Here is a 71,688-nt window from a genome sequence, read left to right as displayed (position 1 = left end):
CACAGCTCAGGGAAACCCTATCGTCTAGGCTAGGAATTCAGCCCCTTGTGGGATTCATGGCAGTGCTTTGTTTCTTGAGCAGTATGTTCAGGATTGTTGCTCGAGTCATGAGGAATCTGTGATTCCCATGTCAAGCAAAGCGAGAACTAAAAGAGCAAGTTCCAAAGGACAAAATGTGTTTGGAAAGAGCGTGAGGGAGCTCAAGAACATGGGCTGCAAAATAAAGGGCATGTCTGCAAATGCTCAGATTGCCTGGGGGAATCCCATTTGGACACCTGGTTCTTTGTGTGTGTTTAGTTCTTTTAATATGCAATCTTTTCCGTTGTTCATTTTAAAATAGTATCATGCTACTAGGGACAGACAAACCCATTCAGATAAAATAGAACCTTAAGCCAGAACACACACTCAGAATATTTGTGTGAAGTCAGAAAATGTTTGACCACCTTCCACTCCCTACTGGGAAAGCAGGTTTCATTTGGTGTTTGACTTAGACACTCGTGTGGTGCTTGTCGGTTCGTTTCCTAGACCTAATTGTGCTGGAGAGGTTACAAATATTCACCCAAACTTTGAGATACTTATCAGAGCCAACCCTCCAGCCATTCAGGTTTATTCATTACAGAACATACAACGTGCTGTATGGGGTCAACTACGTGGGCCTTCAAGTCTGATATCCCGCCACTCGCGTTGGCAGATACCTCAGGCTTCAGAGGAGGAGGACAGTCCCTTCTCCCATAATGCACCTTACCAATTACACGGTGCTGTGTGTGGATAGGAAATATCCTTACTGCTCCCTGTGCGAGGTACCGTGGGACCAGGTTGGTTAGAAATGCCTGGAGGAGAGAAGAGAAGAGAGAGAGTGGTGGTCTCCCTTTTGGGGTCAGGAAAAGAGCAGCACAGCTGATCCATCGGTCGTGGCTTTTTCGAGCTATTTTTAAACGCGCTGTTCCCCACTGGAACATAGATGAACTTTGCAGCATGCCTCAAAGGCTACCCAAGTTTAGGTTCTAGCGCCCAGAACCAGAGCGGTGTTTAAGCACCATTGATTTCAATGGACGTTAGAAGCTTAAATACCTTGGCAGAGCTGGACCTAGAGCCCAAGTTGTGAGGAACTGAAATCCTGAGCCCAGTTCCCTTCCCTGAAAACCCAGGGGCTAATAGCAAGCCATTTTATTTGCTCAAGTGACCCTGTAGCTTACGGCTGCTATGGGACTGCATGAGGACAGAGGCCGTCTCTGTGGCAGACAAGGCCCAAACCACTCAGGACGTCACCAGTTAAAACAAATGCCTTGAATTTCATTGCAGAGCCGACTGAGAGCCCAGGCAGGTTGCAGGCTGTCGTGTTCTGAATTAGCTGCGATTTCCAAATGGTCTTCAGGTCCAATCCCGTGTAGCGGGTGCAGTGATGTCACCTCACAGAGACAAATGCATGGACAATTGTGCTGTGTTACAAATCATGTGACCCCCCCGCCATCAGTATCCAGGATTATACACTAGACAGAGGCTCTCTCGCTCAGCATGGCGGGGGATTCGAATGAGCTAGCCTCTGGGGTTAGTTAATTCAGCTGGAACGGTCCATTGTCACGAGCAGGACCATCAAATATTTCAAAGAGGAGCCAAATCAGAATTCAGAGTGGTTGGTTTTGCCCAGTGGTGACCTAGGAATTGTTTTGCACACCTCTGTTCAACCCCACTGGAGCTGCAGTTCCTGCAGGCGCGTGTGCCTGCTTGCTCGTACTCTGTGTACGTGGGCAGAGGTCCCTGGCCCGTCCCAGAATCCACAACAAGCCAATTCGATGCCGGGGGATCTGCTGCTTTCCACAAGTGGGCAGGCGACACTGCCCCGCGAAGCACCTTAAAGCAGCGGGTGAAGAGCCTCCTGTATCTTAGGAACAGGGTGGGCCCCCCTGGGCTGCAGCTCTTGTTTGTATGCATGGGCGCAGCCTTCGGGCCAGCTGACGTTTGGTGCCGCCCCTCATAGAATCCTCCACAGCCTTGGGCTGTAAACTTCCTTCTGCCTGGTCCGCAGCACGCCCCTCCTGTATGCAACCAGCACAAAACCTGCCCCCCGAGCCGTTCGCCCCACCGCTGAACTGCCAGGCCAGCTCCTGCGTTGGCTGTGGGGCTAAGTGTCACCTGGGGGGAGTGACGAATCTTGGCAGGTTACCCAAATGTCACCCTCCCCGGAGTGGGGGGAGAGAGACGGGGAGGTGTCACCCATCTTGCGTTTCCTGCACGTGTCACAATGTGCCCAGTAAATGCATTCTGGAAGTCGATGGTTATCCCTTGAGGAAGAGGGGTTTGGTTAGTGGCTTTGGGGTGAAATGAAGACAGGTTCCTCTGACGGTTTTCATGTTGATCACGTTACAAGGTACTCCCTCTTGATAAAGGATTTGTGATAAAGTCCCTGCACTCTCTTCCTTCTGTAGCGTGCAACTCCTTATTACTCTCAGCAACCGCCTCCTAGCCACAGACTGGGGAGGGGATCCTCGCTAGTGGGTTGTAATGATCAGGGCCGCCCAGAAGATTCAGGGGGCCTGGGGCAAAGCGGGGGAGCTGCGGCGCTTGTACTCACCCAGCGGCGGTCCGGGTGTTTGGCGGCATTTCGGTGGCGGGGGGCCCTTCAGTCGCTCCGTGTCTTTGGCAGCACTGAAGGACCCGCCGCCGCCTAAGACCCGGACCGCCGCCGGGCCAGGGTTCGGGGGCCCCTGCGGGGCCCAGGGCCTGGGGCAAATTGCCCCACTTGCCCCCCCCCCCGGGCGGCCCTGGTAATTATTTGGAGAGGCAGAACAATTAAGAATCAGTAAACAAGATGAGCAGACTATTTGGCGTGTTCCACTGTTGATGCTCCTGTTTTCAGTAGGAGATGATGTCGGGCACCAGATGCTCGCAGAGATGAGAGAGACGAACCTGGCGCTGAAGGAAGTCAGAGATTTGCTGAAGCAGCAGGTACGTGAGCAAGCGGTCCAGTTCTGTCTCGCACTGCGCCAGAGGGGCCAGGGAGGCAGCTGCCTCGCACACTGACCTGTTGAACAGGGAGATCAAAATGGTATTCTCATCCTAGGCAAGGGTAGGACCCCTAGGTGACCCCCACACCTAGCTCTGAGCATCCGTGAATTCTGGGATAATTTGGATTCGAATTTCCATGCAAACTCTGCTGCTTGGGCCCTCATCTTACCAAAAACTAACACAAATGAAGAATTATTTTTGTACATGACTAGACAGACTGGACATATATCACTGGAGTAACGTGTGGCAGGGCCAGTAACAGTCATTTTTTCCTTGGTTTTGTGGGCTTATGAAGTCAACAGGCAGAGGCCAGGCTGGAAGAGAGAGGAGCCCATTCAGCCACCCAGTAGGGTCTAGGAAACAGAAGTCACATGGGCTCTGAACAAGCCTTGTATTCACGACCTTGGTTTCCTCCTGTTGCTTTCATCCTACACCTCGCAAGCTCCAGCAGCAACTGAGGGACTTTGGAACTTTGGGTGAATTTAGATCTTGCCGGCTTTACCGAGGAGGGGGCAGTTTGTCTGGTCAGCTCCTTTTTAACTCCATAGAAAGGCTCCATTCTCCCTCTCTCGACTCTGTTCACGGAAGGCAGCAGCCTCTGCCTGCCAGAGGATTGGAATGGCAGCCAGGCCCCTGTGCCAGTGCAAACTGGACGGCCTCTAATCTGCAAAACCATCTGTTGCACTGAATTACTCTCACATTTCAGGCTGTTGCATAAATATCCAGTGTTTGCTAGGAATCAGGTCAGACATGGCTCCTAATAGCCTAGGGCGGTGCTTTCCAACATTCCCTTCAACCTGAGCATTGCTTCTCCACACTGGCTTTTTTATTTATTCTCCCGCCCCCGTCTTTGCCATGGATTCACTCTCTAAACAGACTCTCGCACATCACTAGAGAGCTAAGGTGGAAGCTTACACAGATGTGCTGTTCATTTCTTTACGTTTTTCTATTACCTTATTTTCCACAATTCAGCATTTCACACATCAGTAATGAGCAACACCAGGTTGGCTATGCAGCCCGAACCCACAGCATCAAGCAACCCTGGATGAATTCGAGGTGGTGCTGGATAGCAGCACTCCGATCCTGCTCCAAACTCCCTCACTGGCTGGAATGCTTTGAATTGGGGGTTTGGGTTTGGTGCTACATCTGGCTTAGATTAAATTATTCTAAACACATGACGTGAAGATTACTGTAGCCTCAGGGTAACGCTGGATGGAGGAAGAGTCTGGTGGAAAATGAGACCCTGCCCTTGTATGTAGGAGCTGTGGGTGAGATATGAACAGATGCTTCCATGTGGGCACAATCCTGATCTATGGTGATGAGAACTCAAGGTCTGTGGGGTGCTGGAGAGAGACCAGGGGATGTCGCTTTGCAGTCTGACTTCTCCCCTTCCCTCACTTAGGCAGCGCTGCTCCCTACGATGTTATGGAACCATAGAAATGGGAGCTGGAAAAGACCGATGAAGTCATCGAGACAATTCCCCAGTCAGTGCACTTTGTCCACTAGGCTCCCAGGCAGTCAGGGTCTGCCTTTGCTATTTGTAAAGGTGTCTACGCTGGGTGCAAAGTCTTGCCTAACAGCACCTTCGCTAATGCATTTTCCTAGTTGCGATGGGGCCACAGATGGAAGGTGTGTTTTGCCTGGGACCTAACTGGTGTCCCCAGAACCAGACTAAAGCCTGGGGCTGCTCCTGCCCTTGCTAGCCGCTTTCTCTGGGTTCGAACCAGGCTCTCTGGCTTGGTTGTAGCTTTAGGAGAGCTGGGGTCATGGAGAGTGCTGGAACACTCGGTTCTACATGTGCCTTGAAACGGACATACACCCTTGTCTGTGCCAGACCAACATCCTTCACTCCACTGAAGGGACAGCCTGTCTCCACCCCCCACTGCAGATTATCAAGATTTTTTTAATGACCCTGTTGATCTTCCCCCACCCCCTTTGGATTAAAGGAACTGGCTCGGCGGGTGGCCAGTCCCTTGCAGCCATTTCAGTGGCTTCTGCCAGCTGCTTTGCTTTCATCCTCCCACACTAGAAAACCCAGCAGGTTGCTAAGTGAATGGGGGGCTCCCTGGAGTAAGTGCCTTTTGGAGGGGAAGGGCAGGACTGAGCCTCGGTTTCAGAGCTGCTGTGTACCAGCTGTGGCACCTGCAGTGCTGAGCAGGCTGTCTGACACCCCAGATATTCGGAGAGTCTCTGCTCTCCCTCTATTTCCCCCGTCTGAAACCAGGAGGCCCTTGTCTAGTGGCCCGTGTGTGACACTAATTAACCCCTTACTGGCCCTGACTTTCCCTTTCACGCCCTCCAGCTCAGAGGGGAGATACAGTTGCAGGGAATGCGATGAGGGAGAAGCCCCGCAACTTGCATGAGTATTAAAGCCCCTAGAAAAATGAAACGTGTCTCCCCTGGCATTGGGATTCTCTGCCCTGGCCCCTGGTAAGCTCATCTCGGCAGCAATGGGGGGCCTGTCTCCTCTAGGCTGAAGGGTGTGCGAGAGGTGCGGAGGGCGGGGAGATAAAGCGGTCTCAGTCCGCACGAGGCCCACAACTCAGAGATTACGCCTCTTGTAAACACACATGTAGAACCACAGGTGTGTGATTCCCTTCTGGCGCTGAAAAGCCTCAGTGCAAGCGACCTGAATGGGAGCGGAAGCTTCTGGCTAACTGGTGGCTCTTGTTTCCTTTCTAGATTAAGGAGATCACGTTCCTGAAAAACACAGTCATGGAGTGCGATGCCTGCGGTGAGTTGTTCCGTTAAATGCCCCAGGCCCAACTGCTCACTGCTGCCTCCTACGTTTGTTTAAACCAGCAACAGACCATCACCTCGCACAGCCCCCCTCGAGGGGTCGGCTTGTTCACGTTCACTAGCAGTGCCCTAGGATAATCCTCAGACTTGGCAATGCCCCTCTTCAAAGCACTTTGTAACTGTTAACGAAGCTTCATGACCTACTCCTGGGAGGCAGCGGAGAATAAGTATCCCTAGTGCACAGCTGGGTAAAGTGAAGCAACTTGCCCCCAGAGAGTCAGTGTCGGAGCTGGGTTAGAGCTTGGGGATTTCTGGATCCCAGCCCTGTGCTCGAGCTTGGGGATTTCTGGATCCCAGCCCTGTGCTCAGGTCTTTGTCCTAGGGTGTCACCCCCTTAGCAATCGCAGGCGGAACAATTAGCTAGTGCAGGGCCTGGGAGTCTCTTCCCTTCTGAGATGCAGGCCTTGGCCTAGACACACACATGCCCTAGGTTAATTCAACTGCGTGTAAAACGCTGTGTGGACAGTTGTATTTTAGATCAGCTCAGATGTGTTCCTAGTCAACGTAAGCTAAACCGCTGCTCTGCGCCTGAGCGCAGCATGTCCACACAGCCTTTTGCAGCTGTTTGAAAATCAGGCCTCAAGTTAAACCTGCGCAATGCTGCAGGGAGGTGAGCCCGGAGTCCTCTCGAGCTACAGCTGCCCCAGGAACAGCCTAGTCCACACAACCCCCAGGCTCTTTGTATCCTCAACTGTGGATAAACTCTGTTCCAGAACAGCCCTGCACCGGGCAGGGCAGTCATTTCGGTTTTCAGGTGCATACAGCCTCCAGTCGCCTAATACCCCCACCTCAGGCATGTTCTCATCGCCCAGGAATGCACCTCTGCAGGTTTGCTAGTTAGTTGGCCGCTCTTGGGCTGTGAATGAAATGGAACGTTGCTCTGTGCCATTCCTTCCAAGCCACTTCTGTCCCGTCCCAGCAAGGAAACAAGCAACATTCTGTACATCAATTGCTGCCTGCTCCCCACTAAGCGACTTTCTGGACTGAGCTTTACTTCCAGTGTACTTGGTTTTCGGAGAGCGCGGTTGAGGGAGATGCTCCGTTATTTGCCAGCACATCTAAAGAATAGAGCAGTAACTGGTTCCACATTTCTGCAGGAAAAGAGATTAGCCAGAGCCTCTGGGACCCACCGTACAGAATCACATCCATCCACAGCAGTTGTTTTAATAAGTTGCTCATAAAACTGTCTTGAACTTTCTTCCTCTCGCTTGATCTCTGTCTTCCCTGTTCATTACTCTGGTTTCCAAAGAGGTTGGGGAAAGATGGATTACTTGGCATTCCTGGGGCTATGCGTCGAGCTGTCAGGGCCTTGAACGAGAGCACTTCATAGCATCCCTGCAGCTCTAATCCGTACCTTCAAGGCAGACTGGGTAACAGTCCTCCCATGGGACAACCTTGGAGCTTCAGAAATAGATGCTAATCTTAGATTCCCACCCGGGAGTCATACCAGCCCTCCCTGCTGGGGCCAGTTCGGGACCCTTTGCTACCCTGGGGAGTCTGGGTAATGGGTGTGACGGTTAGGCGAGCAGGATTGAGAAGGATGTGGATGTCATTAAGGTACCAGCTGGGGAGTCAAGATTCCAGGCTGTATTTCCCACTGAGTCTGAGAGGCCTCCGACAAGTAACTTCTTGGTGCCTCAATTTCCCCATCTGCAAAATAGGAACATGACTGTTTTCCCTCCCAGGGTAGTGAGAGATCATTCACTATTTGTAAAGCACTATGAGACGGCACCAGGTAAGTGTAACGTATGCTAGGTGCTGGCTGTGGCAGCTCTGTTCCTAACATGTTTTCTACTCTCCAGGCATGCACCCAGGGGCAACTGGCCCAGGGATCAGCATAACACGGTTTCCCAGATGTTTGCCAAACCCTTGTTTCCCTGGAGTTACCTGCACAGAGACTGACTCTGGCTTTCACTGTGGATCCTGCCCCCTGGGCTTCACAGGCAACGGGACCCACTGCACAGATATCAATGAGGTCAGAGACCACCTGCAGTGAGTCACTGGACATTACAAAAACCTGTGGTTAACTCCTCTGTGGAGCAGAGTAAGGGTTTCTCACATTAGCCTTGTCATCATCAATGGAGGTCACACAGTTAAACTTCCCTGCCTAATGCAACAAACCAATGCCCACCGTAATTTAACTGGAGTGGGTGCGTGTCTCATGTATTAAAACTCCCTTCTTCTTGCTCCATCCAAGAAGTCTTTAAAGGCCTGGTGTCTCTTTCTAAAAGTGATGCAATGGCTCAATCAGGAGGCATGGGCCTGATGCAGAAATGATCAGGTGAGGCTCGCTGGCCTGTGATGTGCACGTCAGACTAGATGATCATAATGGACCCCTGAAACCTGCCCAGCAGGCTCCCTCTGAACACCGGAAACCAGTCTGTGTTTCCAATCCGTCTCTGCAGTTTAAGATCAGCTTCTACGAGGCAAATGATTTTTTCCCCCCTGATTCTTTGGCTGGTCACTTACTAAAGACCAGTTTTACTTCCTTTATACGGCTAGAATTTTGTTCAGTTGCTGAGGTTTGTTGGATGGTAACAGGTTTCTTTGTTTAATGACACTGGTTGCATCCGATGAAGTGGGATGTAGCCTCTGAAAGCTTATGCTCAAATAAATTTGTTAGTCTCTAAGGTGCCACAAGTACTCCTGTTCTTTTTACTGGGGATAATGCACAAGGATTAAATTAAAACGGTGGGAAAAGATTAAGCAATTTATAATGAAGCAAAGTCTAATCTTTGGGGCTGGATGTGCTGTTGAATGCTAATGCTCTCCTTCTGAGACGGGCAATTACACCACAGTGCTGTGAATAAACCCTGACCCCTCAAAACCAGCATGACAAATTATACGGTACTTTGGCCTCTGAGATGCTGCCAAGAAGAAGTGTAAGTTAGGGCCCTGCCTGGGAAACAGATGGCACCTTGGAAATTAACAGGAAGGAATCTTGTCAGTTGATCTGCTTTCCTTGTCTGCGCCCTATGCAGCTTGGGAGAGCAGAGTACGTGGGGAGCTGCACTTTCCACTGGCACAGAAATTCAAAGATCCCCCTTCACTCTTGCCTGCCTCTTGGGGCCCTTCCTCCTTGCCCCGTCCCACCAGGGTCAGACTCTAGGAATGGCTGGTTTAGAATTGCAACTAGCAATTCAGCAGGAACTCTCCTTCTTGCCTACAGTGCAGCACAAACCCCTGCTTCCCAAGAGTCAACTGCGTTAACACTGCCCCTGGCTTCCATTGTGACCCCTGTCCCACCGGCTACACTGGGCCAGCACCCCAAGGGGTTGGGCTAGCGTTCGCCAGAGCCAACAAACAGGTACATCCATCTCCCTCATCCCATCCCCAAAAGCCACTTTAAGTGAGGTGGCTGCTTTCTACTGAAGTGTGACTCACCCTCCCGCTTTCTCCTTCCCGGACAGGTTTGTAGAGACATCAATGAATGTGAGACAGACAGCGCCAGGGCTTGCGTCCCAAACTCCATCTGCATCAACACGCGGGTAACTAGCACCAGCTGGCCTGGGCCGCTGCCCCTAGACCCCCTGCAGCGTCTCCTTTCAGTTGGGACGGAGCAGTCGCCCCCACTGGATGGGGGTTCAAGCAACGTTTTCCCAGCACCCACGTTACTTCTTGTTGCTCCCCTGGCAGGGATCCTACAAGTGCGGGTCCTGTAAGCCTGGCTTTGTTGGGGACCAGATTGCTGGGTGCAGAAGCCAGGCGGAGAGACGCTGTCCCAACGGGGAACTCAGTCCGTGCCATGAAAGAGCTCGCTGCATCGTTGAACGGGATGGGACCATCTCGTGTGTGGTGAGAACCAAACCGCCCTTCGCTTAGACAGCAGGGCCTTCGAGGGGGCCTGTTTTCCCTTCACGTCCGGTCTGCTTTTCTAAGTGCACACAGGTTCCTGTGTCTACCACTGACCCCTATTGCCCAGCACGTGCCACCAGCATCAGTTCCTTCTCCCAGCGGAGCTGAGAGAGGAACTTCCCCGTTCGCACACCGCAGAGTGGCCTGTTGCTGCCTACGTGCAGTGAGCCGACGCTTCCAGGTCTCTGTGTGTCCACAGCCCGAGCGTTACACTGGCGTTGAAGGGGGGTGAGTCCTGTTCAGACTGGGAGCCAAGGTCCAGTGGAACACGCTGGGGCCAGGGGGAGCCCAGGGCTGCTGAGTCTCTCTCTATGCCTCAGTATGCAGCTGAGAGCTCAGACCTGAGCTAATACCACATCACAGCACAGCTGCCTCTTCCAGGGGATAGCCCACCTGTGAATGAGGCATCCAATCCCCCAGGAGTTCTGAGACCAAGTGCAGCCCATGGTATGCAGCCCTGCAGCCTGGATGCATGTGCTCAGGAGAGCAGTTCTGCAGTAGACCTCTCACTGCGCCCTCACTCCCCACATCTGCTGTCTCGCAGTGCATTGTCGGGTGGGCCGGGAACGGCTACGTCTGCGGGAGAGACACAGACATCGATGGATTCCCGGATGAGAAGCTGCGCTGCACAGACCGAAAATGCCGCAAGGTAAGAGATTGAGCAGGACACCAGGGCAATGCAGAGCAAGAGGCCAGCACCAAAGAGCTCATAACGCAGGCCAGCTCCGCTTTCCCACCCCTATGGAACCACTGTCCCCTACGCCACGCAGGCGCGTCGCTTGCAGCAGCCCCTGGGACTGGCTCAGGAGTGACCTGACTCCCAGGGCAGGCGTGTCCAGGCTTTTGTGGTTTGAAAAAAGTGTGTGTGGGTGTGGGTGTGTGTCCGTGTGTGTGTGTCCATAATACACCAGCAGCTCAAGGTACTTCACGGCTGCTCTTCTGTCAGGATAACTGCGTGACCGTCCCCAACTCCGGCCAGGAGGACGCGGACAGGGATGGCATCGGCGACGCGTGCGATGACGACGCTGATGGAGATGGGATATTAAATGCAGAGGTTTGGACTCTCTAATGCTTAGCCCCAAGCCGTGCCAGCACATACCCACCGAACCCAGGGAAACAAGAGGTCCCAGCATGCAGTGCTCCATCTCTGCCTACACGCCTGGAGACCTGTAGCCTCCACCCTGGGATGCTGACATTGAGGCTGGCTCTAATCAGGGTGTGCCTCTGCTGGGCAAAGCTTGGGCAGCCCCTACGGTACCTGAAGCAAAGGGGGCTTTCTGGGGTGAGGGCTTCAGATGTGCCCTAAGGAGCCATAGTTCTGTCCAGTGCTGAGCGGAGGCTTTGCTCCTCTCGTGAAACGTTCAAGGCAGGAAGGGGCAGGTGTGGAGGAAGAGGGGGAGGCTGCGATTGGATGAAATCGTGCTTCTCTGAGGGAGTGGCAGGGATGGGTGTGTCCCAGCTTTCCAGCGTTGGTCCGGGGCAAATGCTGGTACCAGCTGAACATACACCTCTCCTGGGCTTTGCGACAATGCCTGGAATGAGGGCATCAGTCCCGGTGCCAAGGCTAGGCTCAGATAGTTCAGAGTAGGTCTGCCCTGTGACCCCTTTCGGTACCTTCCCCACGGCCGGGCGTAGCTTCATCGCGGCTCCCTTCCCCCCACCTCACAGGACAACTGCGTCCTTGTGCGCAACACAGACCAGCGCAACACAGACAAGGATAGCTTCGGCGACGCCTGCGACAACTGCCGGCACGTGAAGAACAACGACCAGCGGGACAGCGACAGCGATGGGAAGGGAGACGTGTGTGACGATGACATAGATGGAGACAGTAAGAGCTGGGGGGCGGGGGGCCGGGACGCAGACCCCCAAGAGCTGACGACTGTATTAGTACCACACCCAAACGAGAGTGGCGGGGCCTCGAGCTGGCCCCGGCCCCTTGGCCACAGACTGAGTCACATTGGGCAGAAACCAGATACTAGAGCCAGGTGGCCTAAAGCTCGGCAGGAAAAGCACTACTTTCTGACTGGCTAAAGCACTTCTAATCACCGTGTCCTTGGGCAGAGATTCGCCCCCATCACGGACAGAGGCCAAGAGCCTTCACGGCTCACAAGAGGCCACAACACACGCGATCTTCACACTGGCCCTAGAACCCGAGTCCCCAAATCAGAGCTGCGGCAGCTTCCATGTAGAAATGAAGCCGCTGGGCAAAGCGAGCGGCTCCCAGCCTAGGCCGCTCAGTGGATGAAGGCGTGCTGAGGGAACACTCAGGGAGTTAAAGCAGCAAGTGTCAGGGCCAGGTCCTGGAAGAGGTTTGCTGGTCTATACGTCATCACCAGCTAGCTGGGCTGGGGGTAAATGCAGTTTCTAGAGCCAGAAACCACAACTGCCTCCGGCCTGGGAGAGAGGAAATTCCTTTACAGACTATTCCCCAGAGTCGCTACAACTAAGGAATCTCTCTGGTGCGATTCATGGGTGGAGGAGCTGATGGCATTGTGATAAGAAGGGAAGTCAGAGAGGTTGCTGAGTATGTTGTGTCTGGCCTGTCTCAGGCCTCCGGAAGATGCTGTCGGAGTTTTCCAAGTCTAACAGCCAATGCGTAGTAAATAAGCCAAGGCTAATCTATAAAATCTGCTTTAGAGCAGTTTGGGAAAACACCGACAACTTTGGTCTAAACCCTCTGCAGCCGGTTACTCCTGGACAGACAAGATGCTGCCTGTTTGCAGCTCTGTGACCAGTTCCTCTCTCAGGCTGGCATGGTACAGATGTGTCTAGGAATGATAACATGGGTGAGATTTCTTTGTAATGGGAATCCTGGACACTTGTAGAAGCAGCTGTTACAAGGCGCGCTAACACCCTGTGTCCAGCACCCTGAGCCACAGTCTGGGAACTACCAGTCCTGGGGGATTTTCTCATAGTTCTCCCTCCCACTAAACACCCTTCCTTCCTCACCCCGCAAATACCAGCTGGATATTTGGAGGACACGGAAAAGGTTTAGCTCTCACCCAGGTCACGGAGGGGATATGGGCACCAGGGAGACTCCCGTGTCCTGGGGGAGGCTGCTGTAACTTCTGGATTAGTATTCATTGCTTGGAAAACTAAAGTTTCCCACCCTTAGAGCTGCAAAGGGGGAAAAAATCTAGTGTAGACAAAGCCCAGTTTGGTGAATGCAGCAAACAGCTGTGGGCACCGCTTTGGCCTTTGACAGACATAGCTGCCCTCTGTAGGCAACTGGTGGTATGGCCGGCCAAAACTCAAGTCAAGTACATTCACACCTCGAGTGCAAAAAGCTCAACAATTCAATGCTCTCCTTTGGTCACTGGTTCCCGTCAGGCTGCGTTTACTCGACCCAAATCTTGTGTTATCTTTTTGCCTCTTTAGTTAGTAAGGTTATACCGGGCTGCACAAACTAATGTATGTTTACAGGCATGTGCTTCTGCCCCTGAACCATTAAAGGGTTCAAAATAATGTGGCCTCTGGTCTTCTGATTTCTGTCCCCGGGGATGATTCAGTCCCAGAGAAGAGCCTTTGGAGGCACTGAACATAAATACATGAACTGCACACGGGGGGGGGGGCATGAAGAACAAGAAATGGCGGCATGAACAACTGGGGCAGCCACAGCTTCCTGCCCTCTCTAACCTCGCCACGCTTGCTGCAGATGCCTCTCCTGGCAGTGCCAGTTTAAAGGGCCCTGTGTTTGTGGCTTACAGAGATCAAAAACACGGTGGACAACTGTAAAAACACCCCCAACCCTGATCAGAAAGACAGCGATGGGGACGGAGTGGGGGACGTGTGTGACAGCTGCCCCACCATCAGTAACCCAGACCAGGCAAGTAAACGCCGCTCCTGCTTGAGCTCTCCTCACCGGGGGTAGGGGCAGGGATGGCACCCACACTGCCCAGCCATGGGCGCCCTTGCGGGTAGCTTGACAAGATTGTCACTTGCAAATAGCAGCCTGTAGCGACCACAGCTCCCAGCATGCAGTGGGCCTGACGGAGCTGGGCAGCCTAGGGTACTACGCTCCATGACTGTTGCAGGGAGAAATCGACCAGTTCACAATGAGCACTGCAGGAGAAATTGCTTCCGCTGTGGGGCTCTCTTCACCTTGGCAGCGCTAAATATCAATTGAGGCCCAAGCAGTCTCAGTTCTTCCTTGGGATCTAAATCTTCAGTCCCCCTGGGGCACGTTTCAGCTGACGGTTAATGTTTTGTTTTACCAGAAAGATACTGACCACGACCTCGTGGGGGATCTGTGCGACACCAACCAGGACCGGTGAGAACCAGCTGCCCCATGGCTTGTTTAGGCCACACACAATCCAGGAGTGTTGCGGGAACAAGTAACAGCTGGTCTTGAGGCAATAGTCTAGACTATTGGCCTATTACAGAGGTGGGCAAACTACAGCCCATGGGCCACATCCAGCCTGTGGGATGGTCCTGCCTGGCCCTTGAGCTCCCGGTCGGGGAGGCTAGCCCCTGGCCCCTCCCCCGCTGTCCCTCCTCCCTCGCAGCCATGCCGTTGCGCCAACAGCACTCTGGGCAGCGCAGCGTGTCTTGCTCCAGCCGGGCAGCGCGGCTGCCAGACATGTTGCTCTGAGTGGGATGGTAAGGGGGTCGGGGGGTTGGATAAGGGGGACCCGAGGGGCAGTCAGGGGGCAAGGAGCGGGGGGGGGGCTGAATAGGTCAGGGGTAGTGAGGGGGTGGGAAGTGGGAGGGGGCGGATGGGGGCAGGGGCCAGGTTGTTTGGGGAGGCACAGCCTTCCCTACCCGGCCCTCCATTCAGTTTTGCAACCCCGAGGGGGCCCTTGGGCCAAAAAGTTTGCCCACCCCTGGTCTATTAAGACATGTCCAGCTTGAGTGAATTTAAAACGCATCATGGCTTAAGTCACAGGTTAGATTTTTATGGCTGGTGAAACCCCCAGCTGCCACTTTCCTGCTGCCAGGCAGGATCCAAGCTCACCTGACAGGTGGGTGCCTTTGTAAAAAAAAAAACACACACACACGTACGTTGCAGGCTTCTTGCTGTTGCATGTGGGGCAGAGTTCATGTGCCCCTATTGCGCCCTTTAGTATCCATTGTTCTTGCCAGATGTTCTGAGCTCGGCTTGTCTGATGTTCTCTCTGCCAGGGACGGGGACGGCCACCAGGACTCCCATGATAACTGCCCCTCGGTGCCCAACAGCTCCCAGCTGGACACAGACCAGGACGGGATTGGAGATGAATGTGATGACGACGATGACAATGATGGGATTCCGGATCTAAGGCCTCCCGGCCCTGACAACTGCCGGCTAGTCTCCAACCCCGGCCAAGACGATTCAGACAGTAAGAGGAACACATGTCGCACCAGCCTGCAGGACCTGCCCCTTCTTGCTTTCAGTCACATGCTAGCGAGTTTAAAGAACATTTAGGAGAGGTGACTTCCTTTTCCTGGGTGTAGTGACTGACCCAGATGCCCAGTATCCCGGTCAGTGGGGCCCCATGGATGGGAGCAAGTGTGCTACTGACTGGCCAAGAGGCATTCACAGTTTAGAACATTTAAATAGGGTTAAAAGGTGTGAAATTCCCCACCCCCAGCATTATCAGCATCTGTGACTGGGAGGGGGAACCAGCCCCAGGTGGGGGTTCCTACAGAACCGTCTCCAGAGAAGTCCAGCTGTGCTTGGACACTCGGCCCCAGCAGGGCACCTATCTGGGAGGTGGTTGTATTAATTTAGATGGAATACACGGGCTAAAGGCGTTACCAGAACCTAGTCACTAAACAGGTCTGGGGTTTGCTAGAGCGACCTCCGGCTGCTTAGCACCATTACAAATCCTGTTACCCTTTAATAAAAGACACCGAAAGAGAAGTGGGACTGGTTAAAGCATTGGAAATGTAAAGTATTAAATAAGGCTTTTATGCTAACAACATCCCTTGTTCCCTTTCCCTGGCAAGAGTTTTTCAAAGGACCACCCTCCTTATCTGACAGTTTCTTAGATCGTACTAAAAGATGGTAATAATTGTCCTTTTAGGGGAAAGAGAGGAAATTAGTTGAGTTGGGCTGGAGCTGCTGTTAGAGTCTGATCCTGTTTCCTAAAAGACAAAACAAGACGACCGCGCCCAAAGGAGAGAAAAGAGCAGCAAAGAGAAAAAACAGCTTCTGGCTCTGGGGTTGACTTTCACTTGCAGCCTCACTGCTGGAAAAACACAGGCCCAGCCCACGGTCTGATCAGCTCCTCCGAGACCTGGCAAACTTGTGCCAGCATCGGACTGTTTAGGGCATGGCTTTTAGTTGCCCTCTGGTCACAGGCTTACAGCAGTGTTGGCCAGCTAAGCTAGACTCTTATCAGACAGAAGAAAGGAGAAGACATAAGATAGGGAAGGAGACAGTGTCACATCCCAGCTGGTGGTCAGGAGTCAGCCAGAGCGAGGGGTGGTGGTGGTATCTGGGTCCCCCTCTCTGGTCTAGTCAGGTCAGGACATGGCTCAGGATTAGGAGGAAGGTGGTCCAAGGTCCCCAGAGACAGTGGGGGTGGCAGCCATGAGTGAAGCTTGTTCCTTCCCCTTCTTTCAGTCAGTGTAGCAGTAGGCTCCTTCTGTTCATCTGTATTTCCTCCCCCTCCCCCAAGTCTTTAGGGACCCCCACCAGGGAGTGATGGCTGGAACAGCCTGTCCTCGCATTATTTTGTCCACCAATAAGGCCCAATTTTTGACACATCCATTTTGATTCATTGACTTTTTTTTTTTTTCCCTCCCCAATCTCACACTTGTTTACCAGGAATGATTTTAAGACCATGCTTGAGTTGTATCAGGTTGTCTTTTTGTAGGGACTAATTCAGTCTGTCTCGCTTTTGCACCTTCTCCCCTCAACACTGGTGGTTCTGGGTTATTGTGACAGTTTGACCTTTCACGGGGTAAATGTGTAGGCCTAGTTATCACAGCATAGATACAACTACCCTAAAACCTATGGCGCTGAGAGCCGAGCGGGTGGGAGGAGATGGTGCTATCGGAGAACAGGAGACTTAGTGCGCTTCATCACCCCCCCTCCGCAGGTGATGGCGTGGGAGATCTCTGTGAAGATGACTTTGACCATGACCAGGTGATTGACAGAATCGACGTGTGCCCAGAGAATGCAGAGGTGACTCTGACAGATTTCAGGGCTTTCCAGACAGTTGTGTTGGACCCTGAAGGCGACGCACAGATTGACCCTAACTGGATTGTCCTCAATCAGGTAGGAGACGGCTTCAGATCTAGTGTGAGGGGGCGCTAGGAATTAGTGAGCGATGCAGCTAGATGGTTTAGCAGAATCCACTGACCTAGAGTCGCAAACCCCAAAGTTCTTCTGTTGGCTGGTTGAGTGGGAGGGGAATGACCCGCAAAGCTCGAGCCTGGGCCCTGCCCTTTGCCCAGTTGTGTTGTCACTAGGGAGAGCCAGAAGAGGAGAGATGGCTCAGGTTACAGAGACATGGCTGGAGGCCCCTGTGGGGTGGCACCAGCCTGCCCGAGTTTCTCTGCAGTGAGTAGCCGAATCTCTCCCTTACCTCCCAGCCCTTTGGGGTGGGGATTACAGCACGTCTTAAATCAGCACCAGATTTTCACAGATGACTGGAATGAACTCTCTTTGAGTGGGATTTTGCTATCTCCTTGGAGAGGGAAGCACGTTTGCACCTCTTCGCCCCAAGTCCACGTGACAATGATCAAAGTTTTCAACTCCAGATGGTACTGAGTTAACGCTTGCATTTCACAGGGCATGGAAATTGTCCAGACCATGAACAGCGATCCTGGCCTGGCTGTGGGTAAGTATCAGCTCTCTGGCCAGATGTAATTCCTCTTCCCAGCACAATTTTCAAAGAGCATTTTGGAGATGGTTTTAGTGGTTCAGCCAAATTCCCTCCTTTGGAGGAAAGAAATTCTTGTCTTGAATGTTCTGGCTCTGTAATAAGCAATCTGGGTGCAATAAAGTAAGGGATTTTTCTTAGCAACACCTAGAACAGGGGAAGTTTCTGGCTAACATGGAAGTTGGATAAACTAGACACTTGGGCAGGAGGCTCGGTTCAACAAGACCAGGGTCTGGTTTTGATTTGCTAGTAGGACCTAACGCTAGGGGAGTAGAGGGAGAGACCGGGTTTGAATGGGTCTCTGGATTAAGCCCATGAAAGGAAGGCCTGGATCCCAACAGGATGGTTGAGGCTCTAGTGGGGACTGGGCTGTTTTGTTTCTTGGCTCATGAGCGGTGATTATTTCTCCCCCCTTCCTACCGGTTGAGGTTACACTGCATTCAACGGGGTGGATTTTGAGGGCACCTTCCACGTGAACACTGCCACGGACGACGATTATGCAGGCTTTATCTTCGGTTACCAAGACAGCTCCAGTTTCTATGTGGTGATGTGGAAGCAGATGGAGCAGACATACTGGCAGGCAAACCCCTTCCGAGCAGTAGCAGAGCCCGGAATTCAGCTGAAGGTAAGACCACAAGAGAAACACCCTGGGGGCTTCAGATATCCCTGCCCCTGTCCTCCCCTAGTCTTACCATGCGGGTGGGAGGGGGGAGCAGTTGGTTTAAATTCAAGCACCTTACGTGTGGGAAGGGGAGGACTCTCTAGCTTTGCTGTCACTCTGGCCAGAGCTGCTCTTTATGAACAGAAGGTATGTACATGTGATGAATGTAGCACTAGCTTCCTCTAGTGTTCCTACTACATGACCACAGCCCTTTCTCCTCCCTCAGGCAGTGAAATCTAATACAGGGCCAGGAGAATATCTCCGTAATTCCCTTTGGCACACTGGAGACACAACAGATCAGGTCAAACTGCTATGGAAAGACCCCAGGAATTCCGGCTGGAAGGACAAGACCTCGTATCGTTGGTTCCTACAGCACCGGCCTCAAGTTGGATACATCAGGTAAGGAGCAGGGCTTGCTCTGTTCCCTGTGCAAGGAGAGGGAGTCAGCCTAAAAACTGCACTAAGACCATTTAAGAAAGGGGGAAACAACTGCTAAACTCAACTCCTGTTTAAAGTCAAACACCGTGCCCCTCTCCTTACTCAGCATGTCCAGGAGTTGAAGGGGGAATACTCCCTCCTTCGGGAAAGGAAATCACTTTTAATAGGGCTAGGCCTCTTAAGATACATCATCCCCTTCCAGGGCTCGCTTCTATGAAGGCCCTGAAATGGTAGCAGACAGCGGAGTCGTCCTTGATACAACCATGCGAGGGGGTCGTCTGGGGGTCTTCTGCTTCTCCCAGGAGAATATTATCTGGTCCAACCTGCGTTACCGCTGCAATGGTGAGTTGTTCCCTGTGCTGACTAGCCTCTTGCTCCCATAAGCAGGAGTGTTGCTGCCAGCTGTGCCAGCAGTGCTACCTGCTCTGAGAGATTAAGCAACACAACTTGCATTTTATCCTAAAAGGTGCCTAAGTACAGCAGCCTGGGGGGGAGGGGAGGAAGGTGGAATTTGACTCCCTGACATTCCCCCACGCAATGTATGGCCCCGCTCCTGGTTCCCCCCAAGGGATGGCTGCTCGTCAGCGATGGATCGAGATTCATCTCTCCCAATTAGTGTAACCGAGCTTGTGCAGCATTTATGGGATCCCATGTGAATGAAAATGGGTTGTTTAGAGAGGGGTTGTGCATCCAGCTCCGGAGCGAAATCTGGCAGCAATTCTTCTCTAGCAGCACTGGTGAAGACAGGAAGCCAAGAGTTCCCTTCCCATTAAATTGGCAGGGGGCGTTAAGGAGACCGAACAGTCACTGCACCTGAGACTGGCAATCCCCTACACTTGGTCAAGATCTGAATTTGGGGTTTCAGACAGACTATTACTATTGAATGTTGATCCCTTGGAATCATGCTGGGCTTTTCTTGAGGTTCTCAGCTCCTCTGACCTGTCTCACCACTCAGGTCTCGTTGGATTCCTGTTTGCACACGACAGGGTTGTGGGTGTGTTTATTTCACGTTACTGGTTTACTCCGCTTCTCCTTTGCAATCTTGATGCTAATCTACACCAACTTCAATTTCTTCCCCTCCAGATACCATTCCTGAAGATTATGAGATATTCCGAACTCAGCTGGACCAGCCCATGGCTTAAATGTTTGTCCATCAAAATTTGCTTTAAAAAAGTACTCCGCTATCCACTACTGCAGCTCTGATATACTGTATAAAGAACGATGTAATGTACCACTGCACTCTGTACAGCAGCAGGTGTCACTGCCTCTCTGGCATCTTTTCTACAACAGCAAATCGCTTTAACTGCTATGAAAGTCTATTGGAATTGCAGAGATTTTAGGTGCTGGAAGGAGATTCATAAATGAAGTGTGAATAGAAGCCAAAAATGATGACTGTGCTGTTAACACTAGTCTGCCACACGGCCTGGAAACAGATGTGCTGAGACGCTACCTGCTAGGGCTGGAACTATTTGAATAGCTGTCCCCTACATAGTGGCTCGGAAGCCTTAAAACATTCTTTTACTTCGCCTCCTGTTAGCTCATGTCCCATTACTGGTCAGGCCAGGAAATGTTCGTTTGAAAAGCACACGTACATTAGCTATGGGCAGGATGTTTGAATTACTCGTGGAACACAAAAGGCACTTTAAAAGGGCACCTTAGTTCTGGAATAATTTGGATAATAAACAACACTCTAATAGACTTAAGTACTTTTTCGTGATCATTGACCTGTTTAAATCTCCTTTACAGACTGGCTGCAGCAGGTGGGAGAAGCAGTCAGATTTGCTGTTACATAGCATCTAAGGACTCCCCAAGAAAGTGCTGGGCACTCCAGAGTAAGGCCCTACCCCAAATCTCAGGACAGACTTTTCTTCTGGGTTTAGGTAGGAGGGAAGAAGCTAAATGGAAAGAAGTGAAGAATAGGGATCCTACAGGTGAGAAGAGGGTAATGGGGGCCCAGGGGGAGTGAAACTGAGGTGAGGAGACTGCAGGAAGTTCTCACTGTCCAGAGGTCCCTGCTTTGGCTGTTCCTACAGGCTGGAGTCTCTGGCTGGTTCCTCACTGCAGGTTGGCCACATGGTGGTGGTGCCCCTGCCCTGTCCTGGGTTTGTAAAAATAACTCAAGCTTTTCCTCTCTTCTCCATCCCATGTGGTATGATAAGTTTACAGCAGCTCCCAGATGATAAAGGGGTTCAGGGGTGGCTTCTGCTCTCCACAGATGGAAGTCATGCTGAATTGTACTGGAAAGTTCAGCTGAGGTGAGCCTAAAGAGGAACTACTCCAGGCTCCAAGCACTATAAGACTGTCAAATTAGCAGCACAGGGCCCCTCCCACCTAGAGCGTTATCATTTAAGAGACTTCTTCCCCTATGCTCTTCTTAACATCTTAGAATTTATTTACCACATTCTTCCACTCCACCACATGGGGGAGTTGTAGCTATTTTCAGAGGTAGGTAAGCCTGAGCCATAAGAGCACTTCCCAAACCCTTGGTTTCCTTGTCACTAGTCTAACTACTGAACACTGCAGGATACAACCTTTCCCGCTCAGGATAATTCATCAGGCTGAATTTGCCAAGAGCATTCATCTTGGAATGGCTTTTCCCTTTCTGAAGGAGGGGATTAGAGCAGAGACTGAATTCTGCAGGAAAAACTATGGATGTAGTGTTCAGTCCCCTATTTATCACCCTACCTTTGGCAGTGGCCCCAGCACTGCAGAGAGGGCGGTTCTTCAATCAATCAATGCTTCAATACTCAGGTTTGCAGAACCGCATTCTGTGATGCTGCAGATCGCAGGCCCAGCATTTCTGGACAGGACACATCATACCCTGTTTCTGACCATGCTTAATATAGCCATTCCTTGAAAAGGTACATGGGGATCATGTGTGGTTTCTGCTGCTGCTGAGTGTTACCATGTAGCCAAGCACAAGAATTTCAGAGCTGCAAGAACCACAGATGCGATCTCTCCCTCAAGTTTATCAGAATGTTCTTCAGCCATGACTCCAAAAGCTTCAAAACTCACCTAGTGGCGCCCAGGTCTGACACGTTTTTGTATTTGAATATTACACCCAAAATGGGACATCCATTTTGCAGAGCCCTGCAACAATCACACAGCACTATCCTCTTCCTCGTCTCCACGGACAAAGAGCCTAAAGTGACGCTGCCAAGTCTAGTTTCACTGTTCCAGCCAAATGAACAACAGGACGGGGATTTCTCCGGTAAGTTTTCTTGACAGTGTCTCCCTCTCTTTAAGGTTACCATGAAAACAGAGCCAACCACGTTCTTGTTCTACCAGAGGACAAAATGCAGATGAGTAATGTTCCAAAACAAAGAATGAAAAGTTTTAAATCATTTTTAAAAATCCCTATGCAAAATGTACTGGGACTGGAAAAAGGGGCATCATAAGGACAGGAATTAAAAACACAACAAGAAATGATCCTTTGAGACCTCAGTGAAGGGAAAGCCGGTCAGTCCATCTGCAGGGCCTAGTGCAGGTTTGTTCAAAAAACATTCTGTGTGTCAAGATTTTGTCCCATCTGATTTCAAACAGTTCAAGACGTGGATTCCACAACTTCCTTTGGAAAGCTAAATACATCTTCAGTATGGCTGCTGTCACAAAAGAATAAATCACATTTCATTTACATGTGTTTATTGTACGTGGTCCTTCTGTCACACTGGGGGTAGATTCTCCCACAAAGTAATCTACCTCTCATGCAAAACAGTCCCACCAGAACTGCATCTCATCACTAGAAGAACAGGAGTGCTGCTGCTGCCCCTTCATTCAGAATTCTGGTTAGAGCTAAACCTCCATCAATTTACCTCTCACAAACAGGAATAAATCAAAATGTAACAGAAGGCGAATTCCTTCCAGGGAGGGTTCAGTAATAGCTGTCTCTCAGGAGCTAAATAGTTAGTCACCATATTCCAACTATGGATTACCTCTGTAATACAAACAGAAAACTTGTCCCGTTCACCACTGGTCATACCTGTCTCACATCTCTAACAACCAACTTATGTAGCAGGTTTCACTGCATATATCATCTGCACCCCGTTTTCAGTATATGGGCGTATGCTTGAAGGGTCAACCAAGCAACTTGCTTGAACTTTTACATGATTTGTTTTTTAGAAGTCCAGTTATAGCTTAAAAATCACTCTAAAACAGCCCCATCTTACTTTATAATGCTCTCAAATTATATAGTTTGTTAACGTTTATAAGTGCTAAGTCCCACGACTCCCCTACACATAAGAGAGATTAGACACACATTAGATGAAGTAGGACCTGGAGGTGAAGTGACTTGGCCAAGGTCAAACAGGAACGATGCAATAGCAGGAAAGAAAACCAAGTTATCCAACTCCCACTCATGTTCTATCCACAACCCCTCCCCACCCCAACTCACTTCCTTTGACACTCCTGCATTTAGCACTGCAGAGTTAATACAGCTGTAGGAGATGAGCTTGGGTGTAATTTTGTGGTATACCTCAGCAATAAGATAGTCTGCTCATTTGTGGCAGTAACTATTTTAGATCCCAGGTGGAGTTTGTGGCACTGCCAGTTGCGAAAACCTCCTGACTGGGCTCAAGTTTATCTACAGATCATTGAAATATAATGCGTGGAGCTCACAAAGTAACGGTGATTTTTAGTACTTTTTCAGACATCTTACAGTCTTTGCCCGGTTATCTATTTAACAGGGTGCTGAGCTGTGAAGAATATGTAGGTATCCATTCTCCCACTAGTGAAATGCATCCACCCCAATGTAACACAGCAGCAGCAGCAAGTTAGGTCAGGAAGTGCAGAAGAATACCACCACGTTCCACAAAACTGCCAGGGGGAATTCAGCAAGGTCAACTAGAACTTACCTGATTCAGAATTTGGTCAGGACACCAGCATTAGACACCCGACATTTACAAACAGCACCACAGGATAGTCAATGATCACAAGGGATCAGAACCTTGGGTTATGTCCCATTGAAAAGATGGCAGGATTGACCACTCTACCGTTACCACTGGTGCTGTGAGGACTTCAGTGTTGAGGGTTAACACAATGCTTTATCATCTTTCTAGACCTGTTATCTAAAAGCACAAGGCACATCCTGAAACTGGGATTTCATTACCTAGATCATTATCAGTTTGCATACCCGCAAGAGCATTATCAAGCATAATGTTAGCCAGCCACAATGATTTGCCTCCATGGTTTCTGGTAAACATTACTGAAATAGTCTTTATTTAAACCACTTGAACATTAAAAAGCTTCAGTACGAAACTATTAAGGAAGAAAAGCTGGGCAGCCAGAGACGAAAAAACATTTGAACTTTATTACATTTCATTTACAAATAATGCAAAGATACAAAGACAAAAGCCTTCACACAAAAAAGGATTGAAAAGAATATACATTTAGTTGAGCTGCTTTTTCACATCATTTCTCAGATTGCAAACACTTAAAGCCAACTTCAGTTTTCCACTTTACCTATAGAAAAGCACAATAAATTAAACTTCTATGTCGCAGGGACAATTTCTCCAGAGTTCCTGGGTCACCAAAGCTGTAGCTGAATCTAGGATTTGCATATATCAGTGAAATAATCCACAAGTTATTTTGATAGAAAAGTTTAGCTTGTAAAGAACAGTATATTATACTGTCTCTGAAAATACATAAATCCAACACGTTTTCCCCCAAACTCGGTGAACTACATGAAGTTGTTTTTAGCTGCCAGTCTGTGAGAGAAGCTGCCAGAAGCAGCTGGATTTAACTTTACCGAAATCAAACCTTCCCCTTCGTAAGTACTTTCCTATTGCATTTGATTTGCAGTTTTTAAAGGAATCCAATCAAAGATGGGGACCTCACTCAGATAAAAACAAAAATGACAACTTCCAATTCCCTCCAAAAGAAAACAAAACCCTAATATCTACTGACCTTTGACTTAGAACTGATTGAAATACAGTATTTTTAATTGCTATGCTTTATAATGCTGACCAAACAGTATCTGGATGTGTATTTATATATATATATATATATATATATACACACCATGTATCATCTAGGCTTGTAAAGGCTCGTGCCATAAATATTTAGGATCCAGTAAGTAAAGACAAAGATTTGTTTAAACGAGTCCTATTTCCCTCAATACTTTGTCCCATAAATACTTTATATTTTATATATACACAATACTTATATTTATCTTCTACTCTGCAAGTAAAGAAAGATTTTTCTACCGGCTTCTCCTCCTTATGTTTGTTTAATTTTCTTCCAGATTCCAACAATTCGGCCGGATGACTGACTACCTTTCCATCTCCAACTGAGACTCGTGGCATTATGTAAAGCATAAAGACAACGACTAGTTTTCTTTTTCTTCACTACCAAATACCCAGAACCGATTTTAATAAATAATTTCCTGCATGTCTGGTAAAGTTCAAACCAGAGTTAATTTCTGTGGCCAAGTTATAAGCCCCTAAAATGTCTCCTGTGGATACTGACACACCATTATTACAGTGGCAGGAATGAGTCCTACACTGGATTTATAAATAGAAACACCCTCCATCATTTTTTTCTAAGCCCTAGTATAAAAAGATCGGATTGAATAGTCCATAGGACATGTACAAATGAACCTTACACTTCATTTACTGTATAAATACAACAGTTTAGAAGACAGAGTAAGAGGGAGCATCTGAAAGCAGACACGTTTCTAACGAAAACCAGCAGAAGGTACAACAGCCTTTCAGTAAATTGCTTGATACTTTGCTTTCCAAAGTGATCCAAGATAGATCAGACTGCCTTCAAACTGGCCAAAGAGCCTTACCCTACTTCCACAGATTTAGCTAAGATTCATTACATATATAAAACTCCTGCCATCTGAGGAAACCCATTTCTCTGTCACTTACTCTCAACTGCGACAATTTAAGCTTTTCAGGAAACAACTTGCGTCACAAGTTTAGGAAAAAGAAATAAAGGTCACATGAATCGGCACACATCTCAGGCTAATCTTTTTAAAACGTACATTAGCAAACTTACACATGGCAAACAATGACACTCTGCCAATGGGTAGGATGGAAACTTCCCTTTCATACCACCATCTTCCCCATAAACATCTTTTTCTGTAGCTTTATATGTTGATATTGAAAAATCCTAACTGCAATTATGAAAAAAACAAAGGCTTTGTTTCAAGTTTACTCTATAATTACGGCTTGCAGAAATGAGTTCCCTTTGACAGAATTCAGTAGCTGTGCTTTTTCTAATGTATAATGTTGGGGAATGTTTTTTTAACACTAAACATCCACATGAGTGAGTTTTTTAAAAGGCTCATAGTCAAGCAATTTGTATTTGGTTCAACTGGCATGGCCTGGTGCTTTATAGCAGCAGTCTCAAAACAAGATGACCCAAATCAGTGCTCTCCTTTTTCTTGGCTTCAAGATAATCTCCCAATGGAAGAGGTTAGAGTTAGGGTTATTACATTGCTATGTAGGGTCCCTACATTATGCTATTGAGGACCATAATGTAGGGAAGAATCCTGCACTAGCAAAGGGGACTCACTATTAAGAGTTGATAACAGACGTAGCACCTTACAAGGCACAAAATGAGACATTGGCTGCCCCAAAGAGTTTAGGGTGGAAAAACCCAAGAGGCCTTTACCATTTCTCATCTGCATTTTCTTCAGTATAATCACCAGCTGGTTTTGTCGTCTCATCTGCACATCTGATTTTAGAAGCCCTGAGAGACAGAATATCACTCTTGACTCATTAAATGCACGAAGATGAGGCTCAGATACTTTTCTTCAGTTAAAGAATGTAACTTCCAAGGGGATGGGAGCAGCAGGGGAGAGCTTAGGTTAATATTAGTTGCAACTTAATTTTTGCAAGCCCTAAACCCAATTTAACTTATGTGCTGAGAATTTTTTTTCTTACTGTGATTTAATTTGTCAGCCTTAAAATATTCAGTTAAGGATTTTCGAATGATCTGCCCTCCAAAAAAAAGGGGGTGAGGGGAGGGAGAGATCACTAGGATTTTTGAGTCACTTGACCGTTTTTAAACAGATATCAGGAACTGTGAAAACATATTTAACAGCCAAACGAAAAAATATAATGAGTCAGCCTTTGTCACTCACTCTCTAGCACATTAAACATCCAACTTGCTCATACTGATTCTAACACTGAAGGTTCCAACCTCATTCTGACTCATCTGCCACACAAACCTAAGGAAAATACTACAAAAGATGCCAGGCTTGATCCCAATATTAAACAAAAATGCAAACAAAGAGCTGCAAGAACTACAGTAACATGGAGCAAGCACCTCATTCAGCCGAGCTGAACTGAGCTCTACACATCAACCTAGGAAAACCACTGACACGCAGTATCCAGGGGTGGTTATACATCCACACTTCAAAGAATTGTTTAATTCTTCAAATCTAACCTCATTTTAAACACACACACACACACACACACACACACACACACACACTGTACAAAAGCCTTAGACTATGCTGGCTTGCAACACACACTAGAGGAAGAAACTCTGAATACTGCAGCAAGGTTCACAGCTCAGACCCAAGCACCCTATCCCCCACATGGCGTTGGGATCCTTTCTATATCCAACTTCTGGGTACTGCAGATGTGTTGCATATGTTCTATCCCACAGCACAGATTCCATGCTGAGAACTGTTCAATTCTGAGGGTACGTCTACACTTACCTCCGGGTCCGGCGGCAGGCAATCGATCTTCTGGGATCGATTTATCACGTCTTATCTAGACGCGATAAATCGATCCCGGAAGTGCTCGCCGTCGACGCCGGTACTCCAGCTCGGCGAGAGGAGTACGCGGCATCGACGGGGGAGCCTGCCTGCAGCGTCTGGACCCACGGTAAGTTCGGACTAAGGTACTTCGAATTCAGCTACGTTATTAACGTAGCTGAATTTGCGTACCTTAGTCCGAAGTGGGGGGTTAGTGTGGACCAGGCCTAAGAGTGCTGACAACAGAATGGAGGGGATTCTGCATTCCAAATAGAATTTTTAAACGAAGTCACTGCATTTACTAAATACTCTACTGAACAGGAGTTGGAGCCGCTGGGACGACGACACCTTCCAACACCCACTAGCCACAAAGTTTGCATGCCAGATTTTATAGGTATGAAGCAACTTCCCAGCCTGACAAGCCTGCAAGGTGGATGTGTGAGTGGGAGGCCTTCTTTAACTCAGTAATGAGCACTCTCAGTTCTTCCAGAGGATTTATGCTAATGTGCCAGGCTCTGCAGCGCACTCCTGATTTACAATCAGGCAGCGTAGGAGACATCTACTTCATGGAGAGGGAGGAATCCCAGCACCCCCGCTCAGAGAAATGCTCCTCTCTGCACAGACAAATCTAAAATTGCTAGTTGAGAGCTAAACCATTTCAAACAGATAATTAGCTTTCTGAGTCAGCTGGATTTAGTTTAGATTTCCAAGCACTGCATGCGTTCAAAATCCAGCGCTCATTTAAAACAAAACCTGCAGAATTAGTGACTTATAAAATGCGAACTCATTCTCTCTCCAAGGCAAAGAGTGTAGAACGGGGCTTCCTGCAATTACTGGACTCCGGCTTCCTAATGTTTGAAGGGAGTGTTTTGAGAACTCTGACTACCCCTACCCTTGGCACATTCCCATGCACAGCTCCTGCATGTACCATGTTTTGGCCATATAATCTGGTTTGTGATTAGTTTTTGTCCTGAAGCCAGTTCATACAGCTATCTTCCACTGATTCACACCCCTCACTGTATATTTTAACTACAAAGAAATATGCAACACCCTCAACAAATTTAAAAAGTAAAAATCTGTAAATTATAATGAGTGCAGGAAAGCAAAATTAAGAAGTAAAATAGTTAACACTGTCCTCTTCGCTTCCACCCTGCCACCAGGGTGTGGAAAAGTCGTTTGAGGTCTCCAGGAATTTACTACTGCTTGCAACATGCCTGGGCAGCTGTTGAATACATGACTATAATGGAAAAGAAAAAGAAAAAAAACGGCAGTGAAAAAATGCAGATCCTGTAGTCACCGCTTCCTGATAATTGTTGCTAGCTCCAGAAGAGGTGTTTGGTTCTTGTTCTAATTATTAAAAGTTTTGCTACTATCATATTAGCTACTGCAAGTTCTCATTAGTCAGGGCAAGCCAGATCTGTTCACAGTGAGACAGCTTCAGTGTTTTGCTGTGTTCTCCAGCATTCAACTTTCCTTCCCAAAGAGGATGTAAACCGGTCAATTGCCAAGAGCTTTCATAAAATGACCAATACGCAGCTGTGTAACTGGATAAACCAGACATTGAAATAGCAGCGGCAACAGAGATGTTAATTTCCCTCAATCACATTGTTGGGTGAGAGGGATTGTTATATTTTGAAGCCTCTCTTCTCTCTTAGCTACCTACCATCTAAGCGTGTCACTACTGCGTGATATAGCAGATCTGTTCAGCAAGTACCCTGGCCCTATCTGGGCATATCTCAGTGCAGATGCCCCACAGTCAGCTGCAGCCAGAACACACAAAAGCCCTTAAGACAATGACTGGGAATTGGATTGGGACTCTGACAACAAATGCAAAACACCCCCAAACAAGGCAATTATTGCCAGCTCAACACAGCTGACACTGCTAACCTGCACACTACTTAACAGGACACGTGGCTTCCCAGCAGATTGCTGCAGACTGGCTAAGAGACGTCAAGGTTTTATGTTTTTGTTTTTACAGAGAAGATCTCACCACAGATGTTTTCTCCGCTGAATCATGATGCTGCATTAATGCTAGGCCATGTACCAGATTAAAATGCATTTAACAGAAAACAGGATCTTCAGAGATACCAGTAAACACTAAGATTACGTCATCTGTCTGATTCTCCGGCAGGTGGAAACTACAAGTCAGAAATTCCAAAGACATAATTTGTCCCATTCTCCTGTAGCTATTTAATATACAATCCAGCATTCCAGCAAAAAAGAGTCAAACTAAAATTAAATCAAATCTATTTATGCACGTCTCTCTCCCTTATTTACCTGACGTACAATCTGAAAGAAGCAACAGCGTAATTAAGCTAGTATTGAGGAGATGGCCAGCATTCCCTTCAGTAGACGTTGGAACATAAGTAGTAAATGGCATGTATAGGACTGCTCTCTAGTTAAGGGATTTACATTATGAAACTTTGCTATTACACGTTACTTTAAAAACCGCTCTGGTTTTAATTACTAGCACCCAATTACTGTGTCACTATGCATCTAAGGGGAGTTTTACAAATGCAAACGGGACACTCAACTCCCACTGACTTTCAATGGCAGCTGGGTGACTAATACCCTTTTGTGCCTTTAAAAATATCCCCCATAAGAAGTTAGCAATAATATTTGGCTGTAATAGCTTGAGCAAATCAGGAGAGTTGTTACTTGTAATTCATCTCCGCCAAGCTAACTACACCTACCACCTTTCCTGTGGTGCCTGCTAGGTGCCTTTCTTGGAGCCAAAAGAAGTGACACTGCTGCAGATATTGTTGTAGCAGTGGTCAGAGTGCTAATTCAATGGCACATTCCTTTCCTGATCCAACACAAGAATAAAGCCATATACGAACCACAATTATTCCACAGTAACTGGAGTAAAGGCACCTACAGCACGCAGCTGTTAGTAATTCGTGACACATGGCCAGTGCTCACAACTAAGATATGCTCTACCAGAGCAGCACAACTATTCCAGCTCTACAAAGTCTCCTTACAGATTACACTTAGTGCAAATTTGCACTCAGCCTTACACAACGAATAGACAAACTGTTCAATCCTTGATTTTATTGCACTGTCCATATTAGGCTGCAGGACCTGCGACACATACCTCTGAGCTGGTATTACCCAGCCCATCGAGGAGAACACAGGCATCGACTAGGCAGGCTCTTCACTCTACTTGCATCTAGAAAGCATCAATAAATGCACGTGAACTAATTTTTTGGTATTGAAAATGAGAGGGACACAAAATTAGAAGAAAAACCCACTACTCCATTGCAAAGAAATCTGAAAACACGACCGCCATTATCATAGACTACACCACAACAGTGTGGGCCCCCCAAGCCAAGGTTCTGCTCTACCTGTTTGCTCATGAATACTCTCCCCAGAGCTTTGTACGTTCCTGCAGTGCTACTTCAAGGGGAAAAGAAACACAATGGAGTCCAATAGATTCTAGGTGCATTTGAAAGCTGAGGACAGAACAGAGAAATTCTGTGGGTTTAAACATGCCTCCTTATATTTTAGCATACTAGGAAGACGTGAATGCAGACTGAAAGGTGTGGGAGAGGTCAAACTGCCACGTAGGAAGAACACTATTATCAGAAGTCTTGTATTAGGGACAATTTTCTGGTCCAGTTTTTAAATACACAAGCCCCTGGTTAATATGTTGCTCTGTAATCTGTGAATATAGACAACATGCAAACTGAATTACAGCCTCAAACAGGAGTTCTTCCTGTTCTCTCGCTCTCTTCTTTTAAAATACACCTTATGTTCTGTAATAATTCTTATTGCCTGACTTGTCTGCAGCCTTCAGAAACCCACAGCACAATGCACAGCTCCACTGTATCCTTGAGACTCCAGACTCAGAAAACGCAACCACCTCTGGCAAAGGCAGGTAACCGTACCGTCTGTCAAGTTCCTGCAACCAACAGGGTGCAGGAGAAGAGATTTCTTAGGGTGTGTCCAAATCAAAACTTTTACTGGATTGAGCTTCTTCAAACAACCGTAGAATGTACATTAGGTGTGCTGGAACAGGTTAGAATGGGCTTTGATAATACTCACTACAAAATGATTGGCATAATAATCGCCATATAAAAACTTTTAATTGCTCACGGGACTTTAAGCCTCCTCGCTATTTGTTCTATAATACATAGCTGGATTTCCTGTCCTATAAAGATTTATATACTATATATTTGCTTCCCATTCTATGCTTGTACAATATACTTTTCTGCAGCTACCTCTGTGGCAGCCCCACATTGTATTACTGAATAAAACAGTAAGCGTATTTACCCCTTTATGCCTTTATTTTGATAAAGTCGGTCAAGCCCACATATAAGGCAATATACACCACAGTTAAAACCACCCCCTCCCACCCACAAAAAAATAAATAACACAAATGAATATAGTACTTAATGTAGTGTTTTGCAGTATAGAAATTCCACACAATGATTCTGTTTAAAAAGGTAAAAATGATTTATAATACACAGTTATCGTAATGTCATCATGGTGCCCGCATAGAAAACTGACATGCAATCCATGCCTACACTGCGCAGTATAAATAGTAAGCAACTAAAAATACAAATAACAGGAACACTACAAAGTTTTTCCTTTTTTAAAAAGAGAACATATACATATAATAAATGCTAATTGCTCTTTCACATTGCCATCACAGTGACAGGGGGTCCGTTTGTCAAAGTAATAAATGCTTTCATCCTTAAAGCACAGAGTACATTTTAACCAACTGTATGATGAGGGGGGTTTCCTCTTCCATATTATACACTGAGGTGATTTCCAAATTGAGTAATATCCTAATAAGGGAAGGGCAAGTCTTAAATATAATTCCTACAGAAATAGAGCTTTTAAAAAACAACAATTCATACCTTACTCTGAAGTGGAATTTAATAAAAAAGAATCCTGTACCAGTTATTACAAACTTCGGGTGGCTCTATTTACCTAGCAGGAAGTTTTAAGTAACCATCTTTGTTAAGAGGGTTTGCACCAGTATTCTCAGGCATAATTTTTTGTTTTAAAGGAAAACAAAAAATGGTACATAAATTATCAATAGTTTCTTCCATAATTAAAAGTCAACATCTTTCTTTCCACTTTTTTTTTTTTTTTTTTTTTTTAAGCAACGGTTCTCTCTGTACAGGAAAGGTTTTTGCACAGTTAAAGAATGCTGGCAAAGTGTTCACTAACATGCAGAAGCAGTAGTGAGACAGACATGTTTGATGCTGCCTGCGGTCAACCATGCATGCAGCATACAGAACTACCATAACTTGGCCTGTGCAGATCCATTTTTAAAGAGAATGCAGAAATCAGTACTATATACAATGCAAAAGAGTTCTCCCGTCCCCCCCACCACTTAAGCTGCAATAAATAGCAGAAATCCACTTTTCTTTTTAAATCACAGTACTTTATACATTGAGAGTTTATTCCTATTACTTCCCCAAAGTATTGGCAAATGCCACAGTCTGTCGTGGGAAATTCTTATAAAAACATAGCTCTACAGAAATCAATCAGCAGGTATATGTTTGGACATTAACCCTTTGAGACATGAGACTGTTTAAAAAACAATTAAATCTAATTTAATACTTCCAATTTTTTCATCTTATTTTTCCCCATGCAATGCCCTTTCTTCCCCTCCTCCCACAAGTATCTCTGTAAGCATCAGTTCCTTTATTCTAATGGCCAATGCTTTTCCACATCTACCACCCTCATAAGCGGAGTAGAAAATGCAAAAGGTACTACTTAACTTTAAAATGAAATAGAAATCTACTTACGTTCTGAAAGCTTTGGGGATCCACCCTGTGTTTGAACTCGAAAACTTTAAACATTTATTGTTTAAAATAATGTAAACTCATACACAACTGTTAAAAAAAAATCAGATTTAAAGGGTATGGGAAAATATTCTTCTACTAGAATAGGGCACACATGCTGCTGTCAACGGGCCACTCTCCCAGGGAGCAAAGTGCAGAAACTATTGAAATGTTACTGACACTGAACTAAAATAACCGCTCTGATTCTCAAAGGGTTAAAAATGAAAGCAGCTAGCCTGCCCCCTACAAGGGCTAGAGAGATGAATCACATTCTTTCATATATATCCATCATCTCCTTCTCCCATGACCTACTCTTCTCTTACCCCTTCCAGAAAAGAAACACAAAGTAAAGATATTTCTCCTAGCTAGATGGTCCCTAATCTCCCCCCCCACACACACACATTGTTTTTCACAATTGCATCTAAATGGGTTTACTTATTTATTTTTAAATTAAGGCCATTTTAAATGTCTACTTACAAGTCTAATAAACAAGCTCTCCTATATACACGTGTAGTTTAAAAAAAAATAGAAGGTAGCATTTAGCGATATCTCCCTGTAAAACTATCCAGTCAGGAGTCTGTGAATTCCTAACTGGACGCTTCACTCTTAAGTGACTCTGGTTTTAAAAAAATAGATCATCACAGACAAGGATTTACATGCATAAGAGACATCTGAACAAGAGGTTGATATAGACAGAGATCCAATCAATGAACTAACAGTACTGTCAAGGAGATTAAGTAAACTGCACAAAGTGTACTCAATTCACACTGTACCTTTGGCTGTTTTGAAGCAAAGAACTTCATATCATCTGTGCCCAAATTACTCACGCTCTTTTAGGGTATCCTCCTGTTTAAAGCTACCTTTTTTTTTTTTAATTGAAAAAGCATTCGCAATCTGACATAAGCAGACTTTGGGAGTAACACGTAACATCTGGCTTAAATGTTGATGAACATTATAAATGGAGATGCAGGATAGCCTTGCAATTATGTGGGGAGGAACCAAAGAAAACCATCCTTTAACAAGAAGCTTACACAAAAGCTATTAGACAGAAAAAATAAAAATCCCACATCACTTTTAGTGCAAATGGTCAACTAATGGCACAAATATGTGAGCAAACACGCACCCCCATTATATAAGATCCCAGCAATAATTCTGCTTAGCAGTGTCTCTGTGCATCTCAGGACAGCACCTCATGGATTTCTGGAAGCACACAGAAACCTAGCTATAATTCATTAGAAGTAGCCCACTTTTGCCATGGACATTTACGTTCCTTGCTAAAAAAAAGGAAGGGAAAGGTTTTTGGGGAGTGGGGTGATTGGGTTGGGGGATGCTTTTTGATAAAAAAATTTCATAACAGGAAAAAAAAATAAAATAAAACCTAATTGATGCATTTTTTGACCAAATCCAAACAGGGCAATGCAGACTCAGTCAATAGGAGAACAGGATTTGGAGAGACTGGATAATAAATACCATTCCTGAAAGGGGAAAAACAAACAAACAAATGATGTCTTTAAATATAAGTTAAGAAGGCTTTTTTATTTGAAATTGTATTTATCAAAAATATATTTGGCTGTTCGGCCCCTGCTGCAGGGAAATATTCTCTTTTTGCAGTAATTCCTTCATTAACACATTCAATATACTATTTGGAATCAAAATATTTTTTTTTGTTAGTACAAGTCAAATAATGGAGATTTTAACTTCTGCTGAGGAGAAGGGTCGTGTATGTGGGTTCTCTTACTGGGAGGACTAGTATAATGAGCACAACATTTTAACAGCTATACTTCAGATAATTACCGTAAGTGCACTGGGCTCTTGGTAAACAGCAACTCATATTTCTCAGATTTGTAAAAGAGTGACCTAGTGTCAGGAATCTAGGACTCATTATTGTATGTCAATTTCAGCCATTACATTTACGTGAAATCACCATTTTAGACTCAATGGATGGGTTGTTTTTTTAAATTATTCACCATTCTGTTATGCTGTACCAGAGAATATTAGCGGTGACTAACAGAAGTCGTCTATTATGAATGTAAGAGCCTCAGCATGCTAGGATACAGTACATTTCACTATTAGCAAGTGATTTTCCCCAGGATTACAGAAGGAATATCACAGACTCATAGAAATGTAGAGCTGGAAGAGACCTTGAGAAGTCATCAAGTCCAGCCCCCTGCGCTGAGACAGGACCAAGTAAACCTAGAACATCCCTGACAGGTGTTTGTCCAACCTGCTCCTAAAAATCTCCAATGATGGGGATTCCACAACCCCCCTTGTAAGCCTGTTCCAGAGCTTAACTACCCTCATAGCTAGAAAGTTTTTCCTACTATCTAACCTAAATCTCCCTTGCTGAAGATTAAGCCCATTATTTCTTGTCCTACCTGCAGAGGACATGGAGAACAACTGATCACCTTCCTCTTTATAGTAGCCCTTAACATATTTGAAGACTATCAGATCTCCCAAGTCATCTTTTCTCAAGAATGAACACGCCCAGTTTTTTTACCCTTTTCTCATAGGTCAGATTTTCTAAACCTTATAATTTTTGTCCTCCTTTGGACTCTCCAATTTAGCCACATCCTTTCTAACTGAGGCCTCACCAGTCCCAAGTAAAGCGTGACAATTACCTCCCATGTCTTATATATGGCACTCCAGTTAATAAACCCCAGGATATTAGCTTTCTTTCCACACCTGCATCACACTGTTAACTCATACTCAATTTGTGATCCCCTATAACCCTCCAGATCCTTTTCAGCAGTGCTACCGCCTAGCCAATGATTCCCCATTTTGTAGCTGTGCAATTGATTTTTTCCTTTCTAAGTGTAATACTTTGCATTTGTCTTTACTGAATTTAATCTTGTTGATTTCAGACCAATTCTCTAATTTGTCAAGGTCATTTTGAATTCTAATCCTGTCCCCCAAAGTGCTTGTAACCCCTCCCAGCTTGGTGTCACCCACAAATTATATAAGCATACTTTCCACTCCATTATCCAACCCATTAATGAAATATTGAATAGTACCAGACCCAGGACTGGCTACCTCAGAACCCCACTAGATATGTCCTTCCAGCTGGACAGTGGACTGTTAATAACTATGTTTTGAGTATGGTTTTTCAACCAGTTGTGTACCCACCTTTTAGTAACTTCATCTAGGCCACATTTCACTAATTTGCTTATGAGAACATCATGTGGGAATCTGTCAAGAAACTTTAGTGAAATCAAGATCCATCACGTCTACATCTTCTTCCCCCTATACAGTAGGCCAGTAACCCTGCCAAAGAATATGCATGTTCCTGTTACCGTAATGTGAATATATAAAATGGCAAACACTTGACAGACTTGCCCTGGGTTTGCTTACTTCTGGTCAGCATCTGGCTTCAAATTACAGTTAGTTATTTTATTTATATATATATATATATATATATATATATATATATATATTATATTTCTAGAATAAAAATCACAAAAGGATGTACTGTATAAGTATTATGCAGAGTGCTTCAATTGGCCTTATGTAGTTTGGCTACTTTTCTAATATCCAAATACTTAAATAAAAAAATGCATAAATAACAGTAACAGAATATTCAATAGGCAACGAACAAGAATAAAAAAAATCATAAAAATAGCCCCCTGACTTGGGCTAGGTATTGCTACACAACGGCCCTTCCTGTTGCCTATATGAATTTCACACAAGAAGTAGAATTTAAAAATAAAATTCTCTGCAATTTAGCCACCACTATACTTTTAGTGGCTTCAAAATGCTCCACTCACTCCTTCACACTCACCAGGTAATGAATTATAGTACTTTTTTGTGTGCTCAGAAATTTTAAACAAGAAAAAGGCTCTGGAAATAGTGTTTACAGTTGTTTTTTTGGATAACCGGCTACCGAGAGCCCACTGGGCTGACAGGCCGCTTTCCTGCTTTGCCAAGTACACGAGTTTGCTCAGGGCATACGAACAGGCAGTGGGTGCTGGACAACAGTCAAGGAAACAAACCTGAAAACAAATATGGCATATCAATCAAGGGAGAAGCATTTTACTCTACAAAGCAACTGTCACAAAGTAGTCTGGGAGAGTCACAATTAGCAGCCTCTCCCCTTTCCCAGAGGGTGGCCATACAGGCATTTTGCTTTAGAGTTAGTGAGAGGGCAGTAGTCTGAGTTTCCCCTCTCAGTCTCGCAAGGAGATGGCTGTTGATCAGTTACAGAAACAGCCAATGATCAAATGCTAATGATGTGGTATTTTACAAAGAGAATCTCTTTACCCTTGACTCTGAACCTTCATCACCTGCCCAGAAACTCCCCCTTCTAGTGCAAAGGATAAATTGAGAACCTTACGCTGGGCCTTCGCTGGTGGGGGTTTGGAGGGGAGAAGGCTGATGCAAACTCCTTACTCATTTAATGGCAATGAGTAGATAAGGGATCAAATATGGTGCGACGGGGAATGGGGGTCTGCAGCACTGCAAGCTTAGAACAACAAGCTTTACTCATTGTATACGTTGTACATGACAGAGCTACTGCTCTCGGTAACTCTTTAATCTGACATGACTGACCCATTGGACTCTTCAGTTCAGCTGGGCTCCAGGAACTAATTTTATTCCCAGGCTCATGGTGTCCTCAGTCTACAGCCGGTCCATCCTGAAAGTGTCCTCTGTGGCAGGATCGGTGAGGACCATATCTGGGTCATTAAGCATGTGCAGTCCATCCAAGGTTAAAGGGTCAATTTTGAGTTCATCCAGAGGGAATTGGGAATCTGAATCAAAGCTGACATCTCCGACACCTGCCAAAGAGCTGGTCAGTTCCTTTGATAAGCTGGGAGGAGATTCTCCTGTCACTAGAGTGAAGAGGAGGGGAGACAGGCCTGAGTATTGCTGCTCATTTACCAAAACACCCATTTCTTTGCACAATCTTCTGGCTAAAGATAAAGTGATGAAACAGCTTGCACACTGATCAGAGGAGTTTACTGGATTAGCAAGAATACATTTGAAAAAGCAAAACAGATCCTAACCTGCATTGCAGGTTTGTCAAAACGCATCACAAAGCCTAAATTAAAGGGCTCTACATCATCATGGGCAGCCTAATACAAAGCATAACTCAAGCGAAGCCTTGTGGGAATGGAACTGAAAGGGACAGACCATACAGTCACATGACTATCACACCAACACTTGATTATTAAAAAATAAATGCAGAAAGCTTTGCAGAGGCACCTTTAGGAGTAAAATGGTCTTAACTTCCAAATGAGGAGTGCAGTGAGACCAAAGCCACCCTTCACTCCTCCCCTCCCAAAGGTCCAAAAAGAATTAAGCTCTCTCCATAACTTAACATATATGATGCCAAGGACTAGACATCAGAAGGATCCTAAAATGAAATTTGGACTAAGCTACTGACTTGTTTAGTGACCCTGGGGGAAATCACTTCACTTTCAAGTGCTTCATATCCACCTCAATTAACACATTGGGCACTAGGGTCTCTCTTGTTGCTAAGTCTCAGCAGAGAAGCTGAAGATAAAATGGGCCATGAAGGCTGAATTCTTCTCACACCATGACAGATGGTTCTAGAAGGTCAGGGGTGAAGTAGCTAGCACTGTCACTGCAAGTACAGTCTATGTTGTGACTAAATGAAGGATGTCCGCCTGGCACCTTTCACCAGCACAAAATCCACAAACATTTGTATAGTCTAGAACACAGCCTTCACAGGCTCCAACACTCCCTCCCAGGTCCACTCACCAAGAAGAGCACACCGTGAAAATGACCCAGTACCATGAAGGAAAGTTTTACTCGTCCCTGTTCGGTTAGGGCAGCAAGTGCCTTACCTGTGAGGATGATGTTGGGGATGTTTCCATGGCTGGAGTAGTTCAGCTGTTGCGAGTCCTGCAAGTTGCCATGGCTCCCAGTAAGTCCCATCATGGCTGCCTGGGAGTAGTTAAGGGTGGAGCAGGGGCTGTACAGGCTGTTGGAACTAATGGCGTTTTCTATCATATTAAACTGTTCAAGCTGAAGACCAAGGCAAAAGGAATAGTTACTTCTAGCCATCAGGAAATGCAGTGAAGCAATTTACAAACCTCTAGTTAGGGAGATAACATTTCAGAAGGGCAGGCAAACAAATTCATCTTTAAGTTTTGTAGACCAGAATATGGTCTATTTCCACCTAGCTTTGCAGACTAGTTTATTGCCAAATTCAGCTCTTGTGCCAAATCAAATTGCTGCCTACAATATCCTACCAGGCAGCCAAACCTTTGAAATAAAGAAAACAATACTTAAAAAAAAAAAAAAAAGACAAAACAGCAAAAAAAATTAAAGCGATATGATTGATGCTATTAAAGCCAACTATTTGCCTGCCTCAAGTGCAATCCCATTCTGAAGCCATTTCACTTTCTCAACTAAACTGGCACATTTAACAGCTAAAGTAGGGACTATAGTGGGTGGCTGGTCTGACAAAGGCATGGAGGTCTGCTTGTTAAATTTTGGGATCCCACACATCTTGGTTGCAAATTATAGATATATGTATTTGTTGCCACCCACAAAGTGAGATCTTCCAAATGGGATCACTGTCAAGGAAGGTTGTGGTTTTTTTTAAATCTAATAGTTTTGGCAGAGTCCCTTTAAAAGCCACCTGCTATAATGCTTATGGGGAACAGCAAATAAAATGAAATACCAGTGCAATTACAAACTAAAACAGAAGTAATAAGATATGGACAGAAATGTGATCTTTAGAATAGCCATAAATTGAATTCTATGTATTTATTTTAAATCGCAGAATGGCCAAAATATAGTCAAAATCGGAGATGAATTTGCTCACCTGATGGGATAGGGCATTAGCCTGCCTAGCTGTCATCTGCTGATCATAATAGGAGTCACCAAATACACTCCCCAGAATGGAAGAATGCTGAAAACAAAACAGAGTCTGGATGTCGTGAAAGTCACACAAACAGTTGGGCTTAGCCAAGGTGTGTGAGTGACTGAACCCTTCCAACTGAATGGGATCAAATCTGCTCAGAAATACCATTAATTATTTATTAAGGAAAACCAATAAAGAACAAGATAAAATATTGGATTTTCTCTTCAAACACAAGAGTCCTCCTGTATAGCACTTTTTATTAAAGCACAAGAAATATAGGCTCTAGGAAACCATAAGCTTCCTCCCATACGGGACATATATAAGCTTCTGCTTTGTAACAGAAGTTATGCAAATACACTAAAACAAAAAAACCACTGCAATTTTTGCAAGAAAGAAACATTTTTCCATGAAAAGAATAAAAACCACAAATGCAGCTAAGGCAGCAAAGTGCACGATGCAACTGATAGGTAACATGATAACAGTTTTCAAGTACGTAAAAGGTTGTTAGGAGGAGGAGGGAAGTAAATTGTTCTCGATAACCTCTGAGGATAGGACAAGAAGCAATGGGCTTAAATTGCAGCACGGGTGGTTTAGGTTGGATATTAGGAAAAACTTCCTAACTGTCAGGGTGGTTAGGCACTGGAATAAATTGCCTAGGGAGGTTGTGGAATCTCCATCATTGGAGATTTTTAAGAGCAGGTTGGACAAACACCTGTCAGGAACGGTCTAGATAATACTTAATCCTACCATGAGTGCAGGGGACTGGACTGGACGACCTCTCAAGGTCCCTTTCAGTCCTATGATTCTATGATAATGCAGTAAGTACTTCTGTCATCAATATGCCTATGATGGCTGGTTACTCATCTCCCTCACCTAGTATTTACAAAATTAGCAGTTTAACTAAAACAATAAGGTGCCACAGTGAATCTCAATTTACAGTATCAAGTCTTTTGCATCAAGAGCAGATCAGAGAAGTTATTTATTAAAATGCCTGGGTATGAAATGTGCTTTCAGCAGTACCAAGAGAAGGTAAATTTGCAGAAGGAATTCTATAACCATGCTAATTTCCTTCTTTTCCTTTTACTGAAATGTCCATTTATCAGTCATTCTGAAGGTGACCAATAGCTTTGAGTTGTTGTTTTATTTTATTTTTAAACACCATCCAACTTTCAACTTCTATTTACTCAAAAGGCTACTGGCTATAATAGAAATCACAAATATAATTCCTTCTTTAAATTCTAACTTTGCAGATTCTAGCTGAAAAATCTACTGTCTCCAACACAACTAGTGTACTTATAGAGAACTTACTTGGAAAGTTTGTCTCATGTTTAGAGATGTATTTGTTTTTGTATTTTAAATGTCTTGCATAGTATTTTCAAGCAGTTTTAATTTAATGAAATTCAACCACAAGGCTAAGAGACAAATCATTTTTCCCACATAAAGTTGAATGACATAAGAAATTTTAAGCAAAAACCTAATTAGCAACTATACAGTTACACCAACTAATACAACTAAGGACATTAACATGGCAAAGTTGCAAAATACTCAAAAGCACAAGATGAAGTCCACAACAGTGAACATAAAACCAATTTAGCAGACAACAGTTAAGATAACTAATAGTAAAATCTCTGATGAAACATTTTTCTGAATGGCACCGATAATTTGTGTGTGTGTGTGCGCATGCATCTATATAAAATATTTCAATCAGTATGAACGAGGAGAAGGGATGGTTGTTTTTTTCAGCAAGCCTTCCAATAGAAAACTGTTGAACTCCCGAGTAGTGAGCATTCTGTAGGAACCCAGCACAATGCTGGAACATGGTGGATACTTGCAACCCAGCCTTAAAGCGTTGCTCCAGGCAGCTAGAAGCCTCCCAGCCCAGGGAGATAGACCAGCACTAGCAGGGCTCAGGCTAGTGAACTAAAAACAGCAGTTTGGATGTTGTGGCTTGGGCTCTCAAGCCTACAGGGTCGGGTGGGCTTGAAGGCCCAAGCCATAACCTACACACTGCTATTTTTACTCTGCTAGCGGGAGTCCGTCGACCCAGGCTGCAGGACTCTGTGCCAACTGCACTGAATATATGCCCAAAGGTTCTATGTTCCAAACTCTGATGTGTAAAATCAGAAAATATCCTGATGCTCGGCAAATCTTGTCTGGCAGGAAAGATCACGGTCTCCGGTCACTCTCAGAAAGGGCTTGGCTATTAAATGAAGCGAGGAATCTTTTCCTTAACACTGATTCATGAGAAAGAACAGGATTTTACAGCAAAAACAAGGTTTCCTTCACAGAATATTCCCACTCTTATTGTTTTACATTTGAAAGGGATGATTCAAACACTTTCTCATGAATTCTTAAACTAAATTATAATTAATTGCATCAAAAAGTGAAAAATAAAAGCACTTTTTCCTTCTAAGTACTGTAACAAGATATTTTTGCCAGAATTATATCCTGCATGTGAAATAAGGAGCTTCTGTCTCAGTACCATTTATAAGACATGACTGCCCCGCCCCCAATACAAACCCTAACTTCAACAGTGCCTCCTCATATCCTCAATATGAGCAACTAACACCAACCTGGAACTGTCATTAGAAATGCAGCTGACATGCCGCCGTCCCAAACAGAACCTACGCAAGACCCTTCTCCTTTAACTTCTGCCATTTTTATGCAAGCTTTTCAAAGATACAGCAAAAAGGAAGAAAGAGAGAAAAAGAAAGAAAAAGTCCTTGCCAAAGTATGGTTATCATGATTCCTGTCCTAGAAGAAGCCTGAAGTAGAACATGAAAAGCAATGAACTGGACAAAATTCTTGTGTGTTAGCCCCTGTTCCTCACCAGGCGCTCTGAACAAATCACAGAAACTCAAGCTACATTAATTTTTTCTTGAGACTCCTAAATGCACTATTTAATAATTTTATTAGTGGTAAAGCTCCCTAAGGAAATCAATCAGAAAGTTCATTACTTCAACACTTCAGGTCCAAAAATAATTTATCAACTGGTCTGATATACATCTTGTTAACCCATCTCCTACAGAAATACTATACAAGGTCTGTTTTGTCAACAGTACATCTTCCTTGGTTAATGACGTGGTGACTGCAAAAAACCTAGCTTAAATCATTGTCTAAAAATACATACCATATTTTCCAAGTATTTAGCTGTTCTACTAAAAAAGCAACTTTATATCTAACTGAATCAAGTAGTAATAAAAAAAGCCAGTGTTAATGAAGAGCCATGCAAACAAGCTGAGAACCACAAGCAGAGCTTTTCAATTCATGTTTTAACGGAAAGTCCCTTACAGATCAGAAATGAGCATTTGGAACTCAAGAGAATAGCAAATAGATTTGGGGCAGGAAGTTGAGGAATAATTCCTGTTGCATGAACTAGATGTGATTAAACAAGTTATATTCTAAATGTTTACATAAAGAGAGCTGGGTTCTACTATTACTATAAATAGGGATTTACCTAAAATTAATAAAAAAAACAGAAGTTAGAGATGGTAGAGGCTCACAAAACCACATCTAGCCCACCCATCCATCCTCAATGAGAGCAAGATTGTTCCCCTACACTACATCTTACAGTTTCTTGACCAGCCTATTTTTTAAAATGTCTCAACTGATGAGGGTTCCACCTCTTCCCTTGAGAGACTATTTATGCTGGAGTCTAACAGACCTCACCATTAACAAGTTCTCCCCACCATCCCAACCAGTCAGCCTACATCTTCCTTTTCTTATCCTCCTTTTTCTCCTAGTTATACCCTTTCCTATCACTTCTCTCCATCCTTAAAAATACGTAGCTAGTTATGTCACCCCCACCTGTTGGCTTACAGATGTGGGAAGGAGGATAGGTTTTCTAATTTAACAAGGTATCAAGAATTATTTTCCAACCTTTCCCATTTGGCTTTTGTTAGACGGCAAACCATATCTCAGCATCCTATTTAGAAGTACAGTACTTCAAACCAAGTTCTGCTAGTTTGGAAACTAAGCCCCAACATTAATTAACTGTTCCTTGTAAATTGATCTGACATGTATCCCTTTGTCAACATACCAAATATGAAATGAAATTTTTTTAAGAGGCCAAATAGTAAAACAGGCAATGTAATTAAACTCCACCTCCTTCCACATATCTGCTAGAGGAGGAACCAGATGTCTGTTAGGCACATCACAGTGACTTGGTTTAAATACGGAGGGAAGACCAATAGGGAAGACTGCTCTCAACTGCATTCCACCATTTTAGACTGCCCCATGATAATAAGGTAACTGGTCTGAGGACACAGGCAGACAGGGAGGAGTTACTGACCAGTCAATGGACAATCAGTAGAAGCCTACATTTGGGTGCACTGCCCAAATGGGGGTTTCAGGGCTGAGAATTAGTAAGAGTGTCTGGTAGCAGCATTAACCTCATGGCAGCTTAGAGAAAAGGGAGTACGTTTTCCTGCCTACTCTGAGCCATACAAAGAAAGCAGCAGGGCTAGAAGAGGCAGGTAGAAGAATCAGTTACAGTGGCAGTGAAGTGAAGGTTGAAAAGTCCGACTGACAGCCTTAACCCTCAAATCTATTCCTGAGTTCACTAAGTTGTGACTGAAACCACTGACTTAAGTCTCTGGCTAATGGCCAGGAGAGATGAATCTCCAACTTTGAGGAATAATTTTATTTATTTTAATTATGCTTCTCCTTATAAATATCCTTTAAAAGTTAAAGTACCAGAAAACAGGAAATACAATTTCAGACTTTCTCATGGTGTCCAATGAGCGCTCCCTCCTGGATCCCATCACCATTTTTGGGATGTAGGAAAGGGCAACAACTTTGACCTATTTCAGCAGCATTAGGAGGAGATTCTAAACTATCTCAGCACGGCCTGATTAGCAGTTCCCCCTCAAAACTGGTTCACTATTTCTTTAGTCGCCCTGCAGCTGGTGGATTAAATTCCTGTTGCTCTGTTTAAATACGGGCACAATGATTTGTGGGACTCTGGCACATATAAATTAATATTGACACAGACAGGGAAGATAGCCACCCTGCAAGACGAATATTCAATGTTTTTCTATCCTGTTTCTTTCAAGCCATGAAATGGAGTTGCTGCCTTTTCAAGAGTTCACTTTCTACAGAGGTTTCTTTAGAAGTGCCCATTGTTTCCTGCTTTAATTGCACCTGAGGATGTGAGCGGTATTCAGAGGTGCACAAATCACCTGAACAGACCTCCCCCTCACTTCCTTTCACATCCCCACGCCCTTCCAGCCACTCCAACAAACACTGCTACAGACTCACACTTCCTATGAGGCATCATTCCCTTTATTGAAACAGAGCTTTCTGGATGCATTTTCTGTGGAGCTCTCATGAAGGAGTAATTGAGTGTAAAAAAGTTTAACAGTAGTTTCTATTAAAGTTTGAATTCACCAACTTTTGGAAAACTCTGTATCTGAATGAAGCTGCAAACATGATGAGACATCAGTGATGCATGAAGCACAAAGTTACAGTGAGACAACCATGGGTCAGTAATGGAAAGACTCAACTAAAAAACAAACACAAGAAGCAAGGCCTGTGGAAGCACAGAGTCCCTTACTTGAGGGGAGCTGCCAGGAGAGAAGCCTTGATTGGAGACAGGAGAGGTGGGAGACTGGTTGGCTGGGGATCCAGCATTACTGCGGTACTGCTGGAGTGAAGCCTACAGAACAACACAGAATTAAAGACCATGGGATTGATGGAAGGTTGAAAAATTATATACTTATTGGTGTACAGCTGGGGAAACCAGGTGAGACCATCTTCAAGAACTCCCGGAGATCAGCAATTATGCTATGACCGTGAATAATGCCCCAAACATCATGAAAAAAGTCAAGATACCAACACGGCATGGTCTGGTGTCTAACTATGCACACCTAAAAACAGGGACGTGCTGTTATTCAAGGACAACTGAAGTATTTCTGGTTTATGTTTTGTTTTTGGTTTAAAAAATGGTCAGCCAACACATAAAAGAGACACGTGTGGAAAGAGGCCTCCCAATCTGGGAATAATTTGAAAATATTGGCACTGACACCTTCAAACTCAACTGCACCCCCCCTTCTTAATTTGATGCCTATGGCCCTTAGAAAAGTGAATGAATGAATATTGTTCTTCCTACTCTTAGGAATTAGTCTTGGTATATTAATTAGGTTAAAGTATATAATTGCAAAGACAAACCCTTTTCATAACTACATACTTTCCCACCGCATGAACTAGACACCATCTGATACATACACTGTCTGTAGGCTAATGCTAGCTATGCCCATATGGCTTTTAGCCTTAGTGAGATAAGATGTTCACAAAATTACCTTTTCACTGTCACATAATGTACCCTGGATTAAGGTAAGAGAATCACAAACTCAAAACAGATACAGAACAGCTGTTGAAATAATAAACACAGCTCTTTCTATAATGCTGTCTTTGGGAGCCAAGATTATTATGAGGAAGAACTCAATATCGCTGAGCAAGGAGTAATTTAATCAGACAGTTTTATAGATTGAGGAGTGGTGTATTAACACTTTCTGACACTGTTTAAAATGCATAAAGAATAACTTAAGGTTAGTAAACCTTCTTGACAAAGGTTTTGTTTGTTTGTTTGTTTTTTAAGATCCATAGAATTCAGGTATTATATTGAGATACTGCAGACTGGACTTCAGTGGGGCTATGAGGATGAATGGAAAACCTTTCCATGAAGCTGCACTGTAGCTTAGAATACTTTTTTACCCATGTTTAAAATGTAGTGTACTTGTATACAATTTCAAGTTCTAAAGAGAAACCTAACATTCTGAATGTTAAGGGCTTAGAGAAGTTTAGGATGAGGAAAGCAATGTGAAAAGCAGAGAAGGAAAATCAGAATATCTGTATTAGTTATTGCATAAACATCAGAATGAAAACATTCAGACATGTTTTGAGTGGCTGTCATGTCAAAACCAATATCCCTTCAAACTACTGACTTCTCTTTCACCTTTATCTTCTCCTACTCCCTCACAATCCTGGCATAGAAGCCACATCTTCACCAGCACAACCTGGTTTAAACCTGATCCCCAGATTGAAACCCACAATCATGTCTTAGCCCTCCATAGTGAAATGGCTCTTCTTGTTATCTAAACAGTTGCTAGTATTGCCCCACTGCCAGGAAGAGAAGATGTTTCAATGAAATCAGAGACAGCAATTCACTGGCCTTCGGAGCAGAACCAGCAGAGAATGTGCCAAGTACCTCTTCCTAGCAACGGGACATCATCTCAGGGCTGGCCTATTATATTGAACCACCTTCTGAATTCTGGATTCCAGTTTGTAGGAAGAGACTGGACAATTTACAATAGAAAATTTTTGCCTTCTTGGTTTAACTCTGCCCTTCAACCACAATACACATAGATGTGTATACTCAGTTCTTTAGAGAGACTTGAAAGCAACTATAACAAACTCTCCAAGAAATAATGTTAGCCAAAAAAATTCCTCTTGAACAAACTGCTGTGCTTTAAAAAACAGTATCTGTGGTTTTCTGTATCTTGGGTGGAAAATGCAGATTAGCAGAACTTTATCAAACTTCAGTTAAATGTCTTATCTGGACTGTGTAGCACTCAACGTGTGGGTACCTGATTCACCTGGGGCAAAAAATAAGTACATATGATAGCTGGGAAGGTATAGCAGTACACAAGCACTAAAGTGCAAATGCTGCTGTCTGAAAATTAAACTAATCTGACCAAACTCCATTTTGGCAGACACCTGAACAGAGTTAATATGAATAAATATTTTTCAGTTTTACGAAATTCTGGTCTTTCCAATTGTATAAAATGGTCTGGGTCTTTCAGAACTTAAAACTAGCCAAATTTCAAAAGATGCTTCTCACTTTACAGATAGAGATGTTTATAAAATGGTACTTTTGAATTCAGTCTCTCCATACTTAGCTGATGGAAAGCAGCAATGAAGTGACTAACACCTTGTAAACTGCAATGCTAACACAAATGCTTATCTACATCTTCCCTTCGTAGGGCACTCAGAACTCACAGTTGTCTCATTTAAAATGACAATTTTCCCCCCAACCACTTCCTTTATTAAAAACCCTACTGACGTATCACCTTGACCTCTGACTTGGCAATTTATAAATTATTTTATATATCATCCACCCAAAGAATAAGGGCATCATCTTCATTACCCACCCGTTTATTTTTTTGCTGGCCTGAAACTATATCTCTGAAGACGCATCTCCACTGCTTCGAACTTGAGTTTGTTAAACTGATTTTTAAAAAAATCTATTTAAACTATTTCAAGTGGGCCTGAATTTAGACAGGGTTAGCCAGAGTTATGGAGCCATTCCCATTTTACCAAGTGTTTTAGAAATCACATTCAGTAGTTTAAACAGTTTGGCCTGGTTCATATGGGTTGGCCATATTATGTTTAAAACATTTTTTATAGTATGTTTAAAACATGTTAAAAACTGGTTGAACCAAACTGTTTGAATCCAGTGTATACAGTGCCTGGATGTGGAACTGCTACAAGGGCTATCTAGTTAGAACTCTGACAATGCAGGCCAACACTACTGTTGAATTCTACACGGTCATGTTCTCTGGAAGAAAGATATTTGTTTCCACTTATATCATCTTCAGTCATTGCCCAAACTTACCGAGTTGATGTCTATGCCCATGGAAGGTTGGGTCTGGCTGCCTGGAGGTGACTGTGGGATGGTAGATGGTACCGTGACTGAGAGAGGGGGAAGCTGTGCTCCTCGCTGTAAGCCAGAAGTCTGCATTAAAGGGGTATTCTGAGGCAGACTACTTGCCACTTGGGTCTGTTGCTGTTGCTGGGAACTAGCCTGGGTAAAAAACTGATATGGTGGAAGCTGCTGTTCCAAAGACAATGCATCCATAGCCACAGCCTTAAAGAGAAAACAGGAAAATGTACTATGCAGAGCTCTGTTCAACTCTGAGACTCCTAAAATTTGACACCAAGTGAATATTCATATATATCTAAGCATTATATATCACATAAGCAATCTGGAAAGTTAGCTGAGGTCTTGCATTTTAAAAAAAAACTTGCATTTAAACCTTCAAGGATGTGGTTTAAAGGGACTAATTTGACATTTTATTTGTTGTAAATAAATAAAAAGTGTGTTTGCAAACCTAGTTTAATGTTTGATTTGAGAGCTGACAATGGACCAAACTAGAGCATGCCAGGTATGGCAGAGGCAGCCTACAGGTGCATCAAAGGGTCAAAAATCCTAAGAGCCAAAGGAGTTTCTCACATGAAAGCATGAAACACAAGAGAATCTTGTGATGGTATCTTTAAAGAAAGATGTTTTCCTCAGTGCTTCCAAGGCCTTGGAAGACAAAGTGAAATCTGTTTCCTTAAACTGTCTTCTCCACTGTCTGACAGCATACATGAATTTATCTCGGTAGAATTGCTCAGATCTGGCTGCTGGCTTTGATTTAAAACAACAACAACAACAACAACAAAAAAACAGCCCCAAAGCATTTATTTATAAAAAGGAACATAATGACACTAACTTTACCTAAAGGAGAAAATTATGGAATTAATGATGCGACTACAGGTTTATCAACCTTGCAGCGAACATTTCCCTATGTGAATGAAGTTAGAAACAGACAGCTATGATCTAAAACTTTACAAAGTGGAACAAGGTTTGTTGTTCTTACAAATGTGCTTCTCCAAATCCCCAAGCAGCTTCCTACCTGAGTAATTGGTGACAGAGGTGAGAGTGTAGGAGACATCTGTTGGGACTGTGGTCGTCTGGAGTCTGCATTCAGTGAGAGGGGACTGACAGCTGGCTGCCGGGATGAGGCTTGCGTCGTCATTCCTGCCATTAAAGGAAGAAACTAGTTTACGCAGGAACTGTGGTGATACTTATTTACATTTAACAATTTGTTTATATGAATTAAAATTATGATGAATAAATGGCTGAATTTTACAAAACTTTACTGTAAAGTGTTGAATATGGCTAGGCCAATATTCTATGCTGAACTCAGCATCAGGCTGAAATTCTTAGCAAATCTGTAATGTATTTTGTGACAGTGAAAATGCCATGATGGAGAGAAGATTGTTGCAAGCATCTCTGCTGATCGCTCCTGTTAATGTATAACTAGACACTGCCATTCAATTAGCCCAGTGGTTGTCAAACTGGCATGCAGAGCCTTTCTTGATGCTTCATAGACTGAAACATTTTAAGAACTGGGCAGTGCAGTTTGTGATGAAGGGAACAGGAAGGGGGTCTGCAAGATGATCCCTTTCTAACAAAGTGGCCCACAGATCGAAAATCAGAACCACCAACCTATCCCAAAGCCCATGAGACCCACTGGAAACTTCCATGGGCAAATGAAGTCAGGTCATTTTATAAAAAACTAATACGAGCAGGGCCATAATTCTGTTTCCTGGAACGATGGGGAAAGCTGTTATCTGTGTTCATCTCATAGTCCTGAGCCACTTCTTATTTCCCCTACTAATATCCTACACTTTCAAGATCCTGCATTGTGGATACCATTGTTCCATGCCAAATGGACTCCCTTTGGCTGCAGGCAATCCTATTTATTAATACTTACCATGCTGTGACACCTTTCATTCACAGATCTCAAGTGCTGTACAGACATTTTTTAAGCCTTACACAGACTCTGGGAACCATGTAGGGGGCCCACATCCATAAACAATCTCAGGCATTCATATACTACACTGAGGAAAGCCATACAAAGCACCTAGGCAGAAAGTACCTGTTTGACGAATCGGCGATGAATGGTTGCATTGTGGGGGAGTTTTTCTTTTGTTATTGGGATAAGAGGTCAGATTTATAGATGAGGGAGGTTTCAATGGTCAGCACAGAACACTCTACAACAACAGTTACTAAGGATATTCCTACCCCTACATAGTTTGCATGGCATCAGCACTTTTCATCAGGGGCACTTCATTAACTAACCCTCACAACATCCCTGTGGCACAGATATTCATATGCTCACTTTACAGTTGAGTAAGTTGAATGCACAGAGATTAAATGACTTTCCCGAAGTCAGTGAGCAAGAAAATGGCAGCGCTGAAAATAGAAACTGGCAATCCCAACCCCGCCATCTCCTGCTCTGACCACTAGACGACACTCCTTCCACCCCCTAGAAGTGCTGTTGTTAAATGAGATACTCTCTCATTCCTCAGGCTCTCATGACTGAAGATAAAGCAAGCAACCTTATGATGAAAGACTGCCAAGTTGCTGTAATTTACCAACTCTTTCTGCAGTGAAGGAGCAAGCCCATGTTTCTGTGAGTAGTCATGACTGAGGGATCAGTGAGAGACAAGGACAACACAGAATCTGACACCAAAACTCTTGCCACAGTTTGATTGGTGCTTCTGGCTCTCATTCATGTGACAAGATTGAACAACCCAACAGCTCCAGATGGTGTATCAGAGTTGCAGAAACTTGGAGCAGAAAGACAAGGAAACAAGTTACTCAGGCCTGGTTTACATTAGAAAATTAGGTCACTTTAACTACATCCACCAGGAGGTATGAAAAATCCACACTCCTGAGGGGTTTTGTTAAGCCGACCCAAGTCCCCACGTAGACAGCGCTACATCTACGGAAGAATTCTAGCTACCATCTCACGGAGAGGTGGATCTCTGTGTTGTAGGTAGTGTCTACACTGAAAGAAAGACTTCTGAAGAAGTGGGTTGTAGCCCACGAAAGCTTATGCTCTAATAAATTTGTTAGTCTCTAAGGTGCCACAAGTACTCCTGTTCTTTTTGCGGATACAGACTAACACGGCTGCTACTCTGAAACCTGTCTACACTGAAGCGCTACAGTGGTGCAACTGTGCTGCTGAAGTGTTAAGTGTAGACAAGCCCTGAGTCGTGTGCTCTAGTTCTGCCCTTCCCCCCCTCCCAGTGTTCTATACAACAGGATAGTACTTTTAACAGGTATTTTTCCCCGCCTCATTGTCCTTATGCCACTGAATCCTGAACAATGCTTCTGCCCACTGTATTCACCAGCCCTATTCCAGCTGCATTTGAAAGGAGATAAATGGTTTACTGGCAGGCAAAGCAAGACCAGATTCATTTTAAGTGTAACAGATTTGTTCACATGTGTAGATGAACAGGACACACAAATAGTTTTCATTACAATAAATTTAACTGCATTAAATATGAATTCCCCACAAAAGCAACCAATCTCAACAGGTAACATCCGTCAAGGTTCTGCATTCACTCTGACTAGTATTGCCTATTAGCTTCAGCTCATCCTTGAAAAACTGGGATAAAGGCAGCACTCATAGAAACACTATGTAGCTAATGCAAAAGGTGATTTCAATTCTTAATTATGACAAAGTGCTCTCTGTACCCACTGGAGGCTGATGCAAGAAGCAACACTACAGAGATTGCCAGAGCCTTTCATGCAGAGTTTCCATCTTCACGCCAAAGCAATTGAATTTAATTTTAGGTATGTTATGGAACAAGGACAGGACAATCCATTCAATACAGCTCTGAGTCTGTTTCCTGAACAACATGTTAGTTTTTGTGCATTTCAACATCAGAGAGCTACTGACAAGCGGGAGGGAACTTAGAAGAGCAGCGAAAATAAGCAGCTGGAGACACTGACTTTCAAGAAAGCCATGAGAAACAGAGCTGGGCAGAGAATGGCAATTCCATTTCACTGAGGATTTAGAAATTTGGTTTCATAGCAGTTTGAAACAAAACATCAAAAATGTCAAAATCCTCCATGAAACAGAATTACTGTTCTCTGCCCAGTTCTACTGGGAATCTCAACCCTTAAGCAGTCAGCCTGGTGGGTTGTCCTGGAGCAAGAGACCCTGGAAGGCTGGGCTGCTTGACATGTGAGAACCCCAAATCCCCAGGCTCCCAGCACCCTGTCAGCCGCTGGGGGGGCTGCTGAAAAGCCTGGAAGCCCGGGCTCTTGAGGAGCTGGGCAGGTGAGCTGGCAGGAGGTTTCCAGTGGAATTTAACTGATATCAACACAGCCCCGCAAAATGCTTAGATTCTGATGAATCATCAAGTTCTGATGAAAATGTTGTGTGTAAATATTTCCAACTAGCTCTTATAAGAAATCCCAAAAGGTGCTTTCCTCCCCTTACCCTTGTACTTTGGAGGAGGTGTAAGTGTTCAGAAAAAGCATCTCTCAACATATACAATGGGAAATAGCTCCTGGGAAAGGCTTGATTAAAAAAAGGGTGTTTTATATTTTCATTTGGACAATTGTAACTAAAAAGAAGTGGATGAAATTAATAAAAGGACTGTTCAGGACATCAGCGAATAAAAATATTTCTAACGATATTCTTGTGACATTCTTTAAATTACGGTCTTTGGTTATGTGTGCACCTGATTAGAATCATTATAGTTTCTCAGGATACTCTGCAGTGAGTACTTTTTAAAAAAGCTTGCTGGGGTGCTCTGCCGAAGGAAGTACACTTCTCTTGCAAGATACAATGGCACGACTCCATTTGACTAGCAAACAAAAGTTGCTTGTAATTATTTGATGGTCAGACAAACTATTAACCCCACTCACATCTATCCCCCTAATAAGTATAATCTCAGAAGAAAAAGAGAGAGCCTTTATAGTAACATTTAGAAACCCTCTTCCGAGGGGTACTCGGATCCTATAACTTCAAGGTCTTTTGATCTAAGCAGGCTGAATTAGCAGGCTCCTCTTCTGCAGGTTTTTCTGCTACAACGCACCGTCATGCTCTGCAGCAGCCTGAAGAGCCCCGTTCTGTGCTGATCACTGATGGCTACCATATAAGAAGAATGTTTATCCCAACTCCCATGCCACATGCCCCAACACCACCTTCTTTCTTCTCCTCCCTTCTGTCCTTCGTCTCTTATTCTGTTGTCAGTCTCTCTCCCGTCCCATTATCTTTCCCATTTCTTTGCTTCTTTTGCAGCCCCTGATGTACAGTGGATACAAAGTAATAGGGCACAGCAACAGAGGCAAGCTACACAAGAAAGGGAAGGAAGAGTGCAGTATAACCAAGACAGCTTGTATAAGGAAATGAATACTGGCAGCACTCATTCAGTGGCCCTCTGGGCTGGTGCTTTATAAAATGCAATTTCTTTGCTAATGGTGTTTTCAGTGATATAAGGCACCTGCTTGCTCAGGCAACATGAGTTATTTCTAAATAAAATAAAATAACCCAAGTCAGAGATTGATTCTTTTTTCTTTCTGATCACTGGCTCAGGCTATTTGTCTGGAAAAGCTTACTGGTCCTGAAAATACAGTATTTGTGCTGGTCTACTGACATTTTTCTAGCACGGTTGATAATGTGACTTTTAATTATGTATTATTTGTATTGCAGCAAGCCCTGAGGCTCCAACCAGCATCAAGGCCTCTTGTGCTAAGAGGTGTACAAACACAAGAGTCCTTGCCCTGAAGAGCTTACAATCCAAGACGACAACAAAACAAAGAGCGAGTAGGATACAACATTAAGGCAATGTGGTCCAGATGGTTGTAAGTTTATTCCTGAAAGTCTTACATAGGTGGGTGTATTTAGGATCTCTTCAAATACGCAGTTTGTGCTATGAAACAGTCAGGCTTACAAATAATCCTGACTAGAACATATTTTAGGGGGCTCATGTATTAATTCAGTTGCCTAACAGTCCACATTAGGTTCAGGTAAAGGAACGATACAATCTCTCAAGAGAGTCACCACAACAAAAAGAGAGGACAGAAGGAATGGAAACAAGAAATCAAGAAGTTTGCTGCAGTGGTTTCCCTATGTGGGTGCACTCTGGCTGGTGCTCCATAAAATGAGTTGAGTTACTGCCAAGATGCGGACATTGCATCTCACTCTGGGAAGACTCATACAAAATAAAACCAGAATAATGCATGTGTGCCAAGAATGAAAGATGGAAGAATATCACAGTATGTATACGCAAAATATAGTTAATTAATTATGATTTACATTTCTATATCCCAAAATGATTTATACAAGTTGCATACACAGAAATCATTTCAACTACCAATGAAGCCAACTTTGAGATGAAACACAGCAGCTGTTTAGTAAGTGGGTTGTAGCCCACGAAAGCTTATGCTCTAATAAATTTGTTAGTCTCTAAGGTGCCACAAGTACTCCTGTTCTGTTTAGTAATGTTCACCAATGCTACACAACTGTTGAGGGATAGAAAGTGAGTTTTTACTGACAATCTATAAATTAGCCCTTTGGCTATGTTCTTACCCTGATTGGCAGTGCTGATGCCCAAGTGAGTCAAGTTGGCTGCAAGATTTCCAGTGCTATTGGAGCTACTCAGGGATGGGAACGTGGATTCCTCAGGATCTAGTGGTGTTGGGAGAGGAGAAGGGAAATGGATGTTTGTCAGGTCTGGCAGAGAGCCACCTGTGTTGTGTGCAGCCGGAATCAGTGTTGTAGTGTTTTCCTGGTCAGCTGATGGAAAGATGCTAAATTAAAAAAAAAAAAAAATACAGTAACAAAAGTCAGTTGAGATTTTAGTCTACATACACACTTCCCACATGATATACAAAAAGAAAGTTTATCTGAAGCTGTCATGCACAAAGCTATGTAAAAAATATACATATAAAATATTTAGACTGGTCACCGTTATAAAGTTTCAACATTTACCCATGGTTGTCACACGGCAATATTTTCAGTGGGGTTGCAGTTGTTTTCATATTACACCTCTACCTCGATATAACGCTGTCCTCGGGAGCCAAAAAATCTTACCGCGTTATAGGTGAAACCGCGTTATATCGAACTTGCTTTGATCTGCCCGAGTGGGCAGCCCCGCCCACCCGGAGTACTGCTTTACCGCGTTATATCCGAATTTGTGTTATATCGGGTCGCGTTATATCGGGGTAGAGGTGTATTTAGAAGAGGGAACTACAGTTTGTGCATTTCAGGGTGATTATGATCCCTTGGGTGCTTATAAAGCCTACGTCTCAGTGACTAACTCTACTTGAGGTATGCATAAGGTATCTCACAGAAACATGCAGTCTCCTGTGTCTTAGTCATTTAGAAACATTTTTTGTACACTCACATGCTTCTGCGCCTGATAAAAGTTTGCTGACAAAGACACACATCAAAGATAACTGCAAAGTTGTATCAGTTTTGAGTTATGCCTAGATTTGTGCACTGAATCCACTTTGTAGGGAGGTTCTGAGAAGTATTTAGCCAATAATGTGTCCTTTTAAAAAAAAAAAAAAAAAGTCCCCTCTGTGAAAGTTCATTTGTCAGGATTTGCTAGAGGCACCCCCAAAAATGCATCACTTAAGGAAATCAACAGGAGACTCAGGCAACCTCTCTGGCTCTTCGTGTATCTATTCCAGAATTATGCATTCTAGAGCATATCTAGAGAACTCAAAAAAGCCAGCGGACTTTCACAGTGTGTAATGTGCTTTCCTGATTATCTCAATGCTTTTTACAAAACGTTAATTGACGATAGCCCCCAGTTTTACAGATTGTGAATCAGGCACAGAGAGAGAAAATGATTTGTCCAAGTTCACACAAAACATGCCAAACTGGGAATAAAACTCAGAATTCTTGACTCTCCGTCTCCTGTTTTAATCACATGTACTCTGTATAATTAGTTAGAGACTGAATCTAGAACATTTTTTAAATGGTTTCATCATCTGGGTTATCATGGCCAAGCAAACCATTTTTCAAGGAACGTTAGCATTCATCACGTTTTCAGGGTTTAAAAGTAGCCTGGCTAACATTGTTTCATTGTCATTATAGAGGGAACCTTAATCAATAGAGCTTGTGGAACAGGAAGCATAGGTACAGGCAGTGAACTTTCTACATGCAGCCCTACAAAACCATATACCCCACTCCCAAACTTACTTGATTCCTGGAACTTCACATGATTTAGGCCTCGATGACCCTGTCTAAAATAGAACAGAAAGACACTGTGAAAGGCAGACATGTGCAAAACAACATTTAGGAAATAATTTGTTTAAAAAGATAGGAAACCTACTAAATGAAACAACCTAAGGAGAGCAGTTTCTCATGTGCTCTTAAAAGCCTCTTCTTGCTCAAAATTGGTGTTTGGTGCCACACCAAAAACTGATCTCAGCATGGACTTTAAACCAACTAAGCTTCAAAGTTCCAATGATAAACTAAACAAAATGAAGATGGAGCAAGGGTAAAACATCTCCTGCTTGAGTCAGCATGCAAACATCGGCCACGTCATTTTTCTTACTAAATCTAAGCCTCTCGCTCTACGTCGGGGGTGTCGACGTTAAATAAATGGAAATCTACAAACTATCACAAAGACGCTAATTGAGTGACAGAAAAGCAAGTAGAGCTTTAGAAAAAACCTTGGAAAGTACAAGACAGGTATATCAATAAAACTTTAATAGATTATCTCAGCCCTTATGATCTCCCACCTCACAGTGCCACACACCAAAAGCTCCACAGCATAACAACTTTCATACCAATGGAGGGGAAAAACGCAAAGCTCTCTAACACGGCTCCATGAGTCTGCAAGAGGGCTACACAGAAGTACTTGCTCCCCATATCTCCCAGCTCAGGATATAAACTCTGATCCCTAATGTCTGTTACATCAAGTATTTTCATTTTGATATTTCTGACTTCTCCTGTTCCATGTCACATTTTGTTTTCCTGAAAAGCTGCCTGGACAATTGCAGGGTACATTCTACCAAAACAGGATTGCAGCCTTCCTGATAAGACATCATAGTATGAAATGTTTTAATTACTGCCTTTGCTAGCAAATCTTCGTGCTAAAAGAACAGTTGTTAGAAAGTAAAAGCTCTCAGATGAGGTATAAAACTATGCATCCAACTGTCATAAACCAGACAGTCAGGCATCCATAGTACATCCAGAATACAAGTCCTACTTCTATCTTAGTGAGTTCCACTAGCTCAGAGAAACTTGCCTCCTAGACACTTTATGGACATGAATAATACAGTGGTAATCCACAGAAAAAGAACCTTACAGTCCTCCCAACAATGTCACTTTCAAGGCTTCTCATATGAAAATCCCATATGATGGCAGCAGTCACTTTGTATGATCATAAAGCAGAATTAGCTACTCATATAAATAAAAATCTGCATGTAATACAGGGAACTTGATTAACAACTGCACGCCTTTTTATAAAATATGCATACCTTTTTTAAAAAGGTTACATTTGCTAGGGGCTGACTGTTAAAACACGTAATTGCCAAGGTGAGCAGGGAGACCGTAGAAAAGGGAAAGCTGCCATGCTGAGAAGTCACAGTTACACTTTGAAAATACTTTAACACAGAGAACAGCTCAAGAAAATCATTAATTCAGCCTTGGTTTTGAAGAACTTCATGAACCAAACATCCTTTCCCAATTCGTTCTTTAATATATTTTTTAAAAATCAAAAGTTTATTAATATTCAATAATTCAGACCTGTTTAAACATCCAGATTTATGTAAGTATTAAAAAGATATTCAGATCTCAAAAGCAAATGCTACCATTGCTACTTCTATCTATCTAGTAACCAGGATGATGGGGGAAAATATGGAGACAATAGCAGCTCTATAGGAGCAAAATAACTGAAGTCCTGAATATTTACCATTTGTTTTACAAACAACAAAAATCTGATAACTGTTTTGGGTGCTGAAGTTGCCTTGAAAAATGCCAATTAGACAAATTAACAGAAAAAATGTAAACTAGGAGAGAGAGAAGAGGCAGAATGGTGAGTGGTAGAAATAAAAGCAGAGATACAAGTAGGGGTAGAGTGCATTTTATTTCATTACAGTGACATTCTGCATTTGAAAAGTCTTCCAAGACTCAAGTTTAGAATACAGTTTCCCCCGAGACAGTTGACAGCAATAGGCACAGAGATAGATATACTGCTCCCTGATCTCACTTTAGGTGGTTTGTTGCAGAATACAGAACTTCAACTCAAGTCTGAGCAAGCAAAGTTCATTTCAATTCAACATTATTCAAAATCAGCAAAGAGTCCTGTGGCATGCATCCGAAGAAGTGGGTATTCACCCACGAAAGCTCATGCTCCTATACGTCTGTTAGTCTATAAGGTGCCACAGGACTCTTTGCTGATTTTAGAGATCCAGACTAACACGGCTACCCCTTTGATATTATTCAAAATGTTTACCTAAACATATTTACAAAATAAATTGTCTGGACTAGAACTTTTGAACCTTACAAAGATTTGGCGTTTCTACCTTTTTAGTGTCCCATGCTTGTTTAGAGAGGGCTTTGTCTGTTTCAGATGTGCTTTCCTCCATTCCAGGGACAGTCAATAATAAGACTAGAAAACAGAATAAAAGTTAGCACATCCCAATATTATAAATCTGCTAAATCCTGCAGAAACAATATTTTTCAGTCAGGAAAAATTGTGGTAATTCTTAACCCTAAATAACCATTCCTATTCTCAACTGATAAATAAGATGTCTATTTCAGAATAAAACTATATCCAGATCAATTAAAAAAAAGCATTTCACCCCAAGTGTAGCTCATCAGCTTTCTAAGAAGCTATTTGTTTTTCCATCGAGGACCAAGAAAACTTTCAAAAGCATGTAAGTGACTTAGCCTAAGTCCCACTGACTTTTAGTAAGGCTTGGATAAGTACCGAAGTCGTTTTTGAAGTGTGTTCACTGCAGAGTTAACTTGGGTGATTACCAGACTAGCCCTGGTGTGAGCAGCCCTATGGCAAAGCCCTGACCAAGTTACTGTACCTCATTGGTGCTGCATTCACATGTGTGTATCATTTGGACCTCTGGGGGCATATCCCATGGATCTTGGTGCTGCAGTAAGCTAAACCACTCTATAGCTATGTCTACACAGGGATAAAAAAACCCATGGCTGGCCTGGGTCAGTGGACTCAGGCTTGCAGGGTTCAGGCTGCAGGGCTGAAAAATTGCTGTGTAGACATTCAGGCAATGGGCTGGAGCCCAAGCTCGGGGACCCTCCAACCTTGCAAGTGGAGCCCCATGACCGTGAGTCAGCTGACCTACCCCAGCTGTGGTGACATAGTGGGGTTTTTCCCAGTGATTCTTCCCCAATTAATTGTGAGAGAACTTGTGTGACCTTCTTGACACACAGGAGGAACTGTGGGAAGGTACTAGAAGACTATCAGCACTTGAATGATTTAGCGTGTGTCCTTACTGTACAGAGGGCAGGTTACCAGCCTGAGTGAAAGCTGTACCCAGGCTCTATAACCCCAGTTGGGCCGGCTAGGCAAGAGTTTAAAAGCATCAAGCCTGGGCGAGCGAGTTGTTGTATGTGGAGGGGAGAGGGATGTTAGGGGCAAGACGTAAGTAAGAGCCCAGTGAAGACATACCCTATATGCCTTTGAAAGTTTTACTCCAAATCTGATTTAGACTGCTCAAATCTAGATGGAGCACTGCATGCTGGGACCTGTAGTTTCCCCTTTGAGGCTATCCTATTTTTCTATCTGCTCTATTTTAAGTAAGTGATATGCAAGACTTAAATGCTTCTAGTGAGTTACCAATGTTGCCCCATTGGGGCAACACCTAGACATTTCCACTGGGATATGAGAAACTGAATTTATACTATTTCTGTGGTCCAGGACGTTTATGGGTTCAAAGTTGGGAACAATTTCATCGTGCAAGCAGCAAGGCTATGTCGCTATGCAGACAGAACATCCATACACAGCAGATTTCCATCTGCAGAAGCCTTTCTAGGCTATGACATATTACACTATGGCCCCAATCCAATAAATGCATCCATGCAGACTTTACAACCCAATTAGGTTCCATGCGGGCACAAAGGCCCACGTGCATGCCTCTGATTGTGGGATCAGAGCCTACGTTTGGAAATCACTGTATAAGTTTGCAGTACTATATAAAAGTTTATTTATATTGCATGTTTTATTGCTCACTAAGGTCTGGTCTATACTACCCGCCTGAATCGGCGGGTAGAAATCGACCTCTCGGGGATCGATTTATCGCGTCCCATCGGGACGCGACAATCGATCCCCGAATCGGCGCTCTAACTCCACCAGGGGAGGTGGTAGTAAGCGCAGCCGACAAAAAGCCGCAGAAGTTGATTTTGCCGCCGTCCTCACAACGGGGTAAGTCGGCTGTGATACGTCGAATTCAGCTACGCTATTCGCGTAGCTGAATTTGCGTATCTTAAATCGACTCCCCCCTGTAGTGTAGATGTACCCTAACAGTGGTGTAAAGAGTACATAATAGTAGTTACAATGGAGAATGTGTGTACTTGACTGTTATATATTTCCGTATTACTGTGTATTTCTTCAAGGACTAAAACAGTCATTTTTAGATGCATCTGTAAATCTCACTGCATAGATTAAAGGGCCTTCAATATATTTTGGAACTGATAATAGAAGCAATAACCAGCAGAGGGCACCAAAAATCATCAGTGATGCTTAATGGTTACTGCTACCTGTCAGTAGTGACATTAAGAACACCAACCCATTATTTCTAAACATTGGTCCTGAGGTATAAGACATTGATTATTTGCTACCCATAAGAACTGGAGAAGATCCCTCTATGGTGCCATATTTGAATTGCATCTCCATCATAGCTATTTGATAAATTTTGCACAAGTAGCTTACAATGGCTAATTTTAAAAATGGAAAGTGAAAGTTATCAAAGCCACCTCTAAATATTTAACAAAAGGCCTGGGTAGTTTTACTATTCTCCTGATCCCCAACACATGCCCAAAGGGAGAATCAAACTATCTGAACCTAGGTAATATTTAGAGTTGAGAGCTTGCACATTAAACGATCAGTGTTAACCGTCATGTGTTTTTCAATCTGAATGCTGGAAGTTTTATATTTTGACATAAGGTTGGTCTCTGGAGGAAAGTCCTTGAGAGCTGTTGGATTAATTTACTGGAAAGGAAATGTAGCAGTCCTAAGATTCTGAAGCCAGAATTCATTTCAAGAATTTGATTTTGTTTTGCCACTTGTTTTAATATTTTATGAGACTGCCAACTTGGAATGTTTGTCACAAGCCAGTTATCATCAACAAGTAACAAACTAAACAAAATGCCCAAAAGAAACCTTGCCAATTACAGCAATTTTCCCCAACAGAGTTACCAGTACTATTGATACCAGGGGGTATTAAATCTTGGTTAAAATCATCTGGAATATATTCTCTTTGTGAAAAGAGCTCTCGCTGTGACCTCTCGTACCCAAAAACTTGTTGCCACCAAATGATTGATCAATGTGAAATAACATTGTGATCTCAGTCCAGTTCTAAAACATGTCCATAATGCAAACCATCACTACAAACTGGAACTAGCTGGAAGCCCCGAAAGTAGTGCCAGCATAGAAATCATGGACTGCATGGACCAGGAAATCTAAACTACCTTCTTACTCTTGAAGATGGGCCAGGCCAAACAAGGCTGAAGTAAAATGGCAGGATAGAGTGTATGAGAAGCCTGCTCTATCGTTGATAATGCTCTACTTATTTTGGACGTCAGTCTCCAGAACTGTCATTGAGGCACACTTCTCCAGCACCAACCACATTTTGATAACTCCTACAGTCCCATTTATATGGGAAAAACATTTTTTAACGATTTCAAGTTCTGAAATGGATTTTCCATTTCCCCCTGCCCCACCCCACCCGCCCCCAAAGAGTTTACCTCTTTTTTGCTGCATGTCTTGTGACCCTCCTGAAAAGGACTCTTGTTGAGTTGGGGTCATTGTACTTTGATGCAAGGCAGAATCTGAATTGGTCCTGGCAAGAAAGCAAAGAAACCTGTTAGCTTTTTAAACTAAGGACGCTTATGAGGATAATAATCCCATTAGTCACATGGGAAATTCAGCAAATTAAAAGAAACCTGAAATACCACTTCATAATTGTAAAATATTACACTGGGATTATGCTGGGCAAGATTTCTCTGTGAAATGATCAGATAACTTTAGAGAAATGAATTTATTACGGGCTTATAGAGCAATTGTTTCAACAACACAACAGAGGAGGAACATCAAAGACGAACAAATGAATCACTATAGATAGAAAACCATCTGGGGTGTACTTTCACTGGTATCGTTGAGCCAGTGTATGGTCTCATAAAATAATAAGCAGCAGCACTTTTGTAGTTTAGAGCAATTTATAAACATTGCTTAAGCTTCACAGCATCTCTGTGAGGAAGATATTACCCACATTTTACAGCAATGGAAACGGACGAAAGTAGCCTGTCTTAGAGCCAGCATTAAACTGTGGGAGTCCCAAGATCCCAGTCCTCTACTCAAACCATGCCACTCTTGCATGATGTAGTGTCCTCAAACTGGTAAGCACAGCACACCACATAAGCACTTCAGCTGTCAGATGCAAGGGGCATGATGGTGGGGACAGATGACTACACATTCCTTGCTCACTGATTGCTTGTGAAGAAAGACCAGCCCCACTTCCAGTGTAGTGGTAAAAAACTAAGATTTTCTAACTCAGTAATTCTGAGCATCTTACCCCTCTATAGACGTAAGCCTGGGCAACTTTACATCCCAAAATCTAAGTATGCAGTGGCATACTTTACTTTAAAATATAGTCTCTTAAAAGAATCCATAAAGAGTTGAAAAAACATTAAGTTCTAGATTCAGTAAAAAACAAACAAACATGGCAATCCAGATTAACCTGAGTACTGTAAGCTGCCATAGGGAAAAACAAATGTTTCTTGCATTTCTAAGGGTTGTCACAGGATCTAAGACCTCAGACCAGAGACTAACGCACATGGAATTATGCCACTAACCTTCTCCAGCTTGTATCCGATGGAGGCGACAGATACACAGTGCCATACGGACAACTGTCCACGTGATTCAATTAGTTAAGGGGGAGAAAACCAGGAGCTTCTTGTTTAGATAACAGGCCCATTTGAAAGCTTTGAACAAGGAATAATTTAAGTTACTTTGGTCAGAGCCAATACACTCTAGTGAGAAAAGTGAAGAGCATTTCTTGTGGAGGTCATGCTGATTTTGGCATGACATTTCAAACAAAATATGCATGTTAATGGTGGCTTTGTATGTGCTGTAGGAAAGAGCATTCCTACTTAAAAATTCAAGCCTGACAATACAGAAACAAAAAATGCTTATACCTACTAGGGTGGAGTGGTATAGAGGGAGTCATTCTGAACAGTCAAATGAAGGGGTAATCACTCTCCATCTCCTTCTCAAACGTTTTTCTTGACCTCCTCCCATATAATCCTATGTTTTCCCTAGCCACACACAAAATGACTCCCTCTCCCTGCTCCCCACCACCACACACACACAGGCTGAAGTCTTCTCAGACAAGTAGGGATGGGCCATGAAATATGGCACCTTGCTAGGAGGACACAATTCAACCTACATCTTCAGATACAGTTTATTCCACCTACACATCTCTTCCGCCACCAGGCATACATTAATACTACTCCCTCCGTGTTTATAGGTTGTATCACAACTTTCCTCTGAAGAGAGAGAGAGAGAGAGAGAGACCACATAATGCCACTCAACTGGCCAGCAGTTGTCATTTTTGAGTAACAGCAGGATCCACCCTCATTTCCAATAACCACTCTGGCACTGGCATTTTTAAAGCTAGTCAACAGCAATAAGCTAATTCTGTTTTATGAAAGTCAGCAAGAAATAGTGCTTGGCAGATGCTGAACTCATATGAGCCAGCTTATATTAGAAATGGGAAGAAATCACCTGCAAAAAATTCGGTCCTGGTTCTGCTCAGTTTTGAAACAAGATTCAGACCCACCAACACTGCCATTTTGCACTTCTGTTGTAGTTTTCACTAAAGGATCTCAAGGCACTACCTAAGCCTCTCAACAGCTCTGGGAGGTAAGTATGTATTATTGTCCCCTTGTTACAGCTGGGGAATCTGAGATACAAAGAAGTGAAGTATTAGGATTTGTGAAAGATCGGACAGCCATATAGCAATAAGGAGACTATCCAGTTACATTACACTGGATAATGCTTCAGAACAGGCGATATTAACTGTCCAGATTTCAGAAGAAACATCCCCTGCAAGCAAGACAGTTGTCCATTATGGGTTTTTTTGCACCTTCGACACAATTCACTGTCACAGACAGGATACAAGACTGTGTGGACTTCTAATCTGAGTCGGCATGTTCTTATGCCCAAAGTCACAAAATGAATCAGTGGCAAAACCAGAACGGAACTCAGGCATCCCCCATTATAATCCACACTCAAGCTCTACAATGCTTGGGGTTTATCTGCTTGTTTATTTAAAGTAATTTGTAAACCAAACTTTAAATACAAAAAGTGCTGACGAAGGCAACATTTTAATGCCATGCCCTAAACCAAAGGATATCTGCCTTCCGTGTTTATCTACGGACAGCGGACGCCGGTGCGGTGACCCAAGGCGGTTTCTGTCACGATACACTCTGTCCACCAGGCCATGATGCCGAGTTGTCCTACTTGTATCCAGTCCAGATGACTGAAAAGGAGTCTAAGGGAGATAAAAAGTTAACAGAAAAATACATGTAGAAACCACCAGGCCAGAATCAAAATATCACAGCTAGGCCTGATTCTGTATGCACTAACAATAAACCTAACCGCTACGGATACACCAGCCAATCATCATTTGGGCAATGTCACTTTTTCCTTAAATGTAATTTTCATATACTAGACAAAACACAGTATATCTGGAGTGGAGAAGCACTGGAAACTACCTCCCAAAAGAGAGGCTAGTAATAGGGGGAGGCAGACACCAGCAGATCTCCTAAATTTGCACTATTTTTCCAACCTTTAAGTTCTACCCCATCTTTGAAACACCGGGAACGATAGAAATGAATAGAGTAACCTACGAACCTACTGCTAAATAGTGCATAAGTTACTCCTGGTGTATCATGCAGCATGCGTCCAGAAGGAACATGCTCACAAATAGAGCTTAAACTTAACTTGAAGACAAAAGATGCAGGAAGGGGATTCATCCAGTACACTGAACTATTTCAGATTCCTAACATTCACTTGATGCTCTGTAGGAAATGTCTCTCTCAAGGCATTTTTTTCACCCCCTCTTATCAGCATCCTAATTATCTTAAGACAATGACAAAATAAAAATATCAAAACAAGAAATTTTTGCTAACAAAGATGATTAAAGCATCGAACATTTTAAAATTGAATTTACTTTCTAAAAGTTTCATTTAGATTGGGCAGCCAACTAGTCTGGTCAATTCCACTCTATGGATCTTATGCTTTAGAAGAATGTATATGCCACTAGAATTTTTACTGCTTGGCAACAGGTTTCCCAGAACCTGAAGCTGCTGCAGACAAGACTTCCAAGCCATCTCACTCTAAATCCTCTACATTATCACAGTGCAAAGCTGCAGGAAAACAGAACGCTCAGCCTCCATTCGTACATCAAGGGCTGTCCATGAACCACGTGGGAGAAACTGGGCACTCCTCAACTCCTTGCCAACCGTAACAGCTTTGCTGAATCCCTTTGCTCCATCTGTTTGGAAATCCTAAATTTGCTCCTTCATTCAGGTCCTGCAAATACAGTATACTGTCCTGTCTGCCAAACCACAGAGCCATCTTGCCATTACACCGCCGGGCACGAGGGCTTTGGGGTGCAGGCTACTCCGGGGCTGTGGTGGGGAGAGAGGACTCCCCCCAGCCCTCTCTTGCAGCAGCAGCTCGGGGACAGGGGAGAGGCGCCTCTCCCGTGGCCCCAGCAGCTCCGGCGGGGCTGGGCTCGGCCGAGGAAGGGGCTCCTCTCCCCAGCTGGCCATGGCAAGTCCAGGGCAGGTCCGCGCTGGGGTTGGCAGGGAGAAGCGCCCCGCCCCGCCGCAGCCCTGAGCCCCTGCATGGGGCTTAATAAGCAGCTGAGGGGCTTAGAGGGAACTTAGCCAGGCCTGCATGGAGAAGACCCTGGGAGGCAGCCTTGTGATATAGTGAGAAGGAATTCTGCAGAGCTCGAGCGGTGAAAAGTGGGCAGAGGATTCATTCTGGGGAGGATGGAAGAATTTTTGTTCCTTTGAGTTGGGACATTATTACCCTAGTCTAGGGAAGACAGGAACAGAGCACTTCGAAACTGTAGCACTTGGCATTATGTAAAACTTTTAAATACACAGAACACAAGCAACCTAAACAGAGAAAATTAAATGAGATTTTAAAAGTTTTCAAGTTTTAGTAATATGGGATATTAATCAGTAACAAGGGCAAAAAAATGCATAACTAGGACTGTCCTGATAATATCTTTTAATACAGAAGCAAGCTAAGTAGATTTAGTATATAAACCACAAATAATGAAATGAAACAAGCCATCAGTTTCAGGCATAATGAGAAAAATAATCTCAATAAAGGAGTCATTTCAAAAATTAGCCAGAGTATAACAAAACCTCAGTATTAGCCATATTGAAGAATGGGGCCTACTCAGAAGTGGACGTTTAGTCACAGGACATTTGATTAAAGGATTTTACCCCCTCAAAAAAAAGTTGCCAAGAATATACACCCAATTCCACAAAATATTCATTCTGTAATAGACTCACCTCCCACCCACATCTTATTCTGTGGCCAGGATTATTTTATCCAGTGTGTGTTTTCACTTTTGCCTTTAGACCGTCACCCCTTTGGAGACGAGTCCCATGATAAGTCCAATACTGGTCACACTATCAATAAGGCCCTTTGTTTTTCTTTTTTTTACTAAAAACTTTTACAAAAGCTATTACATGGTTTTTACCAATTTTGACCAAATTATGGACCACTCAAGTATGTAAAAATACTTATGTTAAGAAAATCTAATATATTAAGTAGATGCACTTTAGTTTATGTATAGAGGCAAGGCTGTCTTTTAAAGTAAGGCAATGTCATGGCAGATATATATACGCATGCGCGTGTATGTACAGTTGATGTACAGTCCATGAAATAAACCACAGCATTAATCTGCTTATACTTTCAATATGCTTGCTTTTCTTTATTTGTTGCTCTTTTCCTTTCTTCCTATCCCCCAATATTTACCCAGGAAACTGTGAAGTTAATTTTTTTAACTGTTTTTTAAATTTTTTGTAATAAACACCAGTAAATTCCCAGAAAATTTTAAACAAAATAAAAACTGAAAACAAAGGGCCTTGCCTATGAACAGTCCTATGCAGATGCACATGGGCACTATAACCATTAATAAAGCAGAGTTACCGTTTGGCAGCGTGCATTTATATGTGGCACCAATTGTGAAAGATGTCCACAACCAGAACGCAGCAGAACTATATAAACCAACTTCTTGGTAACATGCATATTTTTCCATAGAGCACTATGTGCTTTTTATACCTTAAAATTACATCATTTAGGACTGAAACCTTAATAAAGTGATGCTGATCGGCAGAGGTTATGATTCTGTGCTCTGGGCCTGTTATCAGCCTTGATTGTACAGTCTCCAGTTGAAGAAAGTCACAGCACTGATTTAAAATGTATAAACAGCAGCTGAAGCTCACCTGGAAAGGCAGGTCCATGGTACTGTTCCCAATCTGATTCACATTTGGCAGTGACCCTCCATAGTACTGCCCACGACTCTGTCCCAACTGCAAATACTGTGTTTTCTGTAACTGTAACTAAAGAAATAAGAAAAAAAAAAGGATGATTGGAACTAGGAGAGGTACTTAAAAAACAACATTCATTGCATTCTATTGTGCTTAAGTTCAGACATCACCATGAACAGCTTCCATCCCAAACAGTGTGAAAGGAAAATTGACACCAGCTCACAAATAAGTTTAACTATGAAGAGTAAGACTGAAGATGACAGCTTGCCAATTCTGCTTGACAAATGATAGAAAGTCAGCTTTGTAATCACAGTGATCACATGCAAGTTTATATCAATAAATTATGTGAAACCATAAGGTATTTCTCACCCACTACACTAAAGAGCTAGAATTTAAAGAACTTGCATTAATCTGATGTTTGACCATGTTAATGCCAAAATTAGATATGAGTTCAAAGAGCTCAGATATATATGCAACAAAAGCATTCTCATTTAAAATACACCTCTACCTCGATAAAATGCTGTCCTCAGGAGCCAAAAATCTTACCACGTTATAGGTGAAACCGCATTATATCGAACTTGCTTTGATCCACCGGAGTGCGCAGCCCCACCCCCCCAGAGCACTGCTTTACCGCATTATATCCAAATACGTGTTATATCAGGTCGCATTATATCGGGGTAGAGGTGTATATGTATTTCTTTAACAAAACTTGCAAAGTTTTCGGCATTTGTATTTGAACAGAATTAGTCAGTCTAAATTGTAATCTTATGCTGCGTAGGAAATCCTCTTATTGTCAGGGCACCAGTTTCTTAACACTGGAAAAGGCTCTTTAGACAAGATGCAGATAGCTCTTCGATTGAAATTTTACATTCTGGACATAAGAGGAATTCCTCACTATAACAGACTTATATGAGTGTAAACAATGTAACACAAATAGCAGTTTTAAGAAGGCAGGAAACATCTTATTGTCAAATGTTAAATGACAACACACTAGCTGAAAAACATTTTAGCATGTTCTACATGTTTATCTAACCAACGACAGTTTTTGTGAAGAGATAAAGGAGATAAAGGAAGCTATGCACATGGAATTAAGTAATCTTATTTTCACTGTTATTCCTTCTCTTTTCAGAGAACTGTCTGTCCTTAACCACTTTTGATTAACAGAACCTGCCTTTTAACAAAGTTTTAAGTGACTGGCTCTCTTTTCAAGATCAGAAAATCTTGCATCCAAATCATATTTACCAAGTTACTAACTCCGTTTTCAGTCATTTCTCCTCGACCGCTGTACTGCTTTTGCATAGCAAACTCAGATCTGATGTCACAGTGCCACCATGTCCTTCTGATAGACTGACCAACTGGGGGCTGGGATCATTTAAATGCGACAGCTTTGATGTTTTACTTTCCGAAAAGTAAGAAAGGCATTCCTAGATTGGCAGTGATCATTTGTTTAAAGAATGTTTGATCCTTGGACTAGAAGCACTGTGGCGTGTACATCAACAGATTTCTCATTTTCACTCACAAACAGATCCTTAAGCCATTCTCTTGGAATCCCGGGATTTCAGAGAATGAGGTTTGGAAATGCCACTAAAAATCTGGCATCCCCAAAGATCAGTTGTTTACATGTTTGTTTTTCCTTTCTTTTGAAATGATAAAATGGGACCTATGATCCTGCCTTTAAAGGCTATAACAAAGACTATGGGGTTGAACAAAGACATTTATGTCATGGCAAGGAATTTGTTTCCTCCTAAAAAGTTGAAAAATGTTACTATCAAGAATTACTCAGATAAAACAGTAATAATGTGACCAGGCCTCCTGAACAGTTTTGAATGTGCGCAAATTCACCAGAGGATAATCATGACTGAGGGAGAAAAAGAGACAGATCTGCTTGTATTATGTCTGGCTCTAGACAGTGTTCTCAGGTCGCTCAATTTCACAAAACAGTGAATTCACTCTCAATAGACAAACGTGCACACGGATATGATAAAATCCAAATCTTAGAGTACAAATCTACTTGTCCCTTAATAGTGAGCACTCTACGAGAGCCAGCAATTTTCCACAACCCAGTTAACCCAGATCTCTGAACTGTTTTGTTTGAGGCACTAGATTAATCTGACAATGTATCAGACAATTTGCAGATCTAAGCTCAATCATAGAAATTTGATTGTCAAAAAGGCACAAAAACTATGCTAGCTGTTTAGAGCAAGAATAAAGATATGATGTGTTGACTGTGATTGAGGCCTATTGTTTCCTCTTCAGTTGAGGAGCATACACACCAAGCAATTTTTTACAAATGGCTTCTTTTGTGGTCACACCGGCTCAGGAGTGTACAAAATAACAAAGCTCCAAATCTACCCCAAGGAAGAGACCTAAGTGAATTGACATATTTGGAAGGAAAAACTATCCTCTGACAGTCTTCAAATGAAAATTTCTAATTATCAAACACTCCTCTCCAAAAGCTTTGCTGGCAAAGGGTCATGGACTTCCTTGATGAAGTACCACAAGAGTCCAGAGAATAATTAAAATCTTTAATCAGAATTAGCGGCTAAAACCTCACTACCAGTGGCAGTAGACTCTGGATACTGCACACATTCAATGACAATTGCAATAACAATGAGGTGTGCGTCCTGGTTACAGTCTTCCAGTATCTCATGTGAGGTTTAAAATGCTACTAACAATCCACCTTTGGAAGGGTCAGAACTATTTAGTTCAAAGGATGACACTTTGCACACTCTTGATAGGACGTATTGTGGCCAGAGTTTAACTGAGCTGATCCCTAAAGACCATCATTAACTGGCATCACCAGTCTTTCTGGCAGAGATGTATGTAATTTAGAGAGAAGTTTGAGATTTTTCACTCATAGCCTCCACTGGAATCTTGAGTGTTTCAGCTAAACTTTTAAGAAGTCCTGAAGTGATCTGTAGTCTGGAGCTGCTGAAGTGGACGGAGTTACAATCTCATCAGGTGAAAATGACAATACTGCAGCTGGGGGAAGATCATTTTGATGAAGTTGTTCCTCCTCAGAAGTGTGGAACTGCTATGAGTCTCCTGTGCACCATAAGGTTGCTGTTCTGTGAGAGTTCTGATGGGTTCTATTTGCTCTGGTCTCCATATAGACACGTCTTCTGAGCTATTGAAGGTCCTGGGAGCCCAACAAGGGCAAGAGTGTGCACTATAAGCAAACAGTGTAGTGGGCCAGAGAAGGGAGGGGGGCACCAGGCTGAGTGCCTCCCCTTGTGTGCTCTGCTATCCTGAGATACAGAATCTTTATCAGATGTGAAGTGGGCTGGAGAATCAGACGGTGAACACACCTTACTCTGATTTGAGAGGAATATTCCTTTTCCTAGTTTCCCTGTGCAAGGGGAATGATCTAACAGGAGTCCATGGGCGGTCTTTCCCTGAAACCCTAACCAACATAGAAGCACATACCAG

The 71,688-nt window shown here is 43.8% G+C and overlaps 2 protein-coding genes across 4 annotated transcripts in view; one reads left to right on the top strand and one right to left on the bottom strand.

The window, feature by feature from the left end:
- The window catches only part of COMP (cartilage oligomeric matrix protein), a 44,531-nt gene extending 24,045 nt beyond the window's left edge, over positions 1–20,486 (top strand). Inside the window, exons 3-20 of the mRNA XM_024209845.3 lie at positions 2,858–2,946; positions 5,689–5,740; positions 7,608–7,780; positions 8,975–9,112; positions 9,216–9,293; positions 9,442–9,600; positions 10,205–10,309; positions 10,607–10,714; positions 11,329–11,488; positions 13,368–13,486; positions 13,878–13,930; positions 14,782–14,975; positions 16,683–16,861; positions 17,378–17,426; positions 17,897–18,093; positions 18,356–18,528; positions 18,770–18,909; positions 19,651–20,486. Coding sequence (XP_024065613.2) covers positions 2,858–2,946; positions 5,689–5,740; positions 7,608–7,780; positions 8,975–9,112; positions 9,216–9,293; positions 9,442–9,600; positions 10,205–10,309; positions 10,607–10,714; positions 11,329–11,488; positions 13,368–13,486; positions 13,878–13,930; positions 14,782–14,975; positions 16,683–16,861; positions 17,378–17,426; positions 17,897–18,093; positions 18,356–18,528; positions 18,770–18,909; positions 19,651–19,709 — 2,225 coding nt within the window. The 3' untranslated portion in view covers positions 19,710–20,486. The remainder of the gene's footprint in view (positions 1–2,857; positions 2,947–5,688; positions 5,741–7,607; positions 7,781–8,974; positions 9,113–9,215; positions 9,294–9,441; positions 9,601–10,204; positions 10,310–10,606; positions 10,715–11,328; positions 11,489–13,367; positions 13,487–13,877; positions 13,931–14,781; positions 14,976–16,682; positions 16,862–17,377; positions 17,427–17,896; positions 18,094–18,355; positions 18,529–18,769; positions 18,910–19,650) is intronic.
- Positions 20,487–36,496: 16,010 nt separating this feature from the next.
- CRTC1 (CREB regulated transcription coactivator 1) lies at positions 36,497–68,326 on the bottom strand. 3 transcript variants are annotated; one of them, XR_002908691.3, is made up of 14 exons: positions 68,215–68,322; positions 65,094–65,231; positions 63,532–63,593; positions 62,425–62,519; positions 59,013–59,098; positions 56,680–56,723; positions 55,060–55,280; positions 49,576–49,700; positions 48,513–48,764; positions 45,453–45,554; positions 39,860–39,946; positions 38,874–39,054; positions 37,615–37,895; positions 36,497–37,058 (listed from the first exon to the last, which is right to left on the bottom strand). XR_002908691.3 is itself a non-coding variant. In XM_024209850.3 (13 exons), exons 1-13 carry the CDS (start codon positions 68,230–68,232, stop codon positions 37,684–37,686), a joined length of 1,623 nt encoding a protein of 540 aa, XP_024065618.1. In that variant the 5' UTR covers positions 68,233–68,326; the 3' UTR covers positions 36,497–37,683. The 3 variants fall into 3 exon arrangements, 2 of the variants coding, with proteins under 2 accessions (XP_024065618.1, XP_024065616.1); XM_024209850.3 differs by having other exon boundaries at positions 36,497–37,895; positions 68,215–68,326; XM_024209848.3 differs by having other exon boundaries at positions 36,497–37,895; positions 48,513–48,617.
- Positions 68,327–71,688: the final 3,362 nt, after the last annotated feature.

This window comes from Terrapene carolina, unplaced genomic scaffold (assembly GCF_002925995.2).
Source record: "Terrapene carolina triunguis isolate 2854851 unplaced genomic scaffold, T_m_triunguis-2.0 Scaffold194, whole genome shotgun sequence".
NCBI lineage: Eukaryota > Metazoa > Chordata > Testudines > Emydidae > Terrapene > Terrapene triunguis.
The sequence above is the reverse complement of the archived record's forward strand: the minus strand, read 5'-3'. Positions and strand labels throughout refer to the sequence as shown.

Bases quoted from the DNA above. Each gene is read 5' to 3' on its own strand.
- CRTC1 (XM_024209850.3), bottom strand. The intron at 63,594-65,093 runs ATATCCTTTGGT...TAATTGAATCAC, and splicing joins TAGATAAACACGGAAGGCAG to GTGGACAGTTGTCCGTATGG. The intron at 62,520-63,531 runs GTTAGTGGCATA...CTTTCTTGCCAG, and splicing joins TCGGATACAAGCTGGAGAAG to GACCAATTCAGATTCTGCCT.